Source organism: Staurois parvus, unplaced genomic scaffold (assembly GCF_062004578.1).
Source record: "Staurois parvus isolate SC_StPar_1 unplaced genomic scaffold, SC_StPar_1.0 ptg000469l, whole genome shotgun sequence".
Lineage (NCBI taxonomy): Eukaryota > Metazoa > Chordata > Amphibia > Anura > Ranidae > Staurois > Staurois parvus.
The window spans coordinates 3,144,681-3,216,769 of NW_028318265.1; the positions used below are offsets into that span (position 1 = coordinate 3,144,681).

A 72,089-nucleotide genomic window follows, 5' to 3' on the forward strand; every position below is an offset into this window, starting at 1 on the left:
TAATGGACACTGATAGGCTGCACTGATGGGCATTGCTATACTGCACTGGTGGGGCTGCACTAATGGGCACTGATGTACTTCACTGAGGGAGCTGCACTGATGAGCACTGATATACTGAACTGATGGGGGCTGCACTGATTAGAGTACTGATGATCAGTGCCCTGATTATCAGTGTAAATGTTCGGCTTACCTTTCCTCAGCACTGTGACAGGGCTGCGGAAAGGAAATTACAATAACTGGTATTTGTTTACATGTGATTAGCTGTGATTGGACACAGCTGATCACATGGTAAAGAACCAAAGTCATTGGCTCTTTACTCTGATCGGTGATGCGCTGTGTTCGAGGGACTCGGCTCACCACCAATCGTCGTGCTGCGCTCCAAGAATGGGAGGACGTCATATGAATGAAATGTAACCTTTCCCCACTTCACTCCCATCCCACTCTCCACCTTTTCTTTTCTCCTCTGACATAACTTACTCCAGTTTTCTTTTCTCTTCCCATGACCCCGTTTTGTTAATCTTTTTACCTACTGTACGACTTATGCCTCGGAATTTGACTTTTATTGCTGAATGTTCACAGCTCCAGGTTATCATTAGCAAAATATGTATGGACTCCCTCGACCGCCCTTCTATGTGTGTATGTAGTGTATTGCTGGTTGTGTTCTATAATGTTAGCTCCTACTTGATCGTATGGACCTGTTATATGTTTTTTACTTTCTGTTCTGCATTGCATTGCTGAATTCCTTGAACACTAAATAAATAATTTATGAAAAAAAAAAGTCTCTGTGGCTGTCATCCCTGTATGCCCCATGTACCTGTGAGGATACGAGACTACAGCCAGGCCTCCAGGAGCTGTCCCTGTCTGCCTCTTCTTGCCCAGCAGTCTCCCTATCCAGGGGCGGACTGAACACTCATGGGGCCCCCATGCAATAGGGGAACATGGGGCCCGTGTCCTCGCCCACACTCAAACCACATCCAAAAAAAGCCTATGAAAGGTACCAGGGGCATCTCATGGGACCCCCTACTGACCCCGAGTGCCTGAATGCAGGGGCGGACTGACAATTCACGGGGCCCCCAGGCAATAGGCAATCATGGGGCCCCTGTGTCCTCACCCACACTCAAACCACACCCAAAAAAGCCTATAAAAGGTACCAGGGGCATCTCATGGGGCCCCCTACTGACCCCGGGCCCTCGGGCAGTGCCCGAATGGTCAGTCCGCCCCTGTCCCTACCTGTAGCCTCTGCTGCCTTCTGGATCTGAGTTTGTGGCCAGGGCACCCCAAGATTCCCTTTTTCCTGCCAAGAACTTCCTCATTTTCCTATCTTGACTTCTCTCCACCAAAACCACCTCTCCAGCTACCTGGGATGGTCAGGCAATTGCTCCGTCAGTCCTTGAACCCTGCATTTTTTTTTTTTTGCTATGACATATTACTGCCCTGTGGACATTTTCCTCACTGTGCCATATTGTTGCCCTGTGGAATCTGGACTTACCCCTGCAGTCCAGTATTCTTGTTCTGGACTTTTTCCCTGGCCGGATCTCATTGGGTGCCATCCCTGGTACCCCTGGATTGCTATTTCTGGACAGAACTCTTACTGCACCCCATCCATATATCAAAGTTCCCCAATAAACCCCCCCGCATATTGGGTTCTGTGTTATGTGCCATGTGCTATCTCTCTATATGCTCCTAAATCATCCCAGCCCACAAATAAAAATAAGTTTGATGATGTATCAGTGATTACAGGGCTTCATTAATTTGTGTTATTTATGGTAGACAACTTTATATATAGCAGAAAATGGCAATTCTTGTTGTATTTTACAGGGACATGACAATGAATACAGCACTGACTATAGTTCATACAATAGGGTTGTATACTGTATATCCTGTTATATAAATCCAGTAATAAATGACATTCCATTTTGGTGTTGAGTTTATCTGCTGTTTTGTCTTTCTTGGAAACATGACGAAAAAACTCACCTGAACTTTCCTAACTCTGTACAGTCCACTGTAACAGATCCTGGCCTGGGATTGGGCAGTTTCTCAGAATTGCTTATTATTAAGCCTCCTGTAATCATCTGCAGAGGGAGGGTGACACTGTAACCAAGGAAACTTCATTTACTGACGCTGAAAATAGCTCGGAGACGGAACTGGGTGAGATGGAAACCTGAGTAAGCGAGAGAGGAGAGCCGGACAATGTGTGTGCGCTGGCTGCTATTATTATATCAGATGGAGATTTCTGTCATTCCCTGGCCACTCTCTCATATCTTAATTCATGTACGGCAGCATCTGAAGATTGGACTGTCCTGGCTTCCCACACTAACCAATCAAATTCTCCCTTTCATTCTCCGGGAGTCAGACGGACATTTCCTTTCTTCTGAGTCTTTTGTGTGATCTTCCCTCTGTAACCATTAAAGTGGTTGCAAACCTATGAAATTAAAAATGTATTTATTTCAGGTACTTATATAGCGCCATCAATTTACGCAGCGCTTTATATATATTCGCATCGGTCCCTAACCCTCAAGGAGTGTACAATTTAAGGTCCCTAGCTCACATTCATACATACACATACTAGGGCCAATTTAGACAGGAGCCAATTAATCTACCAGCATGTCTTTGGAGTGTGGAAGGAAACTGGAGTACCCAGAGGAAACCCACGCAGGCACAGGGAGAACATGCAAAATCCAGGCAGGAGGTGCCGTGGCTGGGATTCAAACCAACAACTCTAGTACTGCCAGGCGGAAGTGCTAACCATTTAGCCACTGTGCTGCACAAAAATTGACCAAAGCATATCCCTCTTAATCCATAGCACTTAGGCTTCATGCACACTGGAGGTTTTAATAATGCTGGTAGTGTTAGCTGTGTAAAGTCATGTTAAATCGCACATTTTTCAGCTTTTTGTTAGCATTTTTTCATTAGCATTTAGCCTACTTTTGCCACGTTTGCGTTTTTTAGCTTTTTTTAGCCAAAAAAAAAGTTGGTTTGCTGCGTTTTACCACGTTTTCAGCAATAAAGCTTTTTTACAGCTAAAAAACTCCTCTAGAAACCCATTAGTTCTGGCCAAAAAAAACGCCCCTGCCAAAAAAAATCTGATTACAGCCTATGTGTGCATGGACACATAAAATAACATGCTGGGGAGTTTACTAGCTGTAGAAAAAAAATGCCAAAAGCCAAAAACAGCAGCTGTAAAAATGTCCAGTGTGCATTAGGGCTTAGTGTGATTCCTATCTACTCTCTCCTCCCTCTGCTATCTACATGAGTCACTTCTGACAAGTTACACCACAGCATCCCAGGGGACGGCTCCATCCCCACTCCAGCACAAGCAGGTGATTGACAGCCTAGCTGTGTATGTTTTCCTATAAGACTGTATAGGGTTGGTGAGTCCTTTCCCTTCACTGGGGTCTCAAATTACACTCAGCTCTCTGCTCTATTCTGTGCCGTGTGTGACATTAGATACCCGTCCCCTGTCTTCTGGAGCTGAGAAATGCTGTTTATAATGTGTGCTTTAGGTGGCTGTAGAGAAAAGATGGCTGCAGATAAACAGGTACAACTCATGTAGGAGGATTTGTTTTATCTCTCTGTATTACCTGAGGTCAGTTACTTCAGTTGTAAGGGTTTTAACTAGTTTAAAGCAGAACTAAACCCTCCTACCCTTTTCTTCTGAAATAGCAGTCGCTTTATTAGCAAACAGTTAGGGTTAGCATTACAGTTAGTGTAAGCATTAGTATTGGGGTTAGCTTTAGATTTAGTACTAGAGTTAGCATTAGGATTAGTGTTAGGGTTAGCATTAGTGTTAGCGTTGGGGTTAGCATTACGATTAGCGTTAGAGTTAGGGTTAGCATTAGGGTTAGCAGTAGCATTAGTGTTAGAGTTGGGGTTAGCATTAGGATTAGTGTTAGAGTTAGCATTAGGATTAGTGTTAGAGTTAGGGTTAGCAATAACATTAGTGTTAGAGTTGGAGTTAGCATTACGATTAGCGTTAGTGTTAGAGTTAGGGTTAGCATTAGGGTTAGCAATAGCATTAGTGTTAGGGTTAGCAATAGCATTAGTGTTAGAGTTGGGGTTAGCATTAGGATTAGTATTGGTGTTAGAGTTAACATTGAGTCAGTGTTAGGGTTAGGGTTATTGTTAGGCTGCATTGACAGCCAAACCCTCCTACCCTTTTCTTCTGAAATGGCAATCGCTTTATTATCAAACAGTTAGGGTTAGCATTACAGTTAGTGTAAGCATTAGTGTTAGTATTATGACTAGCTTTAGATTTAGTACTAGAGTTAGCATTAGGATTAGAGTTGGGGTTAGCATTTGGATTAGTGTTAGAGTTAGGGTTAGCATTAGGGTTAGTGTTACAGTTAGTGTTAGGGTTAGCAATAGCATTAGTGTTAGAGTTGTGGTTAGCATTAGTGTTAAAGTTAGAGTTAATGTTAGAGTTAGGGTTAACATTAGGGTTAGTGTTAGGGTTAGTGTTGGTGTTAGGGTTAACATTGAGTTAGTGTTAGCGTTGGGATTAGCGTTAGGGTTAGTGTTACGGTTAGTGTTAGGGTTAACAATAGTATTAGTGTTAGAGTTGGGGATGGCATAAGGATTAGTGTTAGAGTTAGGGTTAATGTTAGAGTTAGGGTTTGCATCAGGGTTAGTGTTGGTGTTAGGGTTAACATTGAGTTAGTGTTAGAGTTGGGGTTAGCTTTAGGGTTATTGTTAGGCTGCATTCACATCTGCATGTTACAGAAACATGTGTTTCCATGCGCATTCCTAAAACGGGCAAAAAACAGATCATGCTTGTGGTGCCATTAACTGGTAATAGCACCCAAATTCAGCCAGCAAATTTGTGTTTTGTCACTCAACAAGATGGCAAGATGGGAGGAGGACCTTCTATATTCACGTGATTGGCCCTCCCTAATATTTTACCGCCGGTACATAGATGACATTTTTCTTTTATGGCAAGGAGGTGAATTTTCTTTAAAAACTTTTTTACCACTCTTAACCACAACGATCTTAATATTAAATTATCTTTTGTATATGATTTTAAAGAAATTAGCTTCTTCAATCTGGTTTTAATAAATGATGGCACATACATACAAACAAAAACCTACTTCAAGAGCACGGACAGGTATAGTTTTCTACCTATAGACAGTTATCATCATCCTGTGTGGTTAAATAATATACCAAAGGGACAATTTCTAAGACTACATAGAAACTGCGCTAATTTATGTGATTATCAAAGTCAAGCAGAGATACTTAAAACCAGATTTTTAGAAAAAGGATATAATACAGAAGTCCTGAACAATACGATTGAAGAAGTTGATGTCTAAAAGACCCTGCAAGTCTCTTCTGGGCTCCTCTGAATGTATTGCAATGCAGATCCCATTGCAATACATTACTCCACGGATATTCTAGCTGGGAAAAGTGACAGGGTGACATGGAAGTGATGTCATACATGTCACTTTCCAGGTCACAGCAAGAAAGGGAGGAGAGCGGATGAGTGTCCTCTCTCCTCTCTACCCTCCCGCCCGCCAGCTCCTGCCACGGTGGCCCCTGGCCTGAATATGGCAAGCAGAGCCCGAAATACATAGTGGGGCAGGCAGACGAGGTGGGGGGGGGTGTTGTTGGAGGGATAGGTTAAGATACTGGGTGTGTGGAAGCAATCATGTGGCAGTGCAGCCGCATGACTGCTTCCACCTGCCAGGCAGGAGTCTGCCTGTTAGTTTTATACACAATCGTGGTATCTGCAGCCACCAGATTGTGTGTAAACCTCCCCGCTGTCAGGTCCATATGATGTACAGACCTGTCAGCGAAAGGGTTACAGGGTTAGTTCACCCTTACCAAAAAACTGCCTATGCAAATAACGCAGGGTTCCCCACTGACAGCTGAATAAAAGAAAGAATTGCCGGCAATTAAAAAACTATTTTAAAAAGGCGTGGGGTCCCCCCTCCATCCATACCAAGTCTTTTGGGTCTGGTATGGATTTTGAGGGGAACCCCCACGCTAAAAAAAAAAATGCCGTGGGGTCCTCCCCCAAATCCATCAACATGGGGACAAGGTGCTTTGGGGGGGCAACCCCAAAGCACTTACCCCCATGTTGAGAGCATGTGGCCTGGTATGGTTCAAGCTCGCTCGTCGCCCCACCCCCTTCCTGACCTGCCAGGCTGTATGCTCGGATAAGGGTCTAGTATGGATTTTGGGGGGGGACCCCACACAATTTTTTTTTTTTTTAGCGTGGGGGTTTCCCTGAAAATCCATACCAGGATTGGTATGGATGGAGGGGGGGGGACCCCATGCCTTTTTTTATTATTTTGTAATTGCTGGCAATTCTTTCTTTTGCATTCAGCTGTCAGTGGGGAACCCCGCTGACAGCTGAAACATTAACGCATGGTTTTCACTACTAAAATACCGCATGAGTTGATAAAATGATTTTTTTTGTGAATTCAAACGTGCAAATCTGCCCAATTTGAGCTACAAAAGTAAGTCACATGTCCAAGATGTTCCGCTTGAAAAACGCCTCAAAAACGCTCCAAAAATTCTAGTCAGTTTTCAAGCGTTTTTGAGGCGAACCAGTGTGAAAGCGCCCTTAGAGCCAGAGGACTCAGGTAATTAATTTGCTGAGCTGACACCGTCATCTACCATGTCATCTCCATCCTGCACATAGTCATCTCCATCCTGCACACAGTCATCTCTGTCCTGTACACAGAGTCATCTCCATCCTGCACACTACATTGTGCACTATGTAAGTCATCTCAGAATCTATTTAACCACACCCCTTTAAGCTACGCCCAATATTTAGTACAATTTAAACCACGCCCACTTTTCCTGCAAAGGGTGCTGCATTTTTATTTTTCTTGCTTCTTGTAGAACATAACTTCCTCCCAGCTCCACAGTCAGTTATTTTTTTTTGGGGGGGGGTGCAAGTAGCTGATCTTGCCTAAGGAACAAAATAGTCTACCACCGACCCTGGGAGTATTCCATTAAGGCTTCAGGAGGTATGTAAATGGCCTACACCTATAATAAGGGCATTATTCAACTTTAGTCAGAGCCGCACACTTTATTTTCATATACAGCAGGTATCACTAAATGGCGGATCGGGGTCCGGATGCGGACCGACTGTCCCAACTGGACCCATGTGGTCCCGAGATTTTGGAGCCTTTTCTTCCCCCAGCCTGAGGTTAAAAAGCAGGTGATTGGTTGCTAGGATGAAGGGCAGTCCTAGCAATCAATCACTGTCTGTCAATCACTGTCTGTGTAAGGTAGGATGGGGGGGGCGAACTTAAAGGGGCTAAGGATATTAGTGTGAAGGGGGGCTGATGTGAAAATGAGCCGAGGACTGAATGTGGGGGGGCTGAGGACTGAGTGTGGGGGGGGGTTCAGAACAGTAATGTTGGTGGGGAGCTGAGGACAATAAGTGGTAGGGGGGCTGAGAACAGTAATGTGGGGGGACTGAGAACAACAAACTTAAAGTGGAGGAGCTGGGGCCTGAAATGTGAGGGGCTAGAGGCTGTGATGTGGGGGGGCGCTGAGAACAGTAATGTGGGGGGCTAAGGAATATGGTGTGTGGAGGCTGAGGACATTAAAGTGGGGGGACCTTGGTGAATTTTAATTCAATACCCTTGATCTACAGACATCCCTTACCTGCATAGGCAGTTTTTCGGTAACGGTGAATTGACCCTTTAAAAAAACAAAAGAATTTGCCTGTCACCTTAGGGCTAATGCATTTCACTGAAATTGTGAAATTTTGAGGAAATGTTCCCATTGACAGATAATTAGCTTGGCAGTACTAGTGTAGTTGGTTCGAATCCCAACCACGGCACCACATGCCTGGAGTTTGCAAGTTCTCCCTGTGCCCGTGTGGGTTCCCTCCGGGTACTCTGGTTTCCTCCCACACTCCAAAGACATGCTGGTAGGTTAATTGGCTCCTGTCTAAATTGGTCCTAATATGTGTATGTATGAAAGTGAGTTAAGGGACTTTAGATTGTACGCCCCTTGAGGGTTAGGGACTGATGTGAATGTACAATATGTGCATGTAAAGCGCTGCGGAAATTGATGGTGCTATATAAGTATCTGAAATGAATAATAATAAATAATTAATTATCAGTATATAATTTTTATTTCGATCTCCTGGCAAGAAAATCCCCTTGCCCCCCCCCCCCCCCCCCACTAGAGGGTCAGACAGCATGAACTGAGCAAGTTTAGCTCATCACTGAATCACTTTGCACAACCCCACTGACAGACCTGGGCTATACTCTGGTGTATCAAGATATATATGCCTGGATGATGGTATATATGGTAACCCAGTGACAAGCCTGTGTGATATATTATGGTATATATTAGTGATATATTATGGTATATATAGTGGTCTCCAAGTCTCCGGATGCGGCCCTTTGCTTGCCTTTATCCCTTTTTCTCCCACTGATACAAGACACTATTTCTCCCACTGACACCAACAAGGGGGCATAATTCCTGCTACTGATATCAACAGCAGTTACTATTCCTCTCACTGAAACAAACCATGGGGAACTATTCCTCCCAGTGACACCAACAACGGGGCACTGTTCTTCCCACCGACACCAACAATGGGGCACAGTATCTCCAACTTACACCAAGAATAGGGCACTACCCCCCCCCCCCAATGCCAAAGATGCATTATTAACTCCCAATGACACAGGGCACTTTCTACTCCCAATGGCCATAGTCTGGCCCCCCTAAAGTCTGAAAGCCAGTAAACAGGCCCTTTGTTTAGAAAGTTTGGAGCCCCCCCCCCCGGTATGTATGATACACCAGTGACATGCCTTTATGATATATTATGGTATATATTGTACCCAGTGACATGCCTTTATGATATATTATGGTATATATAGTGTACCCTGTGACATGCCTTTATGATATATTATGGTATATATATGATACACCAGTGACATGCCTTTATGATATATTATGGTAGATATATTGTACCCAGTGACATGCCTTTATGATATATTATGGTATATATATTGTACCCAGTGACATGCCTTTATGATATATTATGGTATATATAGTGTACCCTGTGACATGCCTTTATGATATATTATGGTATATATTGTTCCCAGTGACATGCCTTTATGATATATTATGGTATATATATTGTACCCAGTGACATGCCTTTATGAAATATTATGGTATATATATTGTACCCAGTGACATGCCTTTATGAAATATTATGGTATATATATTGTACCCAGTGACATGCCTTTATGATATATTATGGTATATATAGTGTACCCTGTGACATGCCTTTATGATATATTATGGTATATATATGATACACCAGTGACATGCCTTTATGATATATTATGGTAGATATATTGTACCCAGTGACATGCCTTTATGATATATTATGGTATATATATTGTACCCAGTGACATGCCTTTATGATATATTATGGTATATATATTGTACCCAGTGACATGCCTTTATGATATATTATGGTATATATTGTTCCCAGTGACATGCCTTTATGATATATTATGGTATATAGTGTACCCTGTGACATGCCTTTATGATATATTATGGTATATATTGTACCCAGTGACATGCCTTTATGATATATTATAGTATTTATATGATACACCAGTCCAGTGACATTCCTTTATGATATATTATGGTATATATATAGTACCCTGTGACATGCCTTTATGATATATTATGGTATATATTGTACCCTGTGACATGCCTTTATGAAATATTATGGTATATATTGTACCCAGTGACATGTCTTTATGATATATTATGGTATATATATAGTACCCTGTGACATGCCTTTATGACATATTATGGTATATATTGTACCCTGTGACATGCCTTTATGATATATTATGGTATATATTGTACCCAGTGACATGTCTTTATGATATATTATAGTATTTATATGATACACCAGTCCAGTGACATTCCTTTATGATATATTATGGTATATATTGTACCCTGTGACATGCCTTTATGATATATTATGGTATATATTGTACCCAGTGACATGTCTTTATGGTATATTATAGTATTTATATGATACACCAGTCCAGTGACATTCCTTTATGATATATTATGGTATATATATTGTACCCAGTGACATTTCTTTATGATATAGATATTGTACCCAGTGACATGCCTTTATATTATGGTATATATATTGTACCCAGTGACATGCCTTTATGATATAGATATTGTACCCAGTGACATTCCTTTATGATATATTATGGTATATATATTGTACCCAGTGACATTCCTTTATGATATAGATATTGTACCCAGTGACATTCCTTTATATTATGGTATATATATATGGTAGCACAGTGACAGGGCGGGGTGATATATTATGGTATATACGGTAGCCCAGTGACAAGCCTGGGTGACAGGTGGTAGCTATAGTACCCAAGTGACAGGCCTGAAAGATATTCCATTGTATACATGGTTCCCAAGAGACAAGTATGGGTGTTATTCCTGTTTATTATGGTATGTACGATATCCATGTGACAAGCCTGGGAGAAGTTGTAGTGCATTATGATGTATACGGTACTCAGCGACAAACCTGGGTGATTATCCAGTATATTATATTGTATACGGTACTCCAGTGACAGAAGCTCTGAGATGCCGGGTGATGGCACGGAGTCACGTGTTCCGGCGTTCCTATTGCACTTACGCTTCCTCCTTGGACGCGCCCTCTGTGGGCGGGGCTGTGACGTCAGTGATCAGGCGACAGCGGAGTGTCAGTGGGGGTGTGGCGGTGGAATTTTCCATCCTGACAGGAGAGGCGCCGAGTCAGACCGGCAAGAGAACCGGAGACAGACGAAGCTGTACGAAACCGGAGAGTGACGGAGCATTACCGCCTGAAGAGAGAACCGGAGCCCGGCCGCACTCCACCAGCCTTCACCCAGGCCTCCCCGGCTTTTCCTCCCCCGGACAGTCCCCCCAGGACGGGCGGTGCGGTGTGCGGGCGGTTCGGACGGGCTCTCCTGGCCGGCTGTTTCCCTCGTCCTCCGCTCATGGCCAATTACATCCACCTACCCCCCGGCTCCCCCGAGGTACCCCGCCTTGATGTCACCGTCCTGGAGGAGAGCGGCTACCGGGAGGGCGCCATGGTACTGCTGCGGGAGCTGCGACCACACTGGAGGCCCGAGGACGTCACCACACAGGTCAGCATCTACCTTCATCCTGGGCTACCTACCTTCCTACAGGGGGCACTACGCACTGCACAACACACCTACATAGCTGGGTACTTACCTACAGAGGGCCCTACACAGGAAAAAACCCACCTACATACCTGGGTACCTACCTACAGGGGGCGCTACACAGGAATAAACCCATCTACATAGCTGGGTACCTACCTACGGGGGGCACTACACAGGAATAAAACCACCTACATAGCTGGGTACCTACCTACAGGGGGCACTACACAGGAATAAACCCACCTACATAGCTGAGTACCTACCTACAGGGGGCACTACACAGGAATAAACCTACGTACACAGCTAGGGTACCTACCTACAGGGGGCACCACACAGGAATAAACCCACCTACATAGCTGGGGTACCTACCTAAAGGGGATACTACATAGGAATAAGCCCACCTACATAGCTGGGTACCTACCTACTGGGGGCACTACACAGGAAAAACCCACCTACATAGCTGGGTACCTACCTACAGGGGCCCTACACATGAATAAACCCATCTAAATAGCTGGGGTACCTACCTACAGGGGGCCCTACACAGAAATAAACCCACATACATAGCTGGGGTACCTACCTACAGGGGGCACTACACAGGAATAAATCCACCTACATAGCTAGGGTACCTACCTACAGGGGGCACTACACAGGGAAAAAAACACCTACATAGCTGGGTACTTACCTACAGGAGGCATTACACCAGAGAACCCACCTGCATAGCTGGGCACTTGCCTACAGGAGGCACTATACAGGAAAGAACCCACCTACACAGTGAGGTACCTACCTACGGGGGGCACTACACAGGAAAAAATCCACCTATATAGTGAGGAAACTACCTACAGAGGGCACTACACAGGAGAGAACTCACCTACATAACTGGGTACTTGCCTACAGGGGGCACCACACAGGAGAGAACCCACCTGCATAGTGAGGTACTTACCTGAAGGGGCACTACACAGAAGAGAACCCACCTACATAACTGGGTACTTGCCTACAGGGGGCACCACACAGGAAAGAACCCACCTACACAGTGAGGTACCTACCTACGGGGGCACTACACAGGAAAAAATCCACCTATATAGTGAGGAAACTACCTACAGAGGGCACTACACAGGAGAGAACTCACCTACATAACTGGGTACTTGCCTACAGGGGGCACCACACAGGAGAGAACCCACCTGCATAGTGAGGTACTTACCTGAAGGGGCACTACACAGGAGAGAACCCACCTACATATTGAGGTACCTACCCCCAGGGGGCACTACACACCAGAGAACTCACCTACATAGTGAGGTAGTTAACTACAGGGGCACCACACAGGATAGAACCCATCTATGCACTGGGGTACTTACCTACAGGGGGGCAGTACACAGGAGAGAACCCACCTACATAGCTGGGTACTTGCCTATAGGGGAAACCACAAGGATAGAACCCACTTACATAGGTGGATACTTACCTGCAGGGGACACTACACAGGAGAGCACCCACCTACATAGCTGGGTAATTACCAACGGGGGGCACCACTCAAGAGATAGCCTACTGAGGTACCTACGTACAGGGTCACTACACAGGCGAGCCCCTCCCAGGGTATGGTGGGCACTTATTACTGTTAATTCCTGGGACTACTAAGGTGATTACCTACCTACAACAACTACTTGCTGGGGGAGGGGAGGCATGGCACAGGTGAGTATCTACTTGAGGACCTTCATAAGTGTGTACTTACCTCCCCTCCAGGGCATTACATACATGAGTAATTAGGACAAGTACGTACCTACAGAGTGGCGGCTATACAACAGTAAGGCTCCTACCTGGGGAAGGTGGAGTCAACCCACAGGTAACTATACAGGAGGAAGGGGCACTGCACCTCCCCGGTACCAGCCTACACGCTGTGCCTGCAGTGTCATTCATTGCTAATGGAACCCCAAACATGAGAAGCAAGCACATAACAAACATCCCAAAAAGCCTGGTAAAAAAAAAACGTGTAAACCAGAACGCAGCAAAATTCTCTGCGAGTGACTTTGCTGTGTGCAGGGCAGCCCATTGAAATCAATGGGCTGCCCAATGTGTGTTGTGGGGAAAAACATGGAGGAGTCTACAAAACACAAAGTGTGATGAGGTGGGTGCAGTGCATGATGGGGTTCAGGGTGATATGGGGGACTAGGGTATGTTGCATGACAGGAGATGATGGGGGTGCAGTGCATTAAGGGGACCAGGGAATGGCTGGCTGTAAGTTGGGTTCAGTAAGAATGAGGGTTAGGGATGTGCAGAGAATTAGAATGTGGGGGGCAGGAGATGGAGAGGTCCCGTTGGGGATCCAGAAGATGGAGACGTCCCGCTGGGGGCAGGGGCAGGAGACGTCCCACTGGGGTGGCGGCGGGAGACAGAGTGGCCCCATTGGCAGGGGGCAGGAGATGGGGAGGTCCTTTTGGAGGGGGCAGGAGACAGGGAGGGGTTTTGGGGGGTGCCGAATTCATTTCCAGGTAGTTTGCGGTGATTGGGATGCTGTGAACTGCACAGCTGAGATGTTCATAAGATGTGACATGCAGGCTAGTAGAGGGACATGCTGTGCATTATCTGCTGTACATGAGATCTGTCTCCTGCCCTGCAGTGGGACTTCACAGCTCCTTTTGTACACACAGTAGACTGACACTGTTTGCTTTAAATGTACTATTACAGCTCCACCCTGCACTGTGCATGTATCCTGCTATTACCATTGTGTACATGAGCCCTGTGGACACGTTCAGGTTGTGTTGTCGCCCTGGGAGGCATGTGTTCTCATCACTGACACATGTAATGGCAGTGTAAGAGCAGCTCTGTGTTGTGGAATGCAGGCAAGACTGTGGTCAGCAGGGGGTCCCCAGGTCTGGAGTTGCAGCACAGTCATGTATTTGATCCAATGGGTGATGGAGATCCCGGGGAGTGTCACCTCTCTGCTTTCTCTTCTCATTCATTTCCTTTCCCTTTTCTTCTCTCCCAGGGCTGACTCATCACTCCACAAACACTGTCCTCTGTCCTCGCACATAATCATCTCTCTTTGATAATACTCAGATCTTTTTCTCCATACTGCCTTTTTATTCAGTCTGTGTGCTTTTTACTTCTGCAGCATAAGAAAACCAGAACTGGTTGCAGCATTGAAAGGAGTTTAGTGTGTAATTTACAAAGCAGTGCAGCTATAGCAGTCTATTAGTGGCCTGTTTTATTTTCCTGTGAAGGCTTAGAAGAATGATTACTTGAAACTAGCGATGTCCTAAGTTGCTATGAACAGCACGTACCTTTTAGTATTGATCAGAATATGCCATATTGGTTGGCAAACTGCATAGCATGGTGTGGTGCTCTCGATCTGCACCCTGTTGAAAACAAATTAATGCACGTGCATTTTTTTTGGTTACATTGTGGTGCATTTGCAGCCCATTCAAAGTGAATGGACTGCTTTAATACAACACATGTTAAGCTTGACAAAATGTGCAATGATGTTTGTTCGTTAACACGCATTAATGCACAGCAACAATCATAGGGCATCCTGTCCAGTTGAGCATAATGCATTACCTGTTAGTCATAACAGTGACCCCAGAAGAGAGTCTGTGCACATCCTTTTTAGCATGTAGAAGGAATCCTGTAGTAGATAATGGCTCAATGCGTGTACAGGACGTAGTCCTTCATTGTGAACTAGTGGTGTTGCTCTGGCTCTTTTCCAGTGAATATGTAGTCTTGCCCAAAATAATGGCTAGATTAACAAAACAGATTATAGGTAGACTTTAAAGTTGCTCTAAACATAATTGCAAAAATCTCATATAAACTTTAATATGTTAATTGTATCATATTTCATACATCTCTGAAAAAAAACATGATCATTGTTTGACACACAGGGTAAAACTGCCTGCCTAGGATATGGATAGCTAGGTTTGGTGTACAAGGTTTTCAGAAAGCTGTCCTAATTGTATGGAAATTCTCAGAACATTTTGAGTTGATGAATGTCAATCACAAGCACTTTATAATTTCTTTTGCTTTTAATATTCAATTTTGGAATGAACGTAATATCCCAAACGAAAACCACATTCACTTTAAAGCTGAACTCTGGATTATGCTTGCACTACAAGGGTTAATTGTTTGTTTTTGTCTAAAGAGAAATGAAGGCGATATACTTACCTGCTCCTCCCTGCCCAAGACTGGTCCTCTCAGCTTTTGCACCCCTGCACTCTAGCTGTCTTGAGTCCTGGCGCCATCAAGCTCAGAGTAGGCTCCATAGACCTGCTCTAAACGTGAGGACTCTAAGAACAGTCCATTGCTGGATTGTGGGGGAGCGCTGTTTGCCAGTGCAGTGGAGGATTAGGTGAGCAGAAGGCTTTCTCCGAGCACTTAAAGTGGAAACACCAGTTTCAAAAAACAGTAATTGTCACATTTGCTTGCGCTCTCAACCAAACAGTCAAACCATAATTGAAGATCAAACAGAGGATAAGCTTCCTTGGCTGAAAAGGATAGAATATCGTTCACTTAACTCTTACAGTGTGGGCACAGCCCCATTGCAAGGTAGAGCCATTTTTTTTGCTTGAAAAAATTTCCATCATGCTCCTTCCAATTTTCTTGTCACTGCGACTGAAAGCAAATGTTAATTTGCCCCACTAACAAAAAAATTCTACTGGTTCTACTAGTGTATGGCTAAGTTTTTAAACATCATGACATGTTGGTCTTTGGTGGCACTGTTCAATGTACTATTTTGCCATGCTTGCTGTGCTAAATTGCCTTGTAAATTGCCTTGTATGGGCTGTAAATACACAAATGGTGAAGTGTAGTAAGTACAATAGTTTAGACATTTTGGAGTTTACATCATCTGATGCAGTTCAGCAACTCAAAAGTTCAAGAAATGCAGTCTGCAGATTTTATCACAGGTGGACAGTTCTCACTCGTGATGCTCTGTGTATGGTTCTGTGCTTGAATGGGAATGCACGCTGCTTCTTCTAAGGCTTATTTTTTATGTTGCATGTTTTTTTTTTTTTCCAAAGTGACGCCCAAAAAAACAAAAACTAAAACGTTTAATGATTAGAAAAATAGAGATAAACAGGAAATAAGGGAAAGGGTGAAGGAGGGTTAATTAGGGCTGATTATGGTAAAGTAAGTCATAATAAGGAGTTAAATAGAAACAAATATATTAATTTAAAAAACAAAAAATAAATAAAAATATCCACACATTACATATGGAGATGGAAGGTCACCCTGTGATCTGCAGGTGAATGCAACGGAGATAGACAAAGTATTAGAGTGGTTCTAATGCCTGGACATTTTTTACCTTATGCATTCCCTTCATTAAGGTAAATGTCCCAGTGTTTGTATCGCCCCCTCACCCCCACTTTTATACTTAACCGGAGTCCTGTCTTGATCCAACACTGTGCCTGTCTGCAGTGACTGTCCTCTCTCTTCTCACAGAGATAGCAGTGGGATCTATTGGCTCCTGTTGCTGCCATCAAATCTTGAAAGCATGGGGTGGGGCTGAACCACGCTGTGCGTCAATAGACGTACACGGCCTGGCTAGAGATAGAGCCTGTGCGCCTACCCCCCATAGCAAGTGGTTTGCTATGGGGAAGTGGAAGAGCGGACAGTGCCAGCAGCAGAGCCCAGAAATGAGGTCCGGCGTTGCTCTGTGTAAAATCTTTGCACAGAGTAGGTAAGTATAATATATTTATTTTTTTTTAAAAAAAATGTTACTTTGTATCTCTCTAAGCTCAGGTTCACACTGCTGCAATCGAAGTTTGATCCATCTTTTAGTGCAATTTGGATGCAACATTATTAAAGTTTGTATATTCTATGGGGTCAAAATTGTGCTGGAATTGCACCAAAGTAGTACAGGAAACTTTTCCAAAAAAAACTCTGTGCTGTGTTGCATTGATGTGAATGGGCATCATTGAAAACAACATGATTTTCATTACCATGTGATTCTGTGCAACTCAAGTTGCATCTCAAATTGCACCAGTGTGAACAGAGCCTTATCAATGCTGTTCAACATACAAGGTCAGATTTTTTATTTTTTTTCTTTTTAATTATAAACATTCAGACAGGAGAGAGCACTACAAAGGAACACCATTATTTATTTTTGAGGGGTGGGTAGAGATACAATGTTACTTTGTATCTCTCTAACTCATCTGAATATAAAGACTTTGTCAGACAGTCTTTTTTTTTTTTTTTTTTTTACATCTGCAGATGTTTACTGCTCATTGATTGAGTCACCCCTTTAAAGAATTAAAAAAAACCAAAGGAGATTCCAGGAGACAGGCAATTACTCTAGGAATGCTGGGCAGGGCCATAGAAGGTCCTTAACCCCTCAGCAGGACCAGTATCTGCTCCTTTATGCAAGGAGGAACAGGATGAGCACTGCCAGAGCCCTACAAAATTACCTCCAGTAGGACACTGCTGTGACTGTCTCTGACCAAACAATCAGAAACAGACTTCATGAGGGTGACCTGAGGGCCTGATGTCCTCTAGTGGGCCCTGTGCTCACTGCTTGGCACCATAATGCTTGATTGGCATTTGCTATTGAACACCAGAATTGTCAGGGCAGCCACTGACTCACAGATGAGAGCAGGTTCACCCTGAGCATATGTGACAGACGTGAAAGGGTCTGGACAGGCCGCGGAGAACGTTATGCTGCCTGTAACATTGTTCAGCATGACCGTTTTGGTGGTGGGTCATTGATGGTCTGGGGAAGCATATCCATGGAGGGATGCACAGACCTCTACAGGCTAGACAATAGCACCCTGACTGCCATTAGGTATCGGGATGAAATCCTTGGAACCATTGTCAGACCCTACACTGGTGCAGTGGGTCCTGGGTTCCTCCTGGTGCACAACAATGTCCGGCCTCGTGTGGCGAGAGTATGTAGGCAGTTCCTAGAGGATGAAAGAATTCATACCATTGAATGGCCCCCACTCTCACCTGACCTAAATCCAATAGAACACCTCTGGGATATCATGTTTCGGTCCATCCGACGCCTGTGGTACAGCCCACCTTTGTGTGGACATGGCAGCCCATTCATTTGAATGGGCTGCTGTGCCTGCGTTTTCTGCAAAAAAGGTGCATGCACCTTTTTAAAAACGTAAATAGGAAATGGTCTTTTTGCCCAATGCGATTTCCATTTCCTGCACCTGTAAATTTTACGGGCTGAGATGCATGGGGGTGCCATTCAGAATGAATGGCAGCCCCACACGACTCCTAAGAGTGTGCAATTTGGCTGCTAGTGATTGCAGGTACAGGAATAGATGTGATACCTGCAATCAGCCCGCACAGAACAAGAGCACTATTGGAAGATCTTCCTGTTCAGTGACAACTGTAATATTTTGTATTGAATGTAACTTTTATTTAGACACAGACAGCAATAAAAAAAAATAACTGACTGGGATTTTAACCAAACCATACAAAAAGTTTTTAATTCTGATATTCTTTAACAGAGAATGAGAAAGAGACAGGCATTTTTTGCTCTTACTGGGTAAATGGTGACATTTGAATTCTACGGCTGATATTCTGGAAAATCCTTGTCCATCCTCATGGATTCGTTCTGTTGGACTGGAATGTGAATTTGCTGAAGTGAATGTTCACTTTAAAACTGGCATTTCTACATCTGTTGTTTTCAATTAGCGAAGTGGTCATTCACACCCTGAAGCTCTCCATTTATATTCATGCAGCCAGCTTGTGTGAAAACTCCAGCAATAATTGGCTAAACATTAAGCAGATCAGAGTGGAAGAGAGAGCTGAAATGTGCTCCTTGCTGCTAAACAAACACGAACTAACTTTCACTCTTGGAGAATCTCTTCTTTGGAAACTATTCATTTCTCAGATAAAGTGTATGTCACTTCTACAAAAGGAACAGCCATTGTGGGATCTGAGTAAACCTAAAATCGATTGGCTCCCTGAGAACTAGTAACTTCATGGCGACGCACCCAAATAGACTTGTCCTTATTTTATAATAAACTGTGTCTATGGTATAGACATGATTCTTTAAAGCTGAACACCAGCCTTCCATTCAGTGTTTCAAAGTTGTTCGGGCTCCTCTCCTATACTGAATTGCTTATTCTGATTTCACTGCACACTGTGAGCTTCTCACAATGTGCATTAGAAGTTGCAGCAAGGCAGATCACCTAGCCCTCTTCTCTATAGCATGCATATCCCTGTTCCACCCACTTCAGTCAGTAGATTGCAGTTCTTTTAATCATGGAGGGTCAGCATCAGGGGCAGACTGACAACTCATGGGGCTCCCGGGCAATAGGAAATCATGGGGCCCCTGTGTCCTCAACCACACCCAAAAAAGCCTATTAAAGGTACCAGGGGCACCTCATGGGGCCCCCTTCTGACTCCGGGCCCTTGGCAGTGCCCGAGTTTCCAAATGGTCAGTCCACCCCTGGTCAGCATCAAAATGCCCTTTCACAATAAAAAAAGCTACAAATCTCTTCTGCCACTGTAGTTCTCAATGGAGCACAGATGCAGTGACATTGCCACAGTTGTAGTCAATTGATACTTCCTTGAGCTCAGTATCTGAAGGTCTCCACCTGTCTGCAAGACCCAGAGCATTGTGCCAATGCTTTGCAGGCTCCAATGCTAATGTTTGCTTTATGCTAAAGGTGGAATTCTTGTTTAATAACAGTAGTGGTATGTGGATGCCCTGGGTCTTGTAGGGTTGTGTGTGTGTCTCTAGGACTGGAATGTTCGCTGTATACTCTTCTGCCACAGAACATAGACTGTAAACATTCCACATACTGTGATTCTTCAAATATGTATTTATAGTGTTTGATTGTGTGAGGAATGCTCTTCACAATACTGGGTGTGTCTCTGCATGAAAAAGAGTGGGGCCCCCTGTTCTTAGTTCTATATCAGTTAGAAAACAGTATATGTGGTACTAGTGCAAGGGTCTCCAAACTTTCTAAACAAAGGGCCAGTTCTTCAGACTTTAGGGGGGCCAGGCTGTGGCTATCGGGAGTGAAAATTTTCCTTGCATCAATGGGAGTAAACATTAACACATTTGGTATTAGGTGGGAGGAAGCGTGCCCTATCATTAATATCATTGGGAGGAATAGTGGCCTATTGTTGGTGTCAGTGGGAGAAAAGTGTCCTGTTGTCAGTAGGCTGTATAAATAAACTTTGGCAGGTAACCTCCCCATATATGTATTTAATCTGTGTTTAGCCGCTGGACCAATCACAAAGCGCAAGTGCTTCTCGCTCATGCGCACTGGGCACCCGGCTGTCATGCCGAGCGCCATTACAGAAGCCGGGAAGACAGCGCGCGGCTGGATCGAGGAACAGGTAAGATCAAACAAAAACTCTGCGGAAGTAAGAGCGGGTACCTGTCAAATTCAGGTACCCGCTCCCCACCTCCCCAAAGGTCAGCAGTCATCCCTGTGCTGTCCGCAGTCTGTGGTCATCCCTGTGCTGTCCGCAGTCTGTGGTCATCCCTGTGCTGTCCGCAGTCTGTGGTCATCCCTGTGCTGTCCGCAGTCTGTGGTCATCCCTGTGCTGTCCGCAGTCTGTGGTCATCCCTGTGCTGTCCGCAGTCTGTGGTCATCCCTGTGCTGTCCGCAGTCTGTGGTCATCCCTGTGCTGTCCGCAGTCTGTGGTCATCCCTGTGCTGTCCGCAGTCTGTGGTCATCCCTGTGCTGTCCGCAGTCTGTGGTCATCCCTGTGCTGTCCGCAGTCTGTGGTCATCCCTGTGCTGTCCGCAGTCTGTGGTCATCCCTGTGCTGTCCGCAGTCTGTGGTCATCCCTGTGCTGTCCGCAGTCTGTGGTCATCCCTGTGCTGTCCGCAGTCTGTGGTCATCCCTGTGCTGTCCGCAGTCTGTGGTCATCCCTGTGCTGTCCGCAGTCTGTGGTCATCCCTGTGCTGTCCGCAGTCTGTGGTCATCCCTGTGCTGTCCGCAGTCTGTGGTCATCCCTGTGCTGTCCGCAGTCTGTGGTCATCCCTGTGCTGTCCGCAGTCTGTGGTCATCCCTGTGCTGTCCGCAGTCTGTGGTCATCCCTGTGCTGTCCGCAGTCTGTGGTCATCCCTGTGCTGTCCGCAGTCTGTGGTCATCCCTGTGCTGTCCGCAGTCTGTGGTCATCCCTGTGCTGTCCGCAGTCTGTGGTCATCCCTGTGCTGTCCGCAGTCTGTGGTCATCCCTGTGCTGTCCGCAGTCTGTGGTCATCCCTGTGCTGTCCGCAGTCTGTGGTCATCCCTGTGCTGTCCGCAGTCTGTGGTCATCCCTGTGCTGTCCGCAGTCTGTGGTCATCCCTGTGCTGTCCGCAGTCTGTGGTCATCCCTGTGCTGTCCGCAGTCTGTGGTCATCCCTGTGCTGTCCGCAGTCTGTGGTCATCCCTGTGCTGTCCGCAGTCTGTGGTCATCCCTGTGCTGTCCGCAGTCTGTGGTCATCCCTGTGCTGTCCGCAGTCTGTGGTCATCCCTGTGCTGTCCGCAGTCTGTGGTCATCCCTGTGCTGTCCGCAGTCTGTGGTCATCCCTGTGCTGTCCGCAGTCTGTGGTCATCCCTGTGCTGTCCGCAGTCTGTGGTCATCCCTGTGCTGTCCGCAGTCTGTGGTCATCCCTGTGCTGTCCGCAGTCTGTGGTCATCCCTGTGCTGTCCGCAGTCTGTGGTCATCCCTGTGCTGTCCGCAGTCTGTGGTCATCCCTGTGCTGTCCGCAGTCTGTGGTCATCCCTGTGCTGTCCGCAGTCTGTGGTCATCCCTGTGCTGTCCGCAGTCTGTGGTCATCCCTGTGCTGTCCGCAGTCTCTGGTCATCCCTGTGCTGTCCGCAGTCTCTGGTCATCTCCTATACCAGGGGTCTGCAACTTTTAAGACATAAAGAGCCACTTGGACCCGTTTCCAAAGGGAAAAAAAAGACTGGGAGCCGCAAAACCATTGCAACATTTAAAACAAATCCGACACTGCATATATTTCTTACCTTAATGCTATATACAGGATCGTGCAGTTAGCTTCATCCCCCCTATAGTAATTCATCCCCCCTATAGTAATTCATCCCCCCTATAGTAATTCATCCCCCATATAGTAATTCATCCTCCATATAATAATTCCCCATATTGTCTCAATTCACTTACCTTTGCTCCGCGCGTTCCTCTCGCTGTGTTCCGGTCCTCAGGGCGGACTGTGAGAGGAGTTCGTCACGCTGCCCCGCCTACATCCTGGCTGCCCCGCCTACATCCTGACAGCTAATGTTCCACGCTCCGCGGGCCGGATTAAAAGAGTCCTGACTTTTGAGGCGGCCGCCCGAGAGGAGGGAGGGGAGCGGGCGCCCGGCACACAGAAGAGCCGCATGTGGCTTGCGATCCGCGGCTTGCCGACCACTGAAACCCTATTGCCTGTCACCTGGTGGGCAGTGTGCTCCGGAGCCGCAGCAAAGATGAAAAAGAGCCGCATGCGGCTCTGGAGCCGCGGGTTGCCGACACCCGTCCTATACTGTGTCTGCAGTCCATTAGTTCAGAATTTTTTTTTTCCTGTTTTCTGCCTCTAAAACCTAGGTGCGTCTTATGGTCAGGTGCGTCTTATACGGCGAAAAATACGGTACTTGCCATTAAGCCTTGGATGTAAGCAGACCAAGTTTTAGAGCAGCAGGGTGCTTTGATCTCCCTATGTTACGATGGTCAATGGGAGAATTCTTCAACTTCCTTCTCTTAGGCCTGACAGATTGTTTTAAAGTCCCCAGCAGGGGGTGTCTCTGACTCCATGGACCAATACCTCGTGTAGGCGTGGAGGTCTGGGTGTCGACCTAAACTAGAGCCAAAATCCTGTTTAGTTCATATAACTTTTCCTATGCACAAGGGACATCCCACCCGCGGGTAGATTATTATGCAGACAAGTTTGAGGATTGATTAGATATGAATTATGAAAGTGTAGGCTAAACGGTTCACGAGATCTATTTTTCTGCTTTCCTGTGTATGCACAACAAGACAAGTCGAGTGACCCATCAAACTGTTCGGCTCCTTCTAGCCAATCTGACGGTATGTCTTGTTTTTATGTATGTCTCTCATATTCCAAGATATGAGACATAGGGGAAAAATGGATTTTGAGGAGTGTTATCTGATTCTGTCACTCCTGAGAGAGCTTGCCTTATCTCTTCCGAGGTGTGAAACGGCACAGGTTCTCCCAGACAGCCAGGCACCTAGCTCAGAGATGCATTGGCCTGCCAGTGACCCACAACCAACACACACGCTGGCCAAATGTCTCCTCTCAGAGAGGGGGGGGGGAGGGAAGAATAAGGGAGAAATGGATACTCTTAACAAAATGGAGTCGGCGTCCTTCACTGTGTTGCGGACATTTGCGACAGAGCCCAGTAGGCAAGTGGTTGAAGTGGAGCTCCACCCAAAAGGGGAAGTTTTGCTTTAAGGACTGCTCCCCATTAAGGATTGGCACCTTTGGGGAACGGGTACCCTAATTTAACAGGTACCCGCTCCCACTTACGGTCCGATTGCCTAGGCGATTGTAAACGGAAGGTGTCCTCCCTCCCTGTAGTCTTTTGGGACACGGGACAGGTCCCAAGAAGGCTACAGGACAATTCACGAAGCGCAGCGCTACTCGCACATGCGCAGTGGGTACCCGGCTGTGAAGCCGCAAGCTATCACAGCCGGGTGCCCACACTGAAGATGCCGGCCTCCTGGAATACAGGACGGCCAGTAAAACAGGCCGTGGGGGACACACCACGGGACCGAGGGACAGGTAAGTGACTGTTTTTTTAAAAGTCAGCAGCTACAGTTTTTGTTTTTTTTGATAGGTCGAGTGGAACGCCATTATTATCTTGGACTTAATTATCCGGTTTTGGTCTTGTGCTTTTTTTCTTATAACTTTTTGGGCCGGACTGAAGTTGTACTTTCATTACACTTTCTAAAATATTACAGTACAGTAATATGGAAATGGGTACTTCCAATTAAAAACAGCCATGCTTTGAACTCTTGAACGCTCTTTGTATACCTTCATACATGAGCTTGATATTATGTTCTCTCTGTGCAAACAAAGCAGTGACAGCAGCTTGGAGTCAACACATCTAACATGCACTGGTGCATTTATATGCTTGTCCACAAACAGTCCGTTCTCCATCTTGCACAATGTGTTCTTTATCACCAATTCCCTCTGGTGTGCCAGCCATCTCATTGGGGAAGTGTCATACAGTCTTCATTGTCATTTAATCAGGGTAGAGGTTTCCTCAGATTACCTCTGTGCAGGCTGACCATAGATCAGCTTTTATCTACTAAAAGATCTACTCACCAGAATTTTATTGAAGGGATCCTATTATATTAACGATGCTAACACAGTGTGCCTGTCTTGTCAACATTTCTCTAAATTGGTTGTATGGAGAACAGGTTGGGAAATCATTTTGCCTGTTCCAATGTTATCAAGATCATTCTGTTCTAGAATGTTGCATCTGTTGAATTTTCATTTAAATGTCTTTGGGTCTCCTGAAATTTGGCCATGAATGTCTGAACCCAGACAGGGCATCCTGACCATGTTAAAATGAAACTAGACCCATCAATTTAAAGTTGTTATAAACCCTTACCTATATCAATGAAGTGACTAGCCTTTAGTTGATATGCAGAGGTGAAACACGTACTCCTACATAAGTTGTACCTGTTTTATCTGTAGCAATTTGTACTGTACATCCTTTTAAAACTCAGATATGAAAATGATTTTCCACAGACTCACAAAACGGGGCAGGAACACACGAACACACACACACACACCCCTCTATAAAAATATGTCCTTTGTTGCAGATCAAACAGAGGCTAAGATGGCAGTTTCTTGGCAGAAAAGGATAGAAGGCTTTAGTTCTACTTTAACCCTCTGTTATCTGTGTGCTAGTTTGCAGATAGGAATAGATTTAATGGTGAAATGGGTAATCATTTTGATGAGAGCCAAGTCAGGGCTGCTTTTGTCTTGTGTTTGCATACCACTCTGAAAAGTACTTAAAGCTATCCAAAATATTCACTTTGGACCTCATTATTTTGCTCCATGTACACTAGCGGGTTTTTTTGCATTCTGCTCCTAAAAGCTAAATAGTGTTGTCATATGTGACCACGCACACTACTTTAGGCTATTACCATTTTTTGAGGTTCAGCATCTAGGAGCAGAAATTCTTTTTTTTTCTGGTAGAAAATTAGTGCGTTTTCCCAGCAGAAAAAAAGCTACTAAAACACCCCTAACAGTTTTTTTTTTTTTTCCCTTCCTCTACATGTACTGTAAAAACACTAATAAAATGCTAACTCTTCTGAATGCAACTAAAAAAAACTGTTAGCAGTGTTTTTATCCAGCGTTTTTTCAGTGTTTTTTTAGCTTAAAATAAACACAAGTGTGTGTGGAGCCTTTAGGTGGATCGATCAGTAACATTAAAAATCTGCATGAATACATTCCTGATACATTACAATATGCCGTAACAGTACCTTTTGCCATTTCAAACCATCTATGAGCTTCACTGACTTTGTCTGGTTGAGATACTGTCATTAGTCTGCTGTGGGCAGGAGAAAGCATTGCCTCAGGGTGTTTGCACACTTTCACTTTTAGGCTAGGTTCACATATGTGCGGGTGGTGCCGCTGTGGATCCGTATGAAAATCCATGCAGCCGCACCACCCACACAGTGAAATGCAGACCCGTGGGCGGGTGCCATTAATTTTAATGGCACGCCGCCTGCACTGTAAAATGCAACCGTACTGGGAAACGAGGTTTCCGTGCGGGCTGCGTTTTCAGAATAAGTGCAGGGACTTATTCTCTACGTGTCACGGGGCACAGGAGTCCATTCAAATGAATGGGCTCTCGTGCCCGCACAAACACGGGTCGCATGGCCGCATATACGTGAACTGGGGCTTAATCAGTCCTGGACCTGGTTCAGTCCTTTGGGCCAGTTTGTGTAGTGAGTGCTCCAAACTGCTCCTGGGTCCACTTGGAACATGTTGTCCCGGGTGTTGTTCACTTGTGATTCAGTATGGTTTGCTGAAGTATGAGTGTTCACCATGCCGGAGAACCGTTCTCTCCATGGAAAATTGTGTAATGAAACAGGGATCGTTGGTCTGGTTAGCATGCAAAAACTTCTTTACAATCCAGTGAGAGTGCAAACCAGCGGGGGAGAATCAGTCAGGCACAATCTGATTAAAGCGGTCTGAATGTGAGTACACCCTCCATCTCCTCTGCAATGATCAGATTACAACATTGTAACTTTATAGAAAGTCACAAGGTGAGAGGCTGCAACAGGGGCTGATGTCTGTCAGACATTTTCTGAAAACTGCACAGGCTCCAGGATTTACTTGTGTCATCCCTGAGCTGGCATCTCGGTTCAGGAATTAGATGGAGACCCTGTTGTTTATATCAGTGCTTTATAGAGATGTTTACAGGCTCAGCAGTAGCTGTATTGGTTAAGGTAATTGGTGATAAAGGAAGTCCTGCATTTTGTTTTAATTTTTGCAATTAAAGCCACGGGCACATTAAAAACACAAAACTCTTTTCAGTCCACTCTGCAGTCTTTAGGTAAGTCTATAGTCTTCTGCCGAAGTCCTGGCTTTGCTAACATCGGATGACTGTTCCTCTTTTTTTCGTCAGTGGTTCTGCATTCCTGATGTATATTCCACACGCATGCAGAAAGTACAGAGGAATAGTTCATAATTTCTGCAGAATGTATATATTGTGCAATATAACAAAAATAGCACTTGGACTTCATTCTGTTCGGTTCTCAGTGAAGTTATATAACAGTCCCATTGTTTGCTGGTGCCTGGCTTGGTAAGCTGGCATTGTGTCTGCATACGCTTTGTGCATTCCCCCTGGGGTCCCATCTGTTGTGTACTCAGAGGACCTTGCATCTTGGCGTTAAATCACACGTGAGACATTTATATTTATAGTCTTGTGAACCTGTATGAAATCCCAGTAGTGTGTGTAGAGGACTTTGTCTATGTTATGTTTTTGTTTTTGGCTTTTTTTTTTTAATGGTACATTCTGGCCAGATCACTGGAAGCAGATTTATACTGTGAAAAGGTCCTTCTGACTCCTAGTGGGTGTGAGCACATTCCGGGCCCTCGGGGGAGGGGGGTGTACAGAATTCCTCTCTGTCATTAATCTGCATGCCAATATTTATACACAACCCAGTGACTGCAGGTCACCTGACCATGATAATCTTTGTAAAGAACAAACTGTTTTTATGTTGACATAAGTGATCAACAAGTGTGTGTGTGTGTGTGTGTTTGTTTAATTCTGCACTCCTGTAACCCAGATTCAGCTGACGGGCTAAAGTTGGCTGTCGGCAGACATCACAGAGCCGATCTATGCTCTGCAGGGATCCCGGATTTTAAAGTCCGAATCCATCCAGAAGCCTGAAAAGCAGCTGGCTCAGCTTCTGGATGAGAGCCTGAGCCAGCAGCTCCCTACCCTTCCCACAGTCTGGTGCTCCAGTGTGCACTGAAGGGGGGCAGAGCAGAGAGCTGGACTGAAAGCTGAGTGATCAGTGGTGTTTGATCGCTCAGTTCTCGGTCTTAGAGGTGGTGGAGAACAGATGCAGCATCAGATTGATGCTGCAATCCACCTAAGTATGTGTGCTTATTTTGTTGAAATCCCATGCCTCTCTTTTTAAAGTCTCATATTTTGGATGGCATGTTTTCAGTAAGGTATAACCGAGGATGTGGTTCTGACTGTCAGCCAGTCTGTGTCTTCCTGTGGTATCAAGCAATCAAAAGTATTTTAATGAACATTCTATAACAAGCAGAAGCAGTTCCTGAATGCATCAGATTTACCTCTGAATGCACATGTATTGCTGGTAAAGACGTGATCTATTCAGCAGATTTCCACAGCGTAATACAAGGAGGTGGAGATACAGTGCTTGCTACTGGCAACAAGAACAGATCCCTTTTAGTGAACATAATTAAAAATCTGTAGATTTTTAAATAATTTTTTTTCTTGTTGCAGTTTGTCTCCACTGGAAACTTTCTGATCACTTCCTGTCCCAACAAGAAATCTGTGGAAGTTTTTCTTAGTGTGGACTCAAATCATAACTAGGGCTGCAACTAACGATTATTTTCATTATCAATTAGTTGGACGATTTTCGATTAGTCGATTAATTGGATAGAAACCTCCAACGTTTGCTGTATAATTTAGTTAATATGCAAAGTTTAAAAAAGGAAAATTTTTTTGAATATCTACCATATATGCAGTGGTAAATACAGTGCATTGAAAAAGTATTCATACCCCTTGAAATTTTCCAAATTTTGTCATGTTACAACCAAAAACAAATTTATTTTATTGGGATTTTATATGATAGACCAACACAAAGTGGCAGATAATTGTAAAGTGGAAGGAAAATTATAAATGGTTTTCAAATTTTTTTTACAAATATCTGAAAAGTGTGGCGTGCATTTGTATTCAGCCCCCTTTACTCTGATACTCCTGAACACAGTTGGTTCCACTAGATTTTAGTTAGAAGTCACCTAATTAGTAAATAGAGTCTACCTGTGTGTACTTTATTCTCAGTAGAAATACAGCTGTTCTGTGAAGCCGTCAGAGGTGTGTTAGCAGGCATTAGTGAACAAACCCCATCATGAAGGCCAAGGAACACACCTGACAGGTCAGGGATAAAGCTGTGGAGAAGTTTAAAGCAGGGTTAGGTTATAAAAATATATATATATATATATAATGTGTATATTCCAAGCTTTGAACATCTCATGGAGCACTGTTCAATCCATCACCGAAAATGGAAAGAGTATGGCACAACTGCAAACCTGACATGACCGTCCACCTAAACGGCTGGGCAAGGAGAGCATTAATCTGAGAAGCAGCCAAGAGGCCCATGGTAACTCTGGAGGATCTGCAGAGATCCACAGCTCAGGTAGGAGAATCTGTCCTCAGGACAACTATTAGTCATGCACTCCACAAATCTGGCCTTTATGGAAGAGTGGCAAGAAGAAAGCCATTGCTGAAAGAAAGTCTTAAGACGTTCCGTTTACAAGAAACCATGTGGGGGACACAGCAAACATGTGGAAGAAGGTGCTCTGGTCACATGAGACCAACATTTTGGGCTAAAAGCAAAATGCTATGTGTGGCAGAAAACTAACACTGCACATCACCCTGAACACACCATCCCCACCGTGAAACATGGTGGTGGCAGCATCATGTTGTGTGGGATGCTTTTCTTTAGCAGGGACAGGGAAGCTGGTCAGAGTTGATGGGAAGATGGATGGCACCAAATACAAGGCAATCTTAGAAGAAAACCTGTTAGAGTCTGCAAAAGACTTGAGACTGGGATGGAGGTTCACCTTCCAGCAGGACAATGACCCTAAACATACAGCCAGAGCTACAATGGAATGGTTTAGATCAAAGCATGTTCATGTGTTAGAATGGCCCAGTCACAGTCCAGACCTTGAAAATTGCTGTTCACAGACGCTCTCCATCCAATCTGACAGAGCTTGAACTATTTTGCAAAGAAGAATGGGCAAAAATGTCCCTCTCTAGATATGCAAAGCTGGTAGAGACTTACCCAAAAAGTCTCACATCTGTATTTGCAGTGAAAGGTGGTTCTACAAAGTACTGACTCAGGGAGGCTGAATACAAATGCCGCCACACTTTTCAGATATTTGTAAAAAATTTTGAAAATCATTTATCATTTTTCTTCCTCTTCACAATTCTGTGCCACTTTGTATTGGCCTATCATAAAAAATCCCAATAAAATACATTTACGTTTTTGGTTGCAACATGACAAAATGTGGAAAATTTCAAGGGGTATGAATACTTTTTCAAGGCACTGTATTTACCACTGTATATACGGTAGATATTCAAGAATAACCAGCTATATGGTTGGAATAAATTATCTAATCCACTCTCAGAATTACAGACAGAAGAGATATAGTATATATACTATTAGAGGTTGAATATGGCACATATCATCAGACTCAGATCAAAATGTTTATTTGAGGTCTTTTTAAATGTTTTTTGTTTTTTTTTTCTTTACACACTGTTTTGCAGATTTCAGTCAGGTCTGTAATATAATATGCATTACAGACTCCCTTGTCATAGGCAGGTAGCTTGATACAAAAGACCTGCACCTGCTGTCACTTAAGATGGCCATACACATTTTCTTCAAAATTGTTTGTTTTAATAACGTTCATTTGATTTTCTAATTATTAGTGGGGTCAAATTGACATTTGTTTTCGACCACAGCAATGGAAAAATTCAAAGACGCCGAATAGAAATCGATTCTCGATCAAACAAATTTTAGGACCGTATATGTGGGTTTTTGCTCAGAAATAAGTGCAATTTTTGAACTACATTCATCCATTCATCGAAAGTACAAAGTTTTTGTATGAATATACTCAGAAAATGTATATGTGTATAGCCAGCATAAGACATTTAGTAGCAGCAATATGCCTTTTTTTTTTTTTTTGCTTTTTCACCAGTTAAAACAATTAACCCTTTATAGTACAAAAACAGATAATCACTACATTAAGGGGTTAATTTATACTGTAAAACAGTGAAAATAATACATACTTTTATATCATACATTATATGTACCCTTGGGTAGGATATACAGGGTATTTTAACTGTGAGTCAGACATGAAGCTATATGAAGGATGGAAGGGGATCTAAATCTTTTATATTAAAGTAGTACTAAAGGTGGACACTTTTTTGTATGGAAAGAATAATTTTACATCTAATGCACAATACTCGTAAACTTTTACTTTATATGTAATTGTAATGCCTTATATTGCCTCCAGTCTCCCTGGGTTCACATGCTGACCTTCCCTGCACAGAGCCCTTAACCACCTCCCACCCGCCATATAGTAATATGATGGACGCAAGGTGGTTCTCTCGTTCTTGGAGGACGTCATATGACGTCCTCCCATTTTCACCACGCATACGCTGCTCAGGCAGCGTGCAGCGCGGTGATCGGCGGTGCACTGTGTCCCTCGGACACAGCAGATCACCGATCATGGAAAGAGCCAAAGATGTCGGCTCGGTCATGTGATCAGCTGTGTCCAATCACAGCTGATCACATGTGAACAGGGAAATGCCGGTTATGGGCATTTCTCTCCTCTCGAGCTGTCACGCTGACCGCTCATGAAGAGATGAGAGCCGGTAATCGGCTTTCCGCGGAGGGGACATGTACACTGATCATCAGGTGACTGATGATCAGTGTCCCCTGATGATCAGTGTAGCCCCAGCAGTGCCACCTGTCAGTGCTCATCAGTGCCACATCAATGCCACATATCAGTGCCTGTCTGTGCTGCCTTTCAGTGCTGCCTGTCAGTGCCATGTATCAGTGCAGCCTTTCAGTGCCCATCACTGCAGCCTCATTAGCGCACATCCAGTGAAGGAGAAAAATCACTTATTTACACAATTTTATAACAAAAACTAAGAAAAAATGTTTTTCAAAATTTTCAGTGGTTTTTGGTTTGTTTAAGAAAAAATTAACAACCCAGAGGTGATTAAATACCACCAACATAAAGCTCTGTCACAAAAAAATGGTAAAAATGTCATATGGGTACAGTGTTGCATGACCGCGCAATTGTCACTCAAAGTGCAACAGTGCTGAAAGCTGGAAATTGGCCTGGGAAGGAAGGGGGTATAAGTGCTCTGTAGGCTTGTGGTTAACCTCTTCATGCCGGCCAAATGCAAATGTGTGGCCTCCCGGTGTCTGGGCCTAGACGCTGAGTGGCCACACATTTGCGTTCTATTAAAAAAGAACATATGTGCTGAGAGCGCGCATCCTGTGATTGTAAACCTTCTTTTTTTTTTTTTTTTTTTTTCTTTTACTACAGACTTGTCATACTTACCTTCATGGTGCAATGGTTTTGCACAGAGCAGCCCTGGTTCTCCTCTTCTGGGGTTCGCCACCGGCTTTTGGCTGCTCCTGCTTTCACAAGGCCCCTATAGCAAGTCGCAAAGTATAGTATAGCCTCTATAGCAAGATTACAAAAAAAAATTCTGCCTTGAGAATAACACTTCCTTCTGCCCAGAATTACATGTTCCACAAGGCATTGTTCCTGACACATTCACAAGTGAACTGTGTACTGTGCTGTATGTGTGCTGCACTGTGTATACTGACCTGTATGAACAGTGTACTGAGCTGGATTTGTGCCGCACTGTATTTTCTGATATGTAAACAAATAATGTGTTCTGTATGCAGGCCAACTAACCGGCTGATCAACTAATTGATTATGAAAATAGCTTACAATTATTTTCATAATCAATTATGTTGATTAGTTGTTTCAGCCCTAATCATAACAACCTCAACAGAGCTTCTGTCCCTTTTCCACTGTGTGAAAAACTAAGACAAACACCTCTGGGTGCAATTGAGTAAACCCTTCCATATACTCAGTGAGTGACTAGCCTCAGGTGATGCACAGAGATGAAACCAATCCTCCTAAATAGGTTTATCAGCAGTCTTCTCTACATTCGTTCAAAGTTCAGAATTTATACAGTTTGTTTGAGAGTTCCAAAAAAGAAGAGCTCAAGTTACACTCTGCAGAGCTCAGTGAGAGCTGATTGGAGGAAAGAGATACCCCCCCCCCCCTCCAAACAGGAACAGCTGAGGCTGTCAGTGTGCTGGAGCTCCCTCCCGTCACCATTTTTTTTTTTTCTTTTTTTTTTTTTTTTTTGGTGTCAGTTCACAAAAAAAATGCGTTATTTATCAAATGTTTTGCTTTATTTCTGTTAGTCTGCAAAAAGAAAATGATGAAAGAACAAGCACCAGAAGGCAGACAGCAATTATGTGAAACTATGAAAACATTCTAGTGTGCTTTCATTTACAACATGATCTCCCTCTGATGAAATGTCACAATTTATTTTCATACATGAGCTCAGAGGAGAACATTTTCACATACATTGTATACTTTTCACTTTCTGGCCAGTGCAGAGCTCCTCTAATTGTTTTGTACATTTCTAAAATACCATCAGTAAACGCCAGGTGATAATGTGTTTTTCACCTCACATTCGATATTTTACTTTGATCAATTGACTGTTCTATTATCTCATGCGAGATTTCTGAAAAATAAGTCATGTGACCTTCATATCTCATGCGGTAAACTTTAGTGAATTGAACCATAGTGCTCTTAACTGAGGCAAGTACACACTATAGATGGATATGCTTTGTTCAAATTTTATGTCTGTGGTTTACAACCACTTCAGGGGTAGCATTGCAAGTGTACCCTGCCTGCGATTAGATGTGAGAAACACAGCGGAGGTTCCCACGATAGTCTTCAAGAGGACGCCCCAATGAAAGCAATGAGAGGCTGCTGGCTCCAGTAGCTAATCACTTACATGTAATTGCTCATGCAGCGATCACATGCGAGTGATCGGCCCTGGACACAGTGGGGTTTATTTACTAAAGCTGGAGAGTCCAAAATCAGACTCCCTTCTGCATAGAAACCAATCCGCTTCTAACCTCAGCTTGTTCAATGAAGCTTTGGCAATGAAACCTGGAAGCTGATTGGTTTCTATGCAGAAGTGAGTCTGATTTTGCACTCTCTAGCTTTAGTAAATAAACCCCAGTCAGTCTGCATGAGCAATTACATGCAAATGGGGGTTCCCACGATTAGCTATGGGAGTCTTCCACTGGTTTGATTGGGGCAGCTAATCGTGTGGTCCACATCTAATCGTGAGCATGGTCCATTTGCAGGTGTGAATGCACCCTAAAGTGACCCTGATGCTATTTTTTAAGCATGTAATAAAGGCCCTTTGTGAAGCTACCTCTCCTGCTGCCTGCACCGCCAAACTCTTCTGCAATGAAAAAAATCTTCCAGAAACAACTTTGATTCATGGCTGGGACCTGTTTATTGGCTGTGCACAATCACGATTCATGGCCGGGACCTGCTGACCAGGACCTTTTTTCTTGGTTTTTTTTTTTTGTTTATTGCAAAAAATGAAATGGCTCAATTTGTGTGGGAAAAAAAAAATACATTTTTGTTTGAGTACAGTGTTGCAGGGCCGCGCAATTACCAGTTAAAGTAGCACAATGCCGTTTTTAGCAAAAAATGGCTTGGCCATGAAGTGGGAAAAAACCTTTTTGGGTTAAACACAGGCACCAGCCGTGTAGGTTACAGGGACCTGTTGTGAAACTGAGTGCAGGTCGTCTGCCCCTCAGATGTGTGATTGTTACCTTAGAAGTACACATGTAACAGAGAGTGACCACGTCTATAGAAGAGCAGAAGTGGAAGCAGAAACTAGATGTGGTCAGGTTTATTACGAGCTGACTGCTGCTGTACATTTTCTCTGCAATCGGGTATGAGTACAGGATAAAAAATAAAACAAAAATGCACTCCGGGCTCTTTCTTTTTTTTTTTTTTTCTACTTTTAGGCAGACACCATGTCATCACATTCTGAAAATAGGATTTCCGATATGTAGATAATGTTGAAGATTGCTTGCGGCAATCACTACAATATGTACAAACCTGTAGAGTAGCATCACTCCCTTTCTATAAATAATTACCTTTTTATAGCATGTACAGCGCTTGCATTTCTTTTTAAGTTTCCCACACATGCAGATTATCCACAGAGATACGTATTCCTTTAAAATTAGCAATTTACCTGTTTTTCTCTTTGGCATCATTTCCACAGTTCTAGGGCCACACTGGTTTTCCCTCCCCATCTGATATGTAAGGCTGCCTCATGGCTGTTCCACTCTTATCTCCCTTGCTACTGAGAGGTCATCTTCGGTATCATGATCTGCAGTTGTGTGGGCATTTTGCACTCTTCCCATGCATGATTTTGGGGCTATTGGCCATAGACACCATTATGAGCCAGATGATTTCCACGTCAGAAAGAATACTGCCGCCATTAATATATAGATTTAATTTTTTTTTCATATTCACCCTGCTGGCTGAACGAAAACAATCAGATTCCTCCATTCATGCTAAGCAGCGCGGATAGACGAATATACTGGTGCGGCTATTGTATTCTGCCAGCCAGTGTTACCATCCAATGCAAGCCTTTTCTGGTTGACCGTTTTCCACCCGGTTCCTTTGACGTCCAGCTGGATGGTGCTGACAGAGCCACCCAGCTTAAGACTAGTCATGCAAGGCTCAGGCTGACCGAGTGCAAATCCATTGACCAGCTATTGTATTCAGGCAGCTGTTGCAGCTGCCTAAATACAATAGCACTGCTGAACAGCGACTGCATTTGGTTGGTTCAGCCAATCACTTTCTTCCTGGCTCAGTTGAAGGGCCACCCATGGCTCAGATCATTTTTGGCAACCTGGTATCAACCTCTTGCAGTGCCAGCAGAGCTCAGACTGGAGGAGCACAAGGAGCCAAATAGTTGTGATGCAGTCTGTAAAACCTAACAAGGAGCATTCTGATAAGAGGAGAGCAGAGTGACTGAGTTGACTTGTCAGTGCATCATGTCTTGACAGGCTGGGGGGGCAGGTGTGTGGCAGGACTGTTTAACTCCAAAGAATGGATGGACATAAATACAAATCTTTTGGCAGGAAAAAACACCCCCATTTATGCTTCATCTGCATATTTGCCTGGAGTTCAGACTTAGTTATCTGATAAAATATTCATATTTTTAAGTATATATTATAGCTTTACATGTAGTGGAGAACATTTTCGACATTGGCCTTGAATTGAACCTGCGTTTTTTGTTTTACAGGTGTTTACTGATGGCATAACCAACAAACTAATTGGTTGCTATGTTGGCGATAAAATGGACGACGTAGTCCTGGTGAGGATCTATGGGAATAAAACTGAGCTGCTTGTGGACCGCGATGAGGAGTTGAAAAGCTTTCGTGTACTGCAGTCTCATGGTTGTGCTCCCCGACTATACTGCACCTTTAACAACGGACTCTGCTATCAGTTCATGCAGGGGGCTGCCTTGGATCCGGAACATGTCTGTAATCCTAGCATTTTCAGGTACATGTTTACATTTTTATTCCTGTGTCCGATTCAAAATTGAATCTATTTCAGCTTACCAATCCTTGGATGTGGTGGCTGCATTAGTTTTCTGTTTTGCTTTTTCCCTTTCCTTTCCCATGTGATCCTGCCAGTAATACACTTGTCCCAGAATTACAGTATTCTCCCACTGTACTGTATCTATGGAGGAGCATCATTGTTGTCCCAGGACAGGGCTGCAGAACACTTCCCTTACTCCCTTTTCTCCATAACATAGGGGGTGGTGTTTTGTAGTCCACACAGCTGGAAACCATTTAACTGGTAAGCGTGCAGCACAGACAGAGCACAGAAGTTACAAAACGTCTGGCAGGATCAACATGATTTTTTTTTTTTTATTTACACTTGTCAAATAGATCTGGCAAAACCTTCTATATTATATTTATCCTCTTCATGCCAGCTGTATGCATATATGTGGCAGCACAAGAGAGTGTTTTATGTGCTGTTACTGTCGGTTCTCAGTTACATGGTAACAATTGAAGGCCAGTAGTATGGGCTCCTGATCACGCTATGACTGTGACAGCCAGTCACATTGATCACATGACCTGGAAGCTCATATACCTCTCAACAAATGGTGACAGTACTAGAATGTATTTATTGGTTCATTATCATCCTGCCCTGCTGTAAAGGCTTGTTCACACTTGACTAATTTCTAACTCTTGCCGCATGCCTCTATAGCATTTGACAGACGTTAAACAGGCATTTGGAAAGCATTTGTAATGCTCCTCAAACGCTCCCCAAATGTCTTATGTGCATTTTTGAGGCGTTTGCCAAGCGTTAAAACTGCACCACAAACCCCTATAATGAAGTTTAATGGTATCCAAAAACGCCTCACAAACGCCTGGCAGAACTTGAATCTTGAATGGGAGGCTTCAACTCCTCCTGACTGGACATGAAGTGTCCATTTTGCCGCAATGCTAACGCTTCAGTGTGAACAGCAATGTGTGCTGCCATGTGTAGAATTTTCATAGGCATTTTAAGGAGCATTAAAGACTCTTCCCAAAAGCCTGTCTAACGCCTGGTAGCAAAGCTAGTGTGAACTTTGCCTTACTGTTAATTTCTGATTGGATGTCTTTTCTGCCCTGTGTACATTGCTTTGTAAATAGAATAAGCCAACTTTATGTGCCGCTTTTTGTCCTTCTGACAGCATTGTATGACAAGCATGTCTCCAGTATTACGGTTTCTTAAAAGGCAGGAAAGGGGTTAAAAGATCAAACGGTACCAAAATAAGAGGTTCTTTGTTTGGGTTTAAATAAACTTTAATTCCAATCACTCATTGCTGACAAACTTGATAGTGTGGTGGGTTTTTTTTTTGTTTATAATCGTCAGTAAATTTCCATGGATACAGGGTGTGTATATTCTGCCTAAGTGTTATTTGTCAATGCAAACATTGCGTGCGGATACAGTCACATACTGGATGGGATCACTTGTCAATTGTGTGCACAGAAAAAAGCATGCATGTGTGCAAATTCAGCTGAATGATTCTCATATCCTGCCCCATCTGCTCTGTGCAGCAACTTGTTTACTCACACTAGTCTCTAGAAGAACATAGGCCTGCATACCTTGGTCTGTGACACTAGAACATCCAGCTATTCCTTCTTGTTCATTTCCCTGCCTGATGTGTGCGTGGCGTCTTCCTGAAGGTGACAGAATTAAACCTTTACATGTAATACAGCCAATGCTTACGCAGGAAAATGAGCTCCTAAGAAGATTCTGGTGTCTTGTAATGCCGCGGTTTAAAGCACTGGTGATCACTGCACAGCGCAGGTATTGCAGCACAGTTATAAATTGGAGTAATTGGAATAAGACCGTGATCTTGAGATTATCCGCTGAGACCCAGTCTGTGGGGTGTCCTATTAAAAAATGTTTGTTTGGTTTTTTTTTTTATGTGTTTGGTTTTTTTTGGTGAAGAATCTATGATAGCGGTTAGTCTTTAAAATGGATTTACCTTTTTTAATATTACATTATTTTTTTTTTTTTAAACATGCTTACCTGCTCTGTCCAATGGTTTTGCACAGAGCAGCCCTGACCCTCTTCTTCTTGGGTCCCCCACTGGCCCTCTTGGCTCCTGCTCTTCTCTGAATGCCCCCATAACCAGCCGCTTGCTCTGAGGGCACTTGTGCGTGTGCTCACTCCCGAGCCCCCGCTCTGTGTGTCCATAAGACATACAGCACAGGGCTCGGCGCTGCTCCTTTCTTACTGGTTTTGATTGACCGCAGCAAGAACCAATGGCTCCTGCTGCTTTTTCAACCAATGAGAAGGCAGAGACCTGGGAGAGCAGCCACTCTCGTGCACACCGCTAGATTGTGATTGACCTTGGGTAAGTATTAAGGGGGCTGTGGGGGGAGTTGCATGCTGAAAGTTTTCTACCTGCATGCATTCTATGCATGCAGGTAAAAAAACCTTCAGCCCTTAAACCACTTTAAGTAAAATTAAGTGACTTTTTAGATAAAGATCTGTTAATTTTTTGTTTCTTTTTAATTTTTCAGACTTATAGCTCGACAGCTAGCCAAGATCCACGCCATTCATGCACACAATGGCTGGATTCCAAAATCCAACTTATGGTTTAAACTGAGGAAGTACTTCGCTCTTATCCCGACTGAGTTTGAAGACTCTATCATTAATGAAAGGTAATCTGTTTAATAAAGCACATATCTTCCACTATTGATCTCAGCAGTAAGCACTTTTAGCTCTAATGCTGAGTATTTTCCACACTGTTTCCTTTGCAGTCAACGTACATGTTTGTGTTTTTTTTTGTTTTTTGTTTTTATTTGGTGTTTTCAACTCTCATTACTGTAAATATACATTATGGCAGCAGGTTTGTTTTTGTTTTCTCTTGGTGAATTGAGCTCCATGTGATAGTATCTGTATTATGTTCACCTCCTCACCAATATACAATTCTCCAGCAATCCTTGGCACCACTTTCTCTTTTAATGTTAAAAAGCAAACTTTACAGGATGCAATGTATTTACAGATCTCGTGCATATGTAGGGGATGTGTGCTACGCTGAGCAGTTTCTGGACAAAAGTCAAATGCCTACAAACCTTTTTTAATACTCAACTTTGAAAAGACCCATGGCTTGCTCTTTTTCTCCTTAACCCCCCCCCCCCCCCATCCTTAACAGATCCCAGTACAAACTTATTACATACAAGCTTCCACTGTTCTCTTGGCAGCCATACAAACAATTGTTAGAGCATATTAAAAGCAGTACATTATTCACAGAAGCTAAATTACGCATAGACTCTTTCCTAAGTGATAAAAAGCGTCCTAGCATACTCTTGTATACAGATGACAAATTTTCTGTCATGTGTGCCCCATGGATTCAATATGCCTCCACCTCATTCCAATCTGAGAGTCTAACCATTCTATAAAGCTCTTATCTTTTGAAAGGGCATCCTGGCACCACTCTTCCTCCCTTCCCCATCACAATACCCAACATAACTTGCTTTTGTTTGTGTGGTGTTTTTTTTTTTTTTTTTTTTTTCTTCCTTCTCACCTATCATAGGAACGTACCCCCAGCCCATAAATTATATAATCTCTGCTCACTTTACATTCTCTCCTCATACAACTTTTTCCTCCCCAGCCCCCACTGACACACTGTTCTGTACCATAGAACATAATATTTCACACACGTACTGCAAAATAAAAAATGAAGCCAAAAGCAGGGTGTATTCTCGTGAAACAAAAAGTGTATTCATCCATCTTCTTCTTTCTTCTTCCTTTTTTTTTAAAAACTTTGTAGGTTTGTTCGTGACGTTCCAAACCGGCAGGTCCTGCAGCAGGAAATGGCTTGGATGAAGGATGTACTGTCCAGTTTGGGTTCTCCGGTAGTTCTGTGTCACAATGACCTACTGTGCAAAAACATAATCTACAATGAAAAGAGAGGTAGGTACTGAGAAGCAGTAAGTACATCTCAGCAGCTGTCAGAATCTTTAGCTACACTCACACATACCTTTCCTTGTTTCTCCTACTTCTGTTTCCTTTGGTAAGTAGGGAAAATTTCCTGCTGTGAATAGTGTTATTATTTTAGTGACCGTTTTTTCTTACCCGAAAGGTCCTTGTGGAGAAGGTTATTCTTTCTTTAATCCATATGTCACTCTTCTGTACTAATGGGCCCTCTTAAGCCTTCATTAACCACTTTCAGACTGCAATCTCCTTTTACTTTGTGAGATTTATCCATATGTGGCTTCTGTTTTGTGGCCTGCTCCAAAATCCAACTACAGACTGTGCTTCATTTATATCGCAGCTAGTAGATTGGTTCAGGCCACTAAATGGCACCAATGTATAATCCATGTGGGATGATGAGCCATAGTGGTATCTGTGATTATATATTTTTTTTATTTTTATTTTTTCTTTAAGGCATTCTAACCAAACAAGGCTCTGTGTGATGAATTCCTTCATTGTTCTACTGTACTTCATTTATAGAAGGCATCTTTTTGATGCCGATATGTACTCCAGGACTTTGATTTGCTTCCAAAATCGTTCCTAATCCTTGGTGGATATTGTGTACTCCTATACTTGTGTATTTAAAACCGAAGTGTTGTCATTTCCAAACTGTTATGGAATCAATCCCCCTTGGAAACCAAGTGAATGTAAAACTTGGTCCTGTTCGTTTTGTGCTCTGGTTGCTGAGCTAGCATAGTAAACAAGAAGCCCCTTTCCCCCCCCCCCAACACTGTTGGACCATGCTGCTCAACTGGTGTGAGTGGCCATCTCTGGTAGCCGGCGCTCTGGAGATGAGTACCATGTTTCGCCACAGGAGGGGAAGTGTTCATAGGGGAAGACATACACAAATGATTTTTGGCAGCAATGAGCGGTGTTAGGAGTGTCCCTGTACAGAGTGATTTGTGGTCCTGTTTGTTGATCCTGGCTGGATCAGAAAAAAAACAGAAAAACGCGCTTTTGCTTTTTTTTTTTTTTTTTTTTTCCCCACAATGTAGCCCTGGATCAGAGTGGGACCACTCTTTATCCTACTTGGTCCTCTGGGGAATTCCACAACGATTTGGAAATTATGGTGAGACTTCTTCTTTAAAGAGACCTTGTCACTGGGGTGAAGGAAGGAGTAAAAACTGCAAAACTGAGTAACCTGTACATAAAGGACATGTCTGCACTTATCTGCTGCATCTTGTGAAACGTTCCTGTCATGCCCTAATTCTGGGCTGTTCTGACAGTCAAGTAGTGTCGGATCAAACCCTGCCCCACACATTCTTATTGGTCCATTAGTATGAGTCACAGCTTCAGTAGCTAAACGTCAGCCTTAACAGGAAAGCTTAGGAGGCTGCTGCAGGTATGTGTTCATCTAGGTTCCTGCTCTTGATACTTGTAGAAGTTTGTCCTTCTTCCTCTTAGTGACAGTCTTTAAATGATCTGATTTGGAAACCCAGAACACACATGGTGCAAATGACAGGCTCCAGGGTGCTTTAATGGTTTGCCTCATGCCCTCCATGCCATCTTATTGGCTCCAGATGCAACTGTCAGGCTGACTGAGCAATAAGAAAGGTGTGAAATATGGAAGTAGGTGAGCTAGGAGCACACCCAGGTAGTCGCTACTCAAAATGTGCTTTTGGGGATGATGGCACTGAAGATCATCTAAAGAATTGAGGTGCCCATTTTAATAAATTGAAGTCCTTGTGGGAGGTAAAATCCACCTCCCAGATTTTTTTTAAGAAGGATTTCTTTCTGAGCCTTGCTGGTTAGAATGTATACGGGGGTCCTGTGTGTGCATGTTATTTATCTTGTGGCTGCCATGTAGCTAGGCTCTTTACCATACATACGGGAAGAATATTGACATTTGTGAGGGTTTATAAGTAATGTAGCTTCTGCTGTTAATAAGGACATTGGAATTCACCATCGGACGTTTAGTGCCCCTTGGCATACCTAATTGAAGTGAACCTGTCACAGGCCTAATGCATCAACTTTTAGTCTCCAAGTCACGCTAGTATTTTTCATGTTTCCTTTTTGATTTATTAAAAAAAAAAAACATAATCTGCTTTTTCCTGTTTACAATGTTGCCGGTTTCACCCAGTTTTCTGATTGTTAGCCCAACTTTTTAGTGGCTTGTAAGTTCCTGTAGAGCCCTGTTGTAACCACCCTTTCATTTGCACACCCAGGGGAGGACTACATGCTAATGTGATAATGTTGCCTGCCCCTAACAACACTAGATAAAGACACGTTTCTACTTTTTCCTCCAAGGGAACTTATTTAAAGCATCTTGCTTGGTGCACATAGAAGCTGGTGGCTGTACTTGTAAACAGATCAAATAGCATGTTTCCTAGACTGTTTTTTTTTTTTTTTTTTATCTGAGGCTTTAGTAGTCCTTTTTAAGGGGAATACCCTCTGAAATAAACATGAAATCTGCAATTTGTAAAACTGCCACTTGCCTTGTTATAAGGATCCAATGGCTTAAATGTTAATTAAAATGCAGATTAGGAGTTTTGCCTTCTCTGATGCTGGGTCAGTGAACATTGAAGACAGACCTTATCGGGCAATTTGCATTTTCATAGGGAGGTCAACCGTGGTAGCCTTCATATTTCTCTCATTACAGACAACTTCAAAACTAAATATCCGTCTGCTGAAACCTTCCAATGCTGATTTGTTAACTGGATAGTGGTTCCGGGACAGCCATCTGAAGTAAACAGAAAAGCTGTGCTCCTTCTGTACATTTTAATAGATTATTTTCCATTCCAGATTAAAAACAACTCTTTCCTTAGCACGTGTTTACAGATGCCACTGCCTATTATTAGCAATCTAGTTTATATAGAACTTACTGGTCCATAATCTAAGCGCTCTTCCCCAATGCTTGTGTCCCCCCAGAATATAAACTGTACCCCCATCCCCCACCCGTTGGATGTTGCCATCTTGTCACGTACACAGCTTTGAGAGGTTGAGGCCAGGCTGTCAATCACAGCTAACCAATCAGTCACACTTGTCTTTCCAGTGACAGTCGCACAACATATGTCAAGGGCCAGGGAGAGGTGTGAGAAATGGAGATCAGGACATAGGAATATGAACATTTTGGCTTTGTTTACAGTCAATAGCTAACAGTATGGTTTAGTCTGTTTATGCGCTTTGGTTGGTTGGTTGGATGGAAAGAAGTATGTTTCAAACAGCTGATGGAACAGATTACAAAGGGATCACTGTGTGTTCACAAACTCTGTAAATAGGTTATTTAAGAGAACTGAAATCTGTGGTGAATTCTGATATTCTTGGACATCTCTAGCAGAAGGTACATTATTTGTTGCAATAAAAAGTGTTTAGTCACTACTATGATGAACATGACTTATCTTGTGGGTGGGACCTCTAATGTGTTACTTTGACAGCTGACAGATTATTAGGATCAGACTTTATGGAAAGCACTGTTTATGTAAAAGTAGTTTAAAGGAAGTGTTGTAGGCACTGTACAGTGGCCTGTATTAATAAAGCAATATCCGTTTATTACATGTATGTTACAGAATAATTTATACGGTCGTTCCTTGGTCCAGGGCAGAAACTCCCTTGGTTTTAAAGTGGATTTTTTTTTTCTCTATTCCGTGTCGTAAGTGTGTACAGAAATGTTTGCTTTGAAATAATTGTCTATGCTACATATTCAAATAAATAGTGGATATTAAATTAAACAAATGTGAGATCTATGGCAATGTTCACAAAAAACAAACCTTTTAAAATGTGTACAATAACATGAATTTCTAGTATTTAGTTACATTATTAACTTTAACGTTCAGCTTCAAGATGTGTTTAATATGTGAAAATAATCCTTTAACTAATCCAGAGCAGCCGCAGACCCATACTATATGTTCCCTGGGTATCTCATCCCAAGTCCCTTCATATAACACTGACATTATGACTTATAAGTCTCCTGTCTGCTAAGACAAAGACATGTTGTGAGTTAATTTCCATAAAACAAGTATGCCAATGTCAGCATTCAAATATAAATATATACCTCATAGCCTCTTGTAGATGTTGCCACAGAATTAAGCCTACAGGCCTATATTTTAACTTTAACTTATACAAGTCCAAGTTGTTAAAATACAAGTCTTTACTCTGTTACTTGCTTTAGAACTGCAGAATGTCAATTTTTAATAAAAAAAAAAAAAGTTGTGTAAAAAAATTTTATGTAGCTAAATACAAAACTCTGGACAAAGCAGAATATGTCGGCAGGAGAGACAGTATGCATCTTAGATAATATCATAATTCGTAATAAGGTTCTTCTGGATATTGTGTTGGCAGAGGTGTGAGAGAAGCCTATATTAAGCCTTTTTTCACCCCTGTAACATTAAAGTGAATCTCCAGGCCAGTATAAAATACAACTTGCTGTAAACACAGTGCATGTTCAATGATACTAGCTGTATTTTCTTTATCCAAATATTACGCGTTTATTCTTCCTAGTTCACTGGATGAAAAGCCAAAAACATTGAGTGCTGGCCAGCATGAACAACTCAATTCCTCTTAGCCTTAGTATAGATATTTGCAGGAGCAGAGGTCTTGCTGCTGTTCTATCAGTTTATATTTATTCCCCACGCACTGGCCACATAGAAGGTTTAAAGGCTTAGTGGTCAGGTGACAGCATCAAAAAAGCATAAAATCCAGTATTTTTCTGCAAAGTTTTGGTATTTTGATACTCTCATTACGATACTTTGTCTAAGGGCCCATTGTGTGATTTTCTGGTGAAAAAAAAAAAATTGCCATCTACTTTAAAGTTACCCAGTCTCTTCCTCAAAGAAATAAAACTGAAAGTGGCCTGCAACAGAAGAGGAATACTTGCCTCTCTGGCAGCAGTGTGTTGCACCTTCAGTCTTTTGCAAAGCTCCTAGTGCAACTACTAGTCAACATTTCCAGGTGTGTCACATGTCCTCCCTGATGGCTGATGTGGTTCCTCCCTCAAACCCCTATGTCACTACTGTGCTTTTTAAAGATGGCCATAGATGGATTAAAATTGCTGTACCGGCAGAATTTTGATCCACATGTGACTGCTCCCACTCAACAGAAGCTGATGTAACTATTGACTTCTGTCAAACAGAACAGCTATAGCCGATTGGATGAGTCCCACTGTCAGAATACAATGTCTCACTGGTGAAGATTCTCTGTCTGCCATGTTTGCGTGGATGGAGGAATCGTGGGTGTGTGTGTGCGTGGTGGTTTTTGTTTTTTTTTGTTTTTTTTGTTTTTGTTTTTCTCAGCCCTTCCATCTATGGCCAGTGATGCAGGAGGAGCCACAGCAGCTAGCGAGGAGACCCACTGTTACACACCCAGCTGTGTCAAATAAGAGCGGCCACCTGGAGCTCTGCATCTTTTCCAGTGACTTCTAGTTTATCTCCTTGACGAAGGGGCAGGTTCGCGTATAATATTGCATTTAAAAAAAAGGTGGCACATTTCATAGGACGCTATTCCCAAAGTATTTTTTATTTATGCTATAATTCTGCTACTCACTTACTATACCAATAATATAGAACATTGCATGAATTTAAAAGGTCCTAAACCATAGTTAATTACATGCTTAGAATTCCACTTTAAAACTATTGGAAAGAAGGGGTAAAGATCGAACTTTTAACCGTGAAAGTTTTGTGTTGTGAAATGTGAGTGCCAAATTCTCTTCATCTGCCGCAGATTAGGTTTGCCATTGCCCGCTGCCCTGTGGCGGCGTTCTCCATGCTTCTTAAACGCAGTGACTGGAGGTTTGTCGATCACATGTTCACTCGTGCCTGCCACATGGGAGTGAACGCATCCTGGTAACGGCCTCATCAGTATCTTCTTAGATCTTTTTATGTGTTTTTTTTTTTTTTTTAATTTATTTATTTTTTTGTTTGTAACCTTCATCTTTAACTCAGCACACCAATTTATTTTTCTTCAAAAAATGTTATATGCTAAGCTACACAGCAATATGTTAAATGACATATTGTGTAAGATACTAGGAAACTGTAAATGCATCATCTGTTCTGGGCTGAACTGTGAATTTTACTCTAAACAGACCATTTAGACAAGGGTTCAGTAGCCAGACAGAAGTCCCAGAATGCACTTGTCCTCATGGGTGTGGCAGTGAGTGTCATATTCCCCAGAGCCATTTCCACTGATCATTCTGCATACATACTACTTCTTTCATTTGGCAATTACAGCACTGGTTATGAGTCTTAATGTCTTTGTGCTTACTGGTTAAAGTACAGATAACTGAGAATTCTTCACAAGTATGCCAGCAAAGATCTTGCCCCCCCAGCTAGAAATATTTTAGTACTGCAAGTGATGTGTGCTTAGAGTTACACATACTAGTATATTATGACTACATGGAGCATATGAAATTGTCTACGGAATACTGCTTGGGTTGTAGTGTCCTCACCCTCTCTGCCAGCCAAATACTAGGTTGTCCCGTATTTTGGGAGAATTGGCTCTTCATCTTGATTACACTACATTGCACACCCTTGTCTAAATTTTCCATAGCGGGCACACTCACCCAGGTTGAGCAATCTACTCAATCCTTTGGAGAGTTCATACTCCAGGAGAGTGTAAAGCAGTAAAGACGTTGACAAGCATCTGTGTGGCACTGTAAAAGTACACAGCTGATATCTTGCTGGATTGGGACTGGTGAGTAGAACTCTGGCAGGGGGAGCTATGGGCACTACAACACTTTAAATCACTTGTATCTCGTCACTGTAAATCTTCTAGTGGCCAGTACAAGCTACACTGAGATGCCAACATATGGCAGTTCTCAAACTTTTATTGTTTTGAAATGTCATTGAATAGTATTTGTTATATTGATTTGGAAAAGTAAATATTCAAGGATAAAAGGGATTGTGTTTTTTGATCATGTCATTCATGGGCATTGCTTAACTGTTTATTGGCTTCCATGACCTGGCAGCATCAGAGGTACAAGGTTCCTTGTGTCTAAGTTGTGTCATTTCTCCTAGTGGAAAGCAGGTGTTTCACAGGCGTTTCAGAACATGTGATTATTGAACATTTATAATTGATGGAACCTTATGGAAATTTTTCTGGCTATAGGTGCCCCCCCCCCCCCTTAGGATGTGTAAAATTCACAGTTCCAGTTCCAGTGTGTGTCGGGTACTTTTGGGTCTGAACTTCGTGAAAGGAGAGTTTGTGTCCCCCAAGGTGTAATATTCCCAATCTCTATTCTAGGTGATGTACAGTTCATTGACTATGAGTATGCTGGATACAATTACCAGGCCTATGATATTGGCAATCATTTCAATGAGTTTGCAGGTAGGAAGAGCTATTCTGCACAAATCCCTCATGTTTTCCGTTTTTTATAATTTTGATTTAGTAATGACACTCCCAGTCTCATCCACAGGTGTAAACGAGGTTGATTACAACCTGTACCCGGATCGGGCCTTGCAGCTCCAGTGGTTACGGTCTTATCTGGAGGCCTACAAAGAATTCAAGGGCTTTTCCGGAGATGTCTCTGAGAAAGAAGTGGAGGTTCTCTATGTACAAGTCAATCAGTTTGCTCTGGTAAGTCTCAAAAGATTTATCAATTATTGAGACTCTTCAAATGGCTGCAGCCTTTAAAGTCTAATGTAAACTTGGCACTGCATACCGGCAGCTGGTCAGGTGCTTGTCATGTAACCATAGTGTGGAACAATTACTGGACTTGACAAGCCAGATGCTTTCCCTGGTTCCTCCCTCAGCCCCATGAACATGCTAATGATTTTTATTTATTTTTTTACATAAAACCTGTCTCTATGGCATGCCTTATTTTAGACCCTGTGACATAACTGGGTCTCTGTACTTCCCAATGCAATGCAGGCAGATCAGACTGGTGGGAGGGGTTGTCAGATGCTGTATCTTCCTGAAAACCTTACAGCACCCTCCTGCAGTACTTCTCTCAAGGCCTTCAGGCCTAATGGAAGCAGTGGGCGGGATCTTGGAAGGTGGTATGCAAATGCATTGATGGGTGGATATCCGTTTTGAGGAGTGGGATGTTCTTAGGCAGGCTTCATTTGCATGCAAACAACCCACATGTAGTGCTGAGCCTCCGTGACTGAAAAAAAAAATTAAATTCAATGAATACAAAAATGGGTCCTGGAACAGTCAGACTGTATACCTGTGCAAGATGGAAGTGAAGTATGGAGTTCAGTTTTAACAGCCGTTTTTGGATTTATGAGTCCTTTCCTAACTGGGACTTTATAAAATCCTGACCGCTTCTAATTATTCCCTATTTTATCCAAAACAGACAAAAGAAATGGTATTTAGATGCACTTTAATAGCCTCTATCAAATTTACAAATGATGATGACCGCGTAATGTGGACTTTTTCACAAGTTCAGTTTCTGTATAATACAGTATAAGCCTATAACATGTGATGTTGTTTAATTGTAACATGTCAATTTTGTGAGTTCTTATTGATATCCTACTTTCTTTTCTGAAGGCCTCGCACTTTTTCTGGGGTCTCTGGGCTTTGATTCAAGCTAAATATTCCAGAATTGACTTTGACTTTTTGGGGTAAGTGATTTCCAGGTTCCCCTGTGCTGTTTTCATTTTATATTAAATGACTATTCATTATATATAAAATTTTATTTTTTTCCTACTGTTGCATGCATGCTGCTGATTCTGTGTAATTGAATCACTAATTGAAAGGGGCATGTTCAAAATAATAGCAGTGTGGAGTTCTATTAGTGAGGTCATTCATTCTTTGAAATACAGGTGGCAATTATTGCCCTTATTTAAGGAAGGAAGGCAGCAAATGTTGTACATGCTGGTTACAGTGCATTTCTCTCTGAAATTCTGAGGAAAATTGGTCGTTCCAGACATTGTTCAGAACAACAGCGTACCTTGATTAAAAAGTTGATTGGAGAGGGGAAAACGTATAAAGAAGTGCAAAAAATGATAGGCTGCTCAGCTAAAATGATCGCAAATGTTTTAAAATGGCAACCAAAACCTGAAAGATGTGGAAGAAAGTGAAAAACTACCATTCGAATGGATAGAAGAATAGCCAAAATGGCAACAATCAGCTCCAGGAAGATCAAAGGTGGTGTAAAGTTACCTGTGAGTACTGTTACAATTAGAAGACGCCTATGTGAAGCCAAGCTATCTGCAAGAAGCCCCCCGCAAAGTCCCACTGTTGAAAAAAAGACGTGCTGAAGAGGTTACAATTTGCCAAAGAGCACATTGACTGGCCTAAAGAGAAATGGAGCAACATTTTGTGGACGGATGAAAGTAAGATTGTTCTTTTTGGGTCTAGTGGCCGGAGACAGTTTGTCAGACGACCCCCAAACACTGAATTCAAGCCACAGTACACTGTGAAGACAGTGAAGCATGGCGGTGCAAGCATCATGATATGGGGATGTTTCTCATACTACGGTGTTGGGCCTATTTATCGCATACCAGGGATCATGGATCAGTTTGAATACATCAGAATACTTGAAGAGGTCATGCTGCCTTATGCTGAAGAGGAAATGCCCTTGAAATGGGTGTTCCAACAAGACAACGACCCCAAACACACCAGTAAACGTGCAACATCTTGGCTCCAGACCAACAAGATTGACGTTATGGAGTGCCCTGCCCAATCCCCGGATCTTAATCCAATAGAAAACTTGTGGGGTGACATCAAAAATGCAGTTTCTGAGGCAAAACCAAGAAATGGAGAACTGTGGAATGTAGTCCAATCATCCTGGGCTGGAATACCTGTTCACAGGTGCCAGAAGTTGGTTGACTCCATGCAACACAGATGTACAGCAGTTCTCAGAAACAGTGCTTATACAACTAAATATTAAGTGATTCAAAGGAAAGCAAAATCTTCAAACGTTTTTCAGTTTATATAGTGAATGTTTGAGTTTGTAAAGAAGAATGCAAACTGCTATTTTTTTTTTGAACAGTCTAATATTCACTTTTCTTCAATTTTTTTTTTTTTTTTTAGAGGAACAACACAAATTTGATATATTTTTCTTTGTTTTGATTTGGAATAGAATGTGTAGTGTTCCCAGTGCATTTGTGTGTATGGAAATAAAAGCTATTAGAAGGATTTTGAGCTTTATTCACTTTTTTCAACACACTGCTATTATTTTGAACACAACTGTATATAGTAACTTCCTCTGCTCCCCACCCTCCAGCAGAATCCCTTGCCTTTGATGTGGGAGCAGTCTTGGTTATGGAATGCCAAACTGGTTGTCATTAACCTCCTAGTACCTGGCAACCAGGCCTGAGATGGCCCAGCTCCCCTGCCGAAATATTTCATTGGTTAGCTGCCAACAAATTGACATCCCCCTCCCTACCCCTGAATTGCTGTGGTATATGGGATGGCATGTGCGTCATCTTTACCAGTCACACTGCTCTGTATATAATATATTTTATTCAGATGTCTAGAAACTAAATCCTGGTACACACGATCAGAAAATTGTACGAAAAATACCACTTTCCAAGCAATCGTACAATAAGCTGATCGTTCGCACACAACTGCTTTCATCTGAAATTATTCAATGGGACAAGCATGAAAATGTTTCTCATTTGATACCAGATTTACAATTTTCATTTATTACAGTTAGTACAGTTTTTGTTCTACAATACATTACCTCCCTTTTTAAGTTTTTATTCTGTCGTACAAGACTTTTCGGAACCGTAGTAACCTCTTCACTTTCGATATGAGACTAGCATACAAAAAAAAAAGACAATCATTCATCCAATATTCTCCATGTGTGTACGGGGATTAAGGATCTGAACTGTTTTGGGGCTGTTTATCAAACAGTTAAGGCACACCTCCAGGTTGCTCCCACTCCTCATTAGTATTTACATATCTTTTCTTTAACCACTTCCCGACCGGCCGTTGCATATAAACGGCCGGACGGTGGCACTGCAGGGTTGGGTGGCCGTTTATAAACGGCCTCCCCGCACCCTGCTTGTGCGCGCTCCCTGGGAGCGCTCAGCACCGCGATCCGGTGCCCGCTGTGTCCTCCGGACACAGTGAAACACCGATCGTCGGACGGGACCTCTGTACGAACTCCCGATCACGTGATCACTGATTGGCCAATCAGTGATCACATGCAAAGTAGTAAGCAAGATGTCACTTGTGACATCATTGCTTACTACGTGTGAAATCTGTGAATGATCACAGAGGTCACATGGTACAAGGCTATTCACAAAAGCCTTGTACCATGTGACAAGCTGTGACCAATCACAGCTCACTCAGTACTTCTCAATGAGTGCAAGAATGCACAGAGAGAAAGAGAAATGATTGATTTTACATCCTATATGGGTGTAAAAGCAATCGGTGTAAAAAAAAAAAAAAAAAAGAATCATCACCCTCCAAGTAGTACAGTGTTTTGTTTTGTTTTTTTTTGTTTTTTTTTTTACATACTGTCACCTTAGCAGTACAGTGTCACCATGGTGACACTACTGCTAAGGTGACAGTATGTAAAAAAAATAAATAAATAAAAATGTAAAAAAAAAATGTTTAAAAATTATATTTGTTTATAAACTAATTTTGTTTTTTTTTGTTTTTTTTACTAAAAAGATAACGAAATTTTGGCCAAGATTTATGATGAAATATTATTTATTTGCAAAATTTTATAAAAAAACTTTTTTTTCAAAATTTTTGAACATTTTATTTACATAGCAAAAAAAATACAAATCCCAGTAGTGAATAAATACCACCAAAATAAAGCCTTATCTGTCTCAGAAAAATGGTAAAAAATTCATTTGGGTACAGTGTTGCATGACCACGCAATTGTCATTCAAAGTGTGATATCGCTAAAAGCTGAAAATTGCCCTGGTCAGGAAGGGGGTAAAAGGGTCCGATCTGGAAGTGGTTAAGTGCAGCCCTGAGCTACTGTGAACTCTGCCTGTGTGATGTTGCACCCTTTAGGAGTTGTGTAAACTACAGGCTGGGCTCACAGGAAATGTCACAATGACAGAGGACCACTGGTGCTTAACTATGGAAGAAGCCAGGGACAGTGCTGATGCGTGGAAAGGGTAAATGAAGATTTAGCACCATTAGCGGAGCATAATAGGAATAATTAAAATCCTAGAGTTACACTAAAGTTACTAATGACCAGATCCACGTTCCACTATGCAATAGATGAGAACAGATGGCGCAGCCCCCAACATTGTGGTAAGCGTTGCTCTTTGGAGTGGGTGACTGTACTTGCAGAAAATACATTTATAGAGAACCTTTTCAATAAGAACCCACTACATACTACCCACCACTATACACTGGAATTATAAGGGGGTGGGTGTTCTGTGATGTAATAATATTATAAAGAGAGTGCAGCTTTGTAAAATCTGTTTTAGAAGTGTGTCAATATCATTAGATACATTTATAGGTGAATGTTGTTATTGTAAACCTCCTTCCCCAACATACTGCTGCAGTGTACCAAAGGAGGTTATAACTTCTTTGCAAGACTTCTAGAGATCTGTGTTGGATATTTACTCCTGTCTGTTGTCCCTCTTCCAGATACGCCATAGTGCGACTCAGCCAATACTTTAAAATGAAATCAGAAGTTATGGCGCTGACCCTTCCTGAATAATGAGTGAAGAGAATACAGAGAGAGCGTTCTTCATTAAGCTACACGCGACATGGCACTTCGAGGACCCTCCTGGGACCAGGCTGTTGTCCCAGGCCTTGCTCCAAATTCTTATATTGCCTTTTTAGATAAAGCCTTTAATATCAAATTTAACTTGTAAGCAAACAACCCAGAGGCTTTTTATTTAATATTTTATGTAAGTTATTTATAGTGTTGATTCCAATTTTTGTCTTCTGATACAGTTGTATATCGTTTACGTTTAACCAAAATCCATTTTTTTTTTTTTTTTTTGGTTTTGTCCTCACATTGCTGATGTCAGAATCTTACTTTCTGATAACCTTGTCTGTGGTGCATCATGTTTGCTCTGTCCCCCTCACTGGATACTGTTCTTGGGGTGGCTTGGCCTCCCTGCGTACTCACTACATGAAACTTCAATGTGAATCTGCGCTAATGATGCTCGATGGTACATGTTATCTTGGTAACTGGAAGTATTTAGTACCTCGTAGCTTCTATGAGCCAGCAAAAGATTATAGTGTTCTACATGACACCAGCGGGCACGATATTTGATTCGGCCGCTGTTTGTTTTTAGACGCACTTTAGAGATGGAAGTGCCCACATGGACATGGTCAGTCTGTGAAAAGCACCTTTTTACAGTGTACCTTATACATTCAAAAGTCTCTATTTTGTGTCTGACCTGCATCTGCTCTGCCCCCCTCCTTCCACCTTGTAGCAAATAGATGGTAATTGGTGGGGGGGGGGCAACTGAGTGTCTAAATTGCCTTGACATGTATATATGTAATATAGTCGCAGGAAACCTAGTGAGACGCTATTATAATTGACCTGTTCTTGGATGTAATTGCTATGGATTGTATGAGCTCTGTTGTGTAATGTCTCTTATCTGCAGACCTGTGTGGATTTTTATGGTGATTTTTTTCTCACTTGTCTTTCTACATCTTGGGAGCAAATGGTTGGTGCTGATTGAGTGCACAGACTAGACCAAAAATGTCCATGCTGAATCGCACACAAGTTATACTGTATGGCTGAAAGTCTGTGTACCCCTTACTATCACACCTATGAGTGTGTTGGACATTCTACTGAAAAAATTGATGAGTTGACCCCCCCCCCCCCCCCCTTGCAGCTATAACAGTCTCCACTCTTCTGAGGAGGCTTTCCACGAGATTTTGGAGCGTCTGTGGGAATTTGTGCCCATCTGTGGGGTCAGGTACTGATGTTGGATGAGAAAACCTGCCTTACAATTGGTGTTCCAATTCATCTAAAAGTGTTCAGTAAGATTGAGGTCATAGCTCTGTGCTGGCCACTTGAGTTCCTCTACACCAAACTGGTCAAACAGTGTCTCTGTGCAGCTGGCTTGTGCTCAGGGGCATCATCATGCTGGAACAGAAAAGGGTCTTCCCAAGACTGGTATTGCAGGCATTTATATAGTGTATAGGGAGCTTACAATCAAAGGTCCCTGTCTCACTTGCATACTAGGGCAAATTTTAGACAGGAGCCTATCAGCATGTCTTTGCAGTGTGTGAGGAAACACAGTTAAGTATAGGGAGAACATGCAAACTCCATGCAGCTGTTGTCCTGGCCAGGGTTTGAACTGCAGACCCCAGTGCTGCAAGGCAGAAGTGCTCACCACTATGCCGCTGTACTGCCCAGCTGATAGCATGAAGGTTGGAAACACACAATTGTCTTTGTATGCTGTAGTATTAACAGTACCTTCAATAGGAAACATTGGCACTCATTCATTAAAAGGAGGTTCACACACTTTTGGCTATATAGTGTATTTCAGTGCCCTTAATTCAGGGTGTGTGTGGCTACTGTGTGAGTCTTGTATTGTCTGGTACTCGTTGACACCGGGAAGCTGGAACCTCTGTCCTCCTCACATCACTCGGTGTGCAGCTTGTGTGTACGTTTTACTGTACCGTAGACAGAATATGAACACTGCTAAATAAACGGAATTGCACTGGGCCAAATTTTTTATTTTTTTGCATTAACAAGGCTGACAGACTTATGTAGCTCTGTGACATACAGGACGGGGAAATTTGTGCAAATAAAACCCCCAGCATTCCCAACCAGCATCTAGGATCTATCGGTCCCCAGCAGTCCCCAGTCCTGGCTTCATTGAAGCAAATTGATGTTCTCCAGTGTCACAGATGATGTGTTTTCTTATTGGTGACAAATGTTTGCTTTGTTGTAATGAGCTGTCCGATAAGAGCTACCTCCCTAACTTTTCAAAATCTGTTTACTTATTGTTGGGGTGGCATTGCCTTTTTTTTTTTTTCCTTTCACAAATTTTATTTCAAAAAATGTAAATAAGAAGAATTTTTTTTTTTTCTGAAGGGGTGTGCTGTGTACAATAATGGGCCATCAGGCCAACTCTGTAAAGAGGACCTGTGTAAAGTATATTGTTCTGGCACATGTAGCATATTGTACATACACAGCCAGTGTAAATGACCTTTGTAAATTTTAGAATGGATTGTACACCATCAGGTCTGCTTTGTATAAGCCGCTGTGGTGATGCCAGATTCTACCTGGCCCTCTCCATAGCCCATTTCCTGCAAACTTGTTGACTTGTCAGATTATCTGTTATGTTGTCAGTACTTACCAAGGAGCCTCGTCTTAACCAAAAGATTTAATGAGATCGGATCATTTTTACTGATTGAAAGCACTTTACTTATTGTTCTACGCTCGGCAATAAGTGACAGAAATTCTCCTAACGTGGCTGTGTGATGGTGACGCTTGGGAGGGTGAAAAACAGAACTGTGAAATCTATCTACACCTGTACATTTCTCTGACTGATCCGAAATAAAGAGAGAACTCTAAATTTTAGTGTCTGTGTGTTGAATACTGATATACTGTAACATTTACAGGCAAAACCCTTGCTGTTTATGAATTTAAAGCTGAACTAGGAAATGGGTATATGGGGACTGTGTGGTTTTTTGTTTTTTTTTTTGTTTTGTCTTTTTTTCGTTTTTTAAAATCTGCCAAAAGATTTGTAATTCTGAGATGTACAGTGAAGGAAATAAGTATTTGACCCCCTACTGATTTTGGATGTTTGCCCACTCACAAAGAAATGATCAGTCTAAAAATCGAATGGTAGGTGTATTGTAACACAGACAGAATAGCAACAAAAAATTCAAAAGAATTGCATGTCTAATAAATTATGCACTGATTTGCATGTTCATGGGGGAAATAAGTATTTGATCCCCTTCACAAAACATGACTTCGTACTTTGTGGCAAATCCCTTGTTGGCAAACACAGAGGTCAGACGTTTCCTGTAGTTGGCCACCAGGTTTGCACACATCTCCGGATGGGATTTTGGCCCACTCCTCTTGGCAGATCCTCTCCAAGTCATTAAGGTTTGATGGCTGACGTTTAGCAACTCGAACTTTCAGCTCCCTCCACAGATTTTCAATCGGATTAAGGTCTGAATACTGGCTAGGCCACTCCAAGGCCTTCATGTGCTTCTTCTTGAGCCACTCCATTTTTGCCTTGGCCGTGTGTTTTGGGTCATTCTGGGATGATTCCTCACTGTCCTCATGATCATTGACACTCCACGAGGTGAGATCTTGCATGGTGCACCAGACCTAGGGAGACTGACAGTTGTTTTGTGTTTCTCCCATTTGTGAATGATTGCATCAACTGTTGTGACCTTCTCACCAAGCTGCTTGGCGATACTTTGGTAGCCCAGTCCAGCCTTGTGTAGGTCTACAATCTTGTCCCTGACATCCTTGGACAGCTCTTTGGTCTTTGCCATGGTGGAGAGTTTGGAATCTGATTATTTGATTGCTCCTGTGGACAGGTGTCTTTTTTTTTTCTTTTTTTTTTTTTTCTTTTTTTTTTTATATAGGTAACAAAATAAAATTAGCAGCACTCCCTTTAAGCGACTGCTTCTAATCTCAGCTTACCTGTATGAAAGACACCTGGTAGCCAGAAATCCTGCTGAGTGATAGGGGATCATTTACTTATTTCCCCTCATGAACATGCAAATCGGAGCATAATTTTTTGTTGCTATTCTGTCTCTCAGTGTTACAATACACCTACCATTTGATTTTTAGACTGATCATTTCTTTGAGTGAGCAAAAATTCAAAATCAGCAGGGGGTCAAATACTTATTTTCTTCACTGTACACAGCTCTTTCACACAACCCAGCCCTGTCTGATAAAGTAGTGTAGTATACCTGATTTTTTTTTTTCTGCTGCTGTATATTATGCCTTCCCTGGTTCCTTCTGTCCTCATCAACATGCTAAGGAAATTTTTAATGCTAATCTGTTTTCACTACAGACTTATTTTGGACCCATTGATGTCATCATTAGGTTTCTGTGCTTTATTCAATGCAGGCAGACCATGGCTGGTGAGAGTGCCTGCCAGGGTGCTGTACATAACTTCCTGAACACATCGCTGCACCCTGCTTCATTATCCCTCTCGGGAATCCTAAGTCCTGATGCAAGTAGTGGGCCTGGATCTTAGGAGGAGTTAGGCAAATATAATGCTTTGATGGGTTGTTGTCAGTCTGCAGGAGTGGGCATGCTTAAGCAGACTGTATTTGCATGAAGCCTACCCTAGCTAATGTCTACATGTGATGATGAGCCTGCATGCTTGAAAGAACTGAAATCCAGAGCATGAAAGTGTCAGACCTGGGACAGTCAGGGGAGGAAGGAGACAGATGACACTGGATGTCTTCCAGCCAGAAAATGGGGCAGGCTTATCTGAATTGCTGCAGCTTATAATGCACACTGTAAGAAACTCAGTGTGCTGTGAAATTAGAGTTAGCCATTTTGGTACTAGAGAACTCTGCATGACTGAAGAGAAGGCTGGCGTTCAGCTTTAAGTAACAGTCTTGCCCCCCCCAGCCTGTGACTGAACCGTGAAAGGAGAAGCAGCAGCCTGACGAGTTTATCTTTTTTTCATTTGCTCTCTCCCCCTATCAGCATGTTAGTAGTTGGCTCATGAGCCCTGAAGCAAAACTGATTGGCTCCTTGTGTGGCCTCTTCTGATACCTGGTTAGGATTAGGTATGTACACTGCTTGCATGTTAAAAAAAAAAAAAAAATTATTGATGTGATGAATTCAGTGCTGCATTAATGTATTTTTATAACTACATGGCGTTCATCTTTAAACTATACAGGGGTTGGACAAAATTGTGAAAACACCAGGTAAAAGCATGAAATTTGTTACCCAATATGGTGTTAGGCTGCCTTAGGCATCCAACACTCCTTAATTCTCCTGGAAATTGAAAATGTTAGTTTTTTGGATGGTGAATTATGGAATCTGATACCATTCTTCCTGCAAAAATTATTCCAGTTCTCACAGATGCTAAAGGTGGAAAGCAAGCCCGAACCTTATTCTACAAAATTGACCATAGTGTCTATGATATTGAGGGCGCGCCGAACCATGATTTGACAACACCATCTGTTTGAATCGGAGCATTATCATCTTGATAAATGGTGCTGGTTTCGGGAAACAATGTCTGCACTATAGGGTGCACATGGTCAGCCAAAATGTGTACACAGTCGCTGGTAGTGATTCTACCTTTCTAGGTGATGATGGGACCTGCAGAATACCAAAATATAGCTGCTCCAATCATGATTGCACCGCCACCATGCTTTACGGTTGGCACAATACAGTCCTGGTCATAAACATGTACAGTGATTGGGAACAGTGTGAAGCCCAGTTCATATGACCATATTACTGGTTTCCATTGATGTAAAGTCTATGATTTATGGGTGTTGCACCACTCTTTCCTCTTCTCAGCCTTAATATTGGTCACTAGTGGTTTGGCAGTGGCAGCTCACCTGTGGATGTTTTGCTGATGGAGTTCCCTCTGCAGTTTTTGTGGATTTGGCCTTTGAAAGACTGAGCTGTGCTGTCACTTTTTTTTTTTGTGATTCAATTTTCCCAGAAACTATATGCCGTCATAACCTTTGATACTGTACCTCTCGAAACCGCAAATAAATTGGCACCTTCAGTGACAGAGGCATCAGCTAAGCGCGTACCAACAAGTTGCCCTCTTTGATGCTTAGTAAGCTTTGACATGACTCCATATTATGAGCAGCATTTGCAGTGAATGATGAAAACAAGTCTTCCCAACTGTTAGGTCTCATCTCACAGCGGAAGAAAAAAGAATGTTTTGTCACTCCTGCTTTCAATGTGAAATGTGTTGACATTTTTGCACCTGCAAATCATGTAAAGTTTCCATATCTTTATCCAACCCTTCTATGATCTGCTGCTGAAATATTTAAGGAAGCCCCATCTTAGAGACATGTCAGGAGGTGGTATAAAGCATATATATTTTATATAATATCACACAGTGATGACTTCTGTTCAGAAATGGAATGAAGGAAACTACTGCTTGCTATTTTTGGCATGGAGCACTAGGACATGCAGCACAATCAGTTATAATAAAATATCAGTTTTCTGATAATCGCCAATCTAGTTCAGGGGTCTGCAAACAATTTTAAGTGGGGCCAGTTCATGGACTTTAACACTGTTGGGGGGCTGGACTATAGTTTGGAAAAAATATGAACCAATTCCTATGCATGCTGCACATATTTGTAGTGCAAAAAAAAAAAAACAAATACAATATTTAAAATGCACAGGACACTGCAAACTGTACTCTGTAATGTACTGTGATACACTGGACACTGCAATGCACTGTACTGTGATACACCGGACACCGCAATGCATTGTAGCTGGTGTGCTCTCATTACCTGTCGCTCCTCTGGCTGCGGCTAGTCAGTGCTGTCCCCCCCCTCGGTGTTATTGGATATAAAGAGTATCCAATAACTATATGCAAAATTATAGAAAGGTTGTTGTGCCATGGTGGTTTGAGCAATACAGCTCTAGTAATCTTATTAAACATTGGTCTGTCCTGTAGTCTACACCTAGGTACAGTAGGTCTAGATAGAATCAATAAACCTCTCAATGTTCAAAGACCTCTGAGGTGACGACTTTGAAGAAACCATGACACGCTTAGCCAAAATAGAGGGAGTAATCTGATGAGCTCCCATGACAGTTTGCAAGATACATTTTTAACTTTAAGGCTGAACTCCAGGGAAAGAAAAAAATGTCTGCCTTGCAATAGGCTGCCCCTGCACTACATAAGTTAAATGCTTGTTTAGGTATAGGCTAGGGGAAAAAGAGCAACCCAAACCTCTGCTTCAGCAGGCTCCTTCCACACTGCAAGACCAGGCTCTGCAGCACCCCCCTTTCCTCTGGTGGTCAGATCTCTCATGTCATCAAGTACATAGCTGGCTCCGCAGCCCTGCAATGGATGCGAGGATGCATAGAGGACGTCCACCTCTGGAGTGTATAGGAGAGCTGACTGCTATAGGAGCAGAGGAACAATTAAGTAAAACTGCTTTTCATGTTTCTTCGACCTAAATGGGCATTTAACTTCTGCAGTTCAGGGGCAACCCTACTGCAAGGGAGGATTTTTACTCTCTTTGGAGTTTGGGTTTAAAGCAGGACTGCACTGCAGCTGAGCAACACAAACCAAAAATGCTATATTTTTTTATTATTTAAAGTAAACTCATCCATCCATGTCTCCATGCTTTATTTTGCTGAGAAATCATTTTGAAAAACATCCCCCAACATTTCTAGCCATGGCCTTCTTGCATACATGGGAAAGAGCGGCGGTACCTAAAATGTAACCTCAATAACCAATATCAAAAATTATAATAATGTGCTCTTGTGCATATACAAGCATAATCACCTCTTCAATGGAACTAAACTGCACCTGAGCACCACAAGCCAAAAACGCTATGTTATTAACTTTTAATATTCAAAGCAAGCTCCCCTATCCATCCATACATACATCTCTCTATGCTTTATTTTGCTGGAAATAATTTTTGAAAAACACCCACTAGTATCTTGAATAAGGGCAGATGATTCATGTAACGTTTACTTCCTGGAATCTATCTGCCCTTAGCTCAGACATGCAGTCAGGAGGGTGTGCTTAGCTGAGAAACCCCCCTCCCCTCCTGAAGACTCTTAGGCTGTAATGTATGATATCATTTGCCTAGGCATGGAAACCAGGAAGTAACTGAAGATATGTAAAAAAAAAAAGGGTAAAACAAGTAAATTGAATATACAGTACCTTCCTATCTATTTACTAATTCTAGCAGCAAAATGATTTAAAAATAGTCAATGTTGATTGAGAGAGTGAAGTTCCGCTGTAAAACCAATGCTAAACACAGTACACAAGCAGTTGCACACAATCAGTGACTTAGTGCCCTAAGTGAAAAACAAAACGGCCAAACAGTCTATTCAAGTGCGCAGCAAATCTCTTTATCAGGATAATACACTGCTCAAAAAAATGAAAGGCATACTTTTTAATCAGAGTATAGCATCAAGTTACTTAAACTCCTGGGAATTTGATCTGGTCAGGGAAGTAGCAGAGGGAGTTGACCCTTTGAGGACCGTAAGGTTTTGGAACGCCAAAAGAATCAATTTTTTTGTTTTTAAAGTTCGTACACTTCAGTTGTTGTAACTAAGCCATTTCATGAAATAATTGGCAAAAAGCTAGATCCATTTGTTGTTTGTTGATAAGAACTAATATTTTGACTCAAACCAAAAAAAAAAAAAGAGTTTTAAGTTCTTAATCAGATGATACGCGCAATTACAAACATGGGACAAATATGTCCCTTGGTCCTCAAAGGGTTAATCGGCTTCAGCTGCTTTGGTGTTAATTAAATTAACAAGTGCACTAGATGGGCAACAATGAGACTACCCCCAAAACAGGAATGGTTTTACAGGTGCAGTCCACTATCATTTTTTCTGTACTAATCTTTTCTGACTGTTTTTCACTAGTTTTGCATTGGGCTAGGGCCAGTATCACTACTAAAACAAAAAGGAGTGTGAACAGGTTGTGCACAAAAAAATGGTTACATAAAGGACAAGGTGCTACATCAACACGTAATCATGTAATGCTTTTATTAGCAAATGGCCAAAAATATCGGGGTGCACCATAGGGGTGTACAATATAAACCAGGTATGTTAATAGTCAGTGCAATGAGAACAGCTGGGTATAGATAATGGCTATAAGCTGAGATAACCATGTATCCAATCCAATCACGATATGTGGATAATAACAGTCCCAAAAATAGGATTAGTCACTTAGTCCAACATGGATCCTGGCACTTGAATCAAGGCTAGCAAAGTCGATCATCAAAATGATTGTGGAGATGGCAACACAATATAGCATTGGCATCAAGCAGATGAAACATCCCCTGCTTAGCAGGTCGCTGAAGTGAATATCTCAAGGGACTTCAATAGAAGTCATCCAATGAATGCTGTAGAAAGGATCCTCTCTGGATGAGTAGGGTAACTGGTGTATCGTTGCTCACCCTTGGTGAACGGTGCCGTGTCGCCCAATCATAAAAGGGGTGTGGAAACTCACCACCTGCTTTGCCGTTTCAAAACAAGATCACCTTCCTGGGACAGATGAGTTCCTAGAGGGGAGTCCGTATGGCTACCGCCAGAGTCGAGACTCCCACAGGCAGAGCCCTGCCTCCAGATAGGTGCGCCGTGAATCAGTGGTCTGCACTGAAAAAGTTAGCCGTGACTCCTCTTGTCACCACCCGGGACAAGGTGCGTCTCCCCGGTGAACGTGGCCAGCCATGACGTCACTGACGTGTGACGTCAACGCGTACTGCCGACCTCCAGCAGGCCACTGGTGTGAATGTCTCTGACCAAGCAATCAGAAGCAGATTTCATGAGGGTGGCCCAAGGGCCCAACATCCTCTAGTGGGTCTTGTGCTCACTGCCCAGCACCATAGAGCTTGCTGCATAATTTTTTCACCTCTGTAGGTTGATCATTTTAATTTCCTAACACATTACCCAGGAGTAACAGCAAGAGTCAGGCATCCTCAATTAAAGCAAGTCTGATCATCTTGGTAGTGGAGAAACACTGTCCAGTTCTCTTTGCTGTTGACCTCCCAGGAGTGGACAACTGGAAAGGATTACCTCAGCTGGACCAAGGGGAATGGGCTCTTTATCCCGACATCTTCAATTTCCTTTCTCTCAGATGTGGATTTCCAGAAGTGGACATCATGACTTACAGGTTCAGCAAAAAGTTTATCCCTGTTTGGAGCCAGGACCCAAGGATCCTGTAGCTCTGTCATTGGATACTCTGGTACTTCCTTGGTCCCAGTTCAAGTTCATAAATGCCTTTCCTCCAGTGCATATTCTGCGTGGACTACTCCCCAAAATATAGCATGAGAAGAAATCTGTGATTCTCATTGCACCAAACTGACCAAGAAGAACTTGGTACAAAGACATACTTAACCATTAGCCGCCCGGCCAATGGCCGTTTGGCGGCCGGCAAAATCCTTCAGCGTACTGGGTGGACGCCATATGGCTTCCTCCCGGGCATGCGCAGTTTGCGCTCCTGCAGAGCCACGCAGAAGTGCGATCTGTCACTGGCCGTGTACCTCGGACATGGCCGGTGACAGATCTGAGTACCAGCCCCGTTGCCAGTACCATGTGACCTGCTGTGACCAATCACAGCAGATCACATGACCGTTGTATACAATGGATGGCTTAATTCATTATACTACTTTGGTCATAGTGAAATATGAAAACAAAAACTTAAAAAAAAGAAAACAATTTAATAAAAAATTAACAATAAAAAAAAAAAAATGTATTTTTTTTCATACTGTCACCAGTCAGTGTCCCTGATCACCGCCATGCCAGTTATATGATGACGCTGTACTGCACTGGTGACAGTATGTAAAAAAAAAAATAGTGAAAATAATTGTTTTAATTTTTTCATTTTCCAAAAAATGACAAAAAAATACAACTTCAAAAAACTCGCCATGCCTCTTACGAAATATGTCGGACTGTCTACTTTACAAAAAGTGGTCATTTGGGGGATATCTGTACTGTTCTGACATTCTTGGACCTCAAGAAATTAGATTGGCTGTCAGTACTTCAGGATTGATCAATTTTCAGATCTATACCATAGTTTGTGAACTCTATAACTTTCCTGCAAACTAAAAAATACATCCTAATTTGGGTTATTGTCACCAAAGACATGTAGTAGAATACATCTTGGCCTAAATTTATGAAGAACATTTATTTATTTGCAAACTTTTATAACAGAAACAAAGAAAAACATGTTTTTTTTTTTTAATTTTCGGTCTTTTTTTGTTAATTTAGCAAAAAATAAAAACCCCAGTGGTGATTAAATACCACCAAAAAAAAGTTGTGTGAAGAAAATGATAAAATTTTAGTTTGGGTACAATGTTGTATGACTGCGCAATTGTCATTCAAAGTGTGAGAGCACTGAAACCTGAAAAATGGCCTGGGCAGGAAAGGGGTAAAAGTGCCCGGTATGGAAATAGTTAAACTGTTGACTGGAACTTTTGCAGTGGTTCCCTTGTTCCTGGTTTCTGTTATTGCTATCAGTGAGGGTATTCCCCTGTGGGATACTCATGGAGAAGGGTGCAGAAATGGGGTAATCGTGTTCCTGAAGAAGTACACATCAACCCAGGTGCTGGCCATCCTGTAGCAAAGTCTTCTTGGAAAAGGGTGGTAGGAAATGCCTGAGTACCTAATGGTACCATCTGCTCTAGGTGGAAGCGGTGGTAATAGTGAGACCTATGGTGTGACATCTACTCATTCACCTGTTCCATTCTACTTCTCAGTGATTGGCCTTAACAGCATGGCTGTTAACACCCAGGTCTTGAGGAACTGATGTAACAGACTCTGTCATTCCCACATTGCTCAAAGCCAGAAAAGCCACTTCCAGAAAATTGTACTATCTTACCTGGAAATTCTTCTGTGCCTGGTGCCACTCCAATCCCAGAGGTTTCCCTGTGCCTCCTATTTTGGCATTCCTACAATCAGAACTTGACCAGAATTTGGCCTTAAGTACTCTTAAGGGACAGGTTTTAGCCTTGTCCATTTTTTCCTAAAACTCCTGGCTTTTGTTTTCCCTTGTAAAAATCCTTTATTCATGTTTTTTCTCAGATTAGACTGCCTTTACAACACCCTGTGCTTCCTTGGAATCCTAATTTGGTTCTTTCTGGCCTGTTAAAACCACCATTAGGAAACTCTCTTTGGATCATTTCTCCTGCAAAGTGAGCTTCTTAGTGGATATCTCATCTGTTAGATGTGTGTCTGAACTGGTGGCTCTTTTGTCAGGAGCCATTCTTGATGCTTCATAAAGACTATGTTGTCTTGCACCCAAATCCTACCCACCTACCTAAGATGGTATCTACTTTCCACCTTAGTCCTTCCCTCTTCCTGCCCAGCTTCTAAGCACCCCTAAGAGACTGCTCTTCATTGTCTGAACAATGTCAGAGCTATCAGATTTTATCTGAAAGGCACAGCTTCTATCAGAAAGATGAACTCTCTCCTTGTCTTGTCAGACCCTTGCAAAGGACATCCTGCTTAAAAATCCACTATTTCCAGGTGGATAGGACAACAGCTCTCAAGAGCGTACACTCTATAAAGGATAAAACACCTCCAGCACTCTTACATGCTCACTCCACCAGATCAGTGGGTGTTTCTTTAGCATTCCAACATCAAGCTACTGTTGCAGAACTGTGAAAGGATGCCATCTAGTCTTCTACTCTCCTTCAAGTTCTAATAGGTAGATGTCCAAGCTTCTGCTGATGCACGAGGGTGCATTGACCCTTGTTTTTGTAGGGTCTTCTGGCACAGTTATGTTTGAATTGTTGTTACTTCTCTTATCCATTGCTTGCGGGGATGTCACAGAGTCTATGAATATCCAGTATGTGTACTGTACAATTAAGAGGAATTTTGGCTTGCCTGTAAATTCCATAGTTTGGAGTACAGTACAAGACACCACCCACCCTCTACTCTGTCCTAATGACTATGAGGACTGTTAAGGCATATTGCCGAAACGCGTAAGTCAGGTTTACCTGTACACTCTACTTCATGTAATGAAGTAAATCTTTGGAAGGACCAGTTGCTGGCTCGTTACTCCATACTTTCAAGTTGCTTCAGTGTTAGGAAGACACTTTGAGCAGGAGCATCGTCAGTCTGCCTCTGTGGGGAATCCATCTGGGCACAAAATCTTTTCCTCTGCTCATGTTAATCTACATTGGTTGCCAAATTACTGAGATCTCATGGAGTAGGAAAAGGTTATAGAGATATGCCCAGGGCGCATGTGTGGGAAAGCTTTGCCAGTGTCCAGGCACCTGAAGGTAGCAGCCTATAACCCTGGGGCTATGAATATCCAGCCTGTGTCCTGTACTGTACTGTACTTCAATTTATGGAATTGACAGGTAAGTCAAAATGTCCTCTTTTCAATGTTTCAAATTGTGTAAATGGAATAGAAAACTTAAAAATAAGCCTCAGCAACATAATACTTTGTTATACACTCAAATTTTAAATTACAATTTTGTAGCTGCAGGTTCTGGACCTTTTGAAGACTTTAGAGACCATGAGGTCTTTGGTCCCAGCGGGGACAGATGCTTTTTAAACACATTCCCTGCTACTATACCGGCCAATGTGCAGGCCCCGAGTGTGTGTATATTTGTAAAGCCAACTGTCGCTTTTTTAAGGGGGGTGTAGTATGAGGTTGGGGGGGGTGCAGACTCTGACCATGCTTCATATTACATCCTAAATATGAGCATCATATAAAACAGGGCCAGAAAGATGCAGTTAGCCTTTACGTTTTGTGCTACGTCTAGTTATATAATTTTATTCTGTTACATAAACAGAAGAATATTAGATTGATAGGGAAGATTGTAACATGTCTGTCTGGGAAATTCCAGCTAATATTACATTCACACATCTATTTAGCTGTGAACAAATTTAAAAAAAAACATGTATGTATAATGTTTATTGTAAAGCAAATGTGAAAATAATTGCTTGGAGGAGTCTGCTATTGCCTGGTTTGGGACTTGTCCTGCTTTGCACTGCCTTACTTGAACTTCCCTGTGCAGCACCTGAAGGTATTTCAAAGTTATTTCCATTAGTTTGTGGTCTTTGAGAGTGCACAGACCTGTATTACCAGAAACTAATGGGATTTGTGTGTACAACAGTATGCAGAAGAAGCAAAAAGTATTTTTCTGGGTGAGTAATGGCATAATGACTGAACCCTGGCACTTCATGTACTATGGAGTGGACACTTCCTCAGTCTACAAAAAAAACAGCCCCCCCCCCCCTTTTTTTTTTTAACTTTTACACTTTTCAGTTATTAAAGTGTATACAAACAGTAAGGCCCCGTTCACACTATTGCATTTTGAAAACTTGCACGTTCCTGTGTGCTTTACTGCAACCCAAGGCACTATGTGCTACTTGTGATGGTGTGATGTGGTGCCATTCATTCTGAATGGCACTCAAATGCACCTTGCAAATAGAAATGTGCTGCACAGCACTATCGTGCATTGCGGTGCAGTGCTCTGTCAAAAAACAGGTGCAGGTCTGATTTCTGGAACACTGAGGTGCATGCCAGCCCATTCATTTTATTATGGCTGCCTAGCGCAGTGAACATAAGCCTGTGAAAAAACATGCATGCTCTGACGCACTGTACCTCAGTGGTTATGTGTGAACCTAGCCTAAATCTAGTGTTCATGTATGCCGTTTTCTTAACCCCTTGACATCGACATCACACGAATATGTGGCCTCACGGAACTGGGCTTTTTTATCCATGGGGCCGCATATTTGCGTACCTGTCTTTATGCTGGGAGTGCACCGCACTGTGCGCTCCCAGCACAAAGACTGCGGTGTCACTGAGAGCCCCGGGTCCCGTTCTAACGATCGGGACTCCCTATTCCAGGTCACATGATCGCTGTGATAGCATCTGATTGGCTATCACAGTGATCAGTCACTGTGGAGCCCGGCCCCCTTGCTTTTTCTCTCTATGAATGGTGAAGAGGGATACATTGTATCTCTCTAGCTCCTGACATAGAGAGAAAAAAAAATATTTGTAAAAAAAAAAGATAAATATTAAAAAATTTAAGAAAAAATACCTAGATCAAGGTTTGATTTAGTTCAGTGCCAGGGTTATTGTTTGGGTCAAGGTCAGGGTCAAAGGTCAAGATCAAAAGGTCAGGATTGAAACAAAAATTGGTGGCAGTGTCAATGTCAGTGTAAGTTTGTTTTAGGTAAAAAAAAATAAAAAGGACAAAAACAAAATGTGCATTATTGTTTCTGGGCTGTACTATGGGTACAAGTAACAAATAACATACGCATATATAGTATCGCTGCGATCATCAAGAGCTGGATAATTTCTTTTGGGTTGTTCATTGGTGGTAGGTTATGGTAGTAAAAAAGAAACACACAGCTAAATAAAAAAAATATTTTTTTTTACTATTTTGGGCCAGTTTTCCTTTGATAATTAAATAAAATCAGGAGATATCCATTACCATTTGCCACCAAATGAAAGCCCAATTTGGCCTGAAAAAAACGTGGTATAATTCACCTGGATGTACAAAGTAGTTGTGATGATATGTATGGTTTTACTAACACATGTCAACGTTGCAAAATTGTGCTTAGGCATTTAAATTTGTTTTACCCTTAGGCGTGAAAGGGTTAAGGAAATCTTTTTTTTTTTTGTAGATTTGTTTCCACATTACCTGGAAATCCTGCTAGTAATGCTTCCATGCTAAACCACTGCCTCTCAATTGGGCAGCCTATCTGATAAACCAGATAGCCAGTCCAACAGCCAACTGAAGAAGCTCATAAGGTAAACTGACAAGACTGCTGCAGCAGCATCTTAGCATGGTCAACCTGTAACAGGAAGTGTGGATATTGGCAAGATAGCTGCATATAGAAATGATTTATCCGTTTGCAGCAAATAGTGAGCCCAAGTCTGCCCTGCACCATTATTATTAATATACAGACTTTATATAGTGCCAACAGTCTGAGCAGCACTTTGCAATCTAAAGGGAGATAGTACAGTCACAGTACTGTAAAATATAAGAGTGTTAAGAATGCCCTGCTCATAAGAGCTTACAATCTAATAGGTTAGGGCAAGTGATACAAAAGGTTGTAACTGGGGGATGAGCTGAAGGAAGAGATAAAAGTTCAGTTAGTTGGATGCGTTCTAGGCTTCCCTGAACAGATGAGTTTTCAGGGATCGCCTAAAGGCAGCAAGAGTTAGAGATAACCAGACAGACTAAGGTGTCCTTTTATCATGGAACAGTAAATGACCGCTGCTCAGTTCTCTGGCATTCTCAGAGGAGACCGTTCTCCTCTGAATGCCTGTTCATGAAGCAGTATAGATCTCTTCTCCTAATGAGGAGAGAAGCGATCTCCAAATGCTTTGAACTCTAGAAAATGGCTGCTGTTACTGTAATCTCGCAAGATTACAGTAAGAGATCAGTCAAACACACAGTTTACTAAGCAGCGGTAAATTACCGCTGCTTTGTTTGCGGCTTCCCCGATTCTCCACCTCTGGGCTGGAGAATCTGGAGGAAGAATTTTCACAGAGATCGCCAGTGAAGGGCTCACATCGCTCCTTCATACACGGGCTGTCTGTATGCTGATATGATCAGTGGAGAACATCTCTGTTTCCTAAACCACTAATGATCTGAGATCAGCAACAATCCTCAGGATCGCCGCTGATCTCGGTTTCATAAAAGGACACCTAAAGGTAGAGATTTCCACAGGCTCTGGAGAACTCCTGGAGATGAGCATGGGAGGAAAAGACGAGAGCTTGAGGGCAGAGGGTCTTGGGAGGAGCGGAGAGGGCTGTGTGAGTGATATTTGGAGACAAGGTGATGTAGGTGATGTAGCTTGGGGCAGAGTTGTGTATGGCTTTGTATGGTTTTGTTACAGAAACAATTGAGTACTGTCCGTGATACTTTTTTTATTTGCACTAACATACAATTTTGAGGACAAGCTTTCAGGGAATGTCCCCTTCTTCAGGTCCAAGCAGTACTGAACACAAAGGTTTAGCAGAATGTTATAAGAGATGTAGGTGATGAAAAAAAAAAAAACCGAGAACAGAGATAAGACACAGCAAAAGCAAAGTCTGGGGGGGGGGGGGAGACAACACTCACAGAGGCAGTCATGCTTGAGGTGATAGTCATAAAACTGTTGGATATTGAGTGAGGAATCCCATGTCCAAATTCAGGCCGTTATCTCTTGTGTCAAATAGAATTATCATTCTTAGTTCAAACGTTTTTCTTTCCTGAATGGATGTGAAATTTCCTTTAAGAACTAAAATATTGAGGTCTCCCAAAGTGTGGTATGGTTGTGCGAAATGGTGTCCCACAGGTGTGCAGAGGTCATCTTCTTTATGTTTCTTGATAGTATGTCTGTGCAAATTCATCCTTGTTTGCAACTTCTGTCCTGTTTCGCCAATATAAGATCCTTTGCTGCATTTTGTGCACTGGATAAGGTACACAACATTACTGGAGGTTCAGCTGTATGATCCAGAGATATTGAAGATCCCTTTTGAGTGTCTGACACTTTTTGATGGATTGATTTGGTTGCAGTTTGCAGCGTTTTCTATTGCAGGGTTTGCTTCCATTATTTGTGACATCATAATCAGAAGGAAGTTTCCTACTGCTTAGTTTATTTCTGAGGTTGGGGGGTTGTCTGAAGGCCAGTATTGGTGGTTACTGGAATATTTCTTTCAGAGTTCCATCCTCTCTTATGATGGGTTGTAAATCTTTGATTATTTTTCTTATTTCTTCTAGTGTTGGGTTGTATGTGGTTACTAGAGGTACACGGTTGTTTGTTTTTGTATGTTTGGTTTTGTTTGTATGGTTTTGTTAGTATTTTGAATTTAATTTGCTGGGCAATCGGAAAGGAAGGGATTGGCAGAGAGGGGTGGCAGACACTGAGCAGCTGGTAAGGTAGATGAGTCTGGCAGCAACATTCATGGAGAGGGGATAGCCTACGGAAAGAAAGGCCTGTTAGAAGGGAGTTATAACCATCAAGGCAGGAGATTAAAAAGGGAGTGAATGAGTAACTTGTTGTTTTCAGTAGTTAAAAAGGGACAAATTTTATAGATGTTACAGAGGTGAAGTCTACAAGCTTTTGCCAGTGATTGGATTTGGGGCTGAAAGAACAGGTCAGAGTCTAAGATTACACCTAGTACCCTGGCATGAGGGGAGGGACTGATAGTTGTATTATTGATCTTGATGGAAGAGTCATGGAGGGGGAACGAGCAGAGGTAATATTATCAGCTCGATTTTATAGCGATTTAGTTTAAGGAAGTGGTGCAGCACCATTTCTATTGAGTCCTTTTACTGCTTTGCTGTAAACAGCCTGATGTAATTTGATCTCCTGTTAGCTCCTGTGTGGCTGTGGAGTTTTAGCAGCAGCACTGTTTTCATGGCAAAAGGTCCAGCGTACTTTATAAAAAAACTTTATTTGCAAAATAAAGAGTTTATGTAAATAATGATTATATAGAAAAAATGTTTTATATACTTGTTAACATTAAAAATTGTAAAGCCCAACAAATCTGAGTTTCCTTTACATATAACATACAATTATAGGGAAAACTAAAATATTAACAGATTTTTTTAAAACAAAATTTCAGATATTGAATGAAGAAGCAATTTCCCCAGGTTGGCCATATCCATTAAAGATTTTAGCAAATGTTATTGCAGATCCTTACCTGTGCTTGTTGTGGAAATCTTAAGATAGATCATACTAATTGCTCTGCATTCGCAATAGTCACATGATCAGTCTCGTGATGTAACAACTTTGCAACAATTATTAGACAGCAATCACTCTCCACCACTACCTGTCAACATGTAGTCTGTGTTATCCTATGGTAGGAACAAAGTCTCAATGATGTCATAAGAATCCTTTTAAATGTGCAGTAGTTGTGGAAGATATCACACCAAAGAGGAAGCTACTCAAGCAGTAACCTGAAGGATGTTGCAAAGAGTGCTGGGCATTGGTAAAAATCATCAGGAACTGAGCAATGAGCTTTTTAGAAAATGAGGAATGTAAGAGCTCTAGGAACTTAAAGTAGGACTGAAGGCAAAACATTTTTTTTATTTTGGAGAGAGTAATGGAAGTTTAAAAGCTCTGTCAGAATTTTGTTTTTTTTCTTTCCCACTATCTAGGTCCCATTGGGGAGATCTCTCCAGTAGCCCCAACAGGAAGGGAGGGAAATCCCTGACTGTTACTAGGGTTACCAGATACAGTGTCCCCACTGGAAGCTTTCCCCTCTATTCCTGTTCTGGTGACCACTCAAAATTTGGGATTTTCTTTCATTTTCATGTTTGATGATAGTGGTCACTGGGACAAATATAGAGGGTGAATCTCTCTAAGGGTCCTTTTACATGGGCATTAGGTTTTTTTCATCAGTTCAGTCACGTTTTTTTCCAAGAAAAAACAGATCAGTTCACATCATTGTTTACATCAGTTTTACATCAGTTCACATCCATTTTTCATCTGTTTTTCATCAGTTTAAATCTGTTTTACAGCAATTTTGCATTAAATTTTTTACATCCTTTACCAATGCAAAAACAGATCGTATGTCTGATTATATCTGTTTTTCGTCTGTTCTGGGGGTTTTTTATGGAAGAAAAAAAGGGGTTTCTTCCATTCAAAATAACGGATATTAACGGATGCGGAAATTAATGGATGTAAACGGATGATCATGTGTTTGCATCTGCCAGTCCATAGAAATACATGGAT

The 72,089-nt window shown here is 42.4% G+C and overlaps 1 protein-coding gene across 1 annotated transcript; it reads left to right on the plus strand.

Annotated features, from left to right (window-relative positions):
• The first annotated feature begins 10,704 nt into the window (after window positions 1-10,704).
• ETNK1 (ethanolamine kinase 1) lies at window positions 10,705-55,329 on the plus strand. Its single transcript, XM_089689155.1, has 8 exons — window positions 10,705-11,147; window positions 35,748-36,007; window positions 38,533-38,673; window positions 39,786-39,928; window positions 47,162-47,245; window positions 47,334-47,494; window positions 48,410-48,483; window positions 52,427-55,329. The coding sequence occupies exons 1-8, from the start codon at window positions 10,998-11,000 to the stop codon at window positions 52,497-52,499; spliced, it is 1,086 nt and encodes a 361-aa protein (XP_089545281.1). The 5' UTR covers window positions 10,705-10,997; the 3' UTR covers window positions 52,500-55,329.
• Window positions 55,330-72,089: the final 16,760 nt, after the last annotated feature.

Excerpts from the sequence above, each read along its gene's own strand:
- ETNK1 (XM_089689155.1), top strand. The coding sequence starts at position 10,998 with ATGGCCAATTACATCCACCTACCCCCCGGCTCCCCCGAGGTACCCCGC. Across the intron at positions 11,148-35,747 it reads CCGAGGACGTCACCACACAG|GTGTTTACTGATGGCATAAC; the intron begins GTCAGCATCTAC and ends TTTGTTTTACAG. Across the intron at positions 36,008-38,532 it reads TGTAATCCTAGCATTTTCAG|ACTTATAGCTCGACAGCTAG; the intron begins GTACATGTTTAC and ends TTAATTTTTCAG.